Source organism: Magallana gigas, chromosome 7 (assembly GCF_963853765.1).
Source record: "Magallana gigas chromosome 7, xbMagGiga1.1, whole genome shotgun sequence".
NCBI classification, from domain to species: domain Eukaryota; kingdom Metazoa; phylum Mollusca; class Bivalvia; order Ostreida; family Ostreidae; genus Magallana; species Magallana gigas.
In genome coordinates this window covers 12,929,102-13,001,190 of record NC_088859.1, presented here as the reverse complement: position 1 = coordinate 13,001,190, position 72,089 = coordinate 12,929,102, and the positions used below count along the sequence as shown (strand labels likewise).

The 72,089-nt window shown below is 31.9% G+C and overlaps 5 protein-coding genes, 2 long non-coding RNA genes and 1 pseudogene across 7 annotated transcripts in view; 4 read left to right on the top strand and 4 right to left on the bottom strand.

Moving 5' to 3' along the window:
* Nucleotides 1-4,192, bottom strand: part of LOC105336042 (translation initiation factor eIF2B subunit beta) — a 9,322-nt gene extending 5,130 nt beyond the window's left edge. Inside the window, exons 1-5 of the mRNA XM_034457298.2 lie at nt 4,050-4,192; nt 2,414-2,500; nt 2,119-2,238; nt 1,884-1,932; nt 1,393-1,452 (exon numbers count right to left, since the gene is read on the bottom strand). Coding sequence (XP_034313189.1) covers nt 1,393-1,452; nt 1,884-1,932; nt 2,119-2,238; nt 2,414-2,500; nt 4,050-4,126 — 393 coding nt within the window. The 5' untranslated portion in view covers nt 4,127-4,192. The remainder of the gene's footprint in view (nt 1-1,392; nt 1,453-1,883; nt 1,933-2,118; nt 2,239-2,413; nt 2,501-4,049) is intronic.
* Nucleotides 4,193-10,740: 6,548 nt separating this feature from the next.
* LOC105336044 (uncharacterized) lies at nt 10,741-12,597 on the bottom strand. The gene is made up of 3 exons (XM_011440217.4): nt 12,466-12,597; nt 12,143-12,263; nt 10,741-10,977 (listed from the first exon to the last, which is right to left on the bottom strand). Exons 1-3 carry the CDS (start codon nt 12,517-12,519, stop codon nt 10,790-10,792), a joined length of 363 nt encoding a protein of 120 aa, XP_011438519.3. The 5' UTR covers nt 12,520-12,597; the 3' UTR covers nt 10,741-10,789.
* A 26,185-nt stretch (nt 12,598-38,782) lies between these two features.
* Nucleotides 38,783-39,500, top strand: LOC105336129 (uncharacterized). The gene is made up of 3 exons (XR_010707584.1): nt 38,783-38,896; nt 39,015-39,162; nt 39,261-39,500. It is a non-coding gene; the product is annotated as an uncharacterized lncRNA (long non-coding RNA).
* A 4,208-nt stretch (nt 39,501-43,708) lies between these two features.
* LOC136269678 (uncharacterized) lies at nt 43,709-45,712 on the bottom strand (annotated as a pseudogene).
* Nucleotides 45,713-46,667: 955 nt separating this feature from the next.
* Nucleotides 46,668-48,102, bottom strand: LOC136269796 (uncharacterized). The gene is made up of 3 exons (XM_066065024.1): nt 48,097-48,102; nt 47,678-47,687; nt 46,668-47,464 (listed from the first exon to the last, which is right to left on the bottom strand). The coding sequence occupies exons 1-3, from the start codon at nt 48,100-48,102 to the stop codon at nt 46,668-46,670; spliced, it is 813 nt and encodes a 270-aa protein (XP_065921096.1).
* An 8,472-nt stretch (nt 48,103-56,574) lies between these two features.
* LOC105336045 (uncharacterized) lies at nt 56,575-57,622 on the top strand. The gene is made up of 4 exons (XM_011440218.4): nt 56,575-56,730; nt 56,816-56,995; nt 57,233-57,377; nt 57,460-57,622. The coding sequence occupies exons 1-4, from the start codon at nt 56,728-56,730 to the stop codon at nt 57,519-57,521; spliced, it is 390 nt and encodes a 129-aa protein (XP_011438520.3). The 5' UTR covers nt 56,575-56,727; the 3' UTR covers nt 57,522-57,622.
* Nucleotides 57,623-61,281: 3,659 nt separating this feature from the next.
* LOC117680351 (uncharacterized) lies at nt 61,282-62,308 on the top strand. The gene is made up of 4 exons (XR_004598300.2): nt 61,282-61,382; nt 61,479-61,664; nt 61,916-62,060; nt 62,188-62,308. It is a non-coding gene; the product is annotated as an uncharacterized lncRNA (long non-coding RNA).
* A 136-nt stretch (nt 62,309-62,444) lies between these two features.
* Nucleotides 62,445-65,786, top strand: LOC117685235 (E3 SUMO-protein ligase ZBED1-like). Its single transcript, XM_034459551.2, has 4 exons — nt 62,445-63,341; nt 63,535-63,805; nt 63,911-64,176; nt 64,281-65,786. The coding sequence occupies exons 2-4, from the start codon at nt 63,729-63,731 to the stop codon at nt 65,576-65,578; spliced, it is 1,641 nt and encodes a 546-aa protein (XP_034315442.2). The 5' UTR covers nt 62,445-63,341; nt 63,535-63,728; the 3' UTR covers nt 65,579-65,786.
* The last annotated feature ends 6,303 nt before the right edge of the window (nt 65,787-72,089 follow it).

The following is a 72,089-nucleotide window of genomic DNA, read 5'->3' as shown; positions in this document are numbered from 1 at the left end:
GGTTCACCGGAAATACATTGACCACGCGACGAATCAACACTGATCAACAGGTGGCTGATAAAGAAAAGACATATGCATTGGCAAAATGTTTTTATGCAAGAGATTCAATTACAGCTGTACTTACGAATTAAATAATCAAGTTTTTTGACGGAATAAGTTAAGTTTATCATATATGTACATGTTTACACGTGATGTCCACTGTCTTTCTCCCGCGGTATTCATGCAGGAACACGTACTTGTGTAAAAAAAAAGATCGCTTGCATCTTTCCTTTCGTTTAATGCATTTCACCGTTTGACAAAAAAACCACAACTAGCTACTTATACATGCTATTGATTATTACATAAAGGTATAGGAATATATATTTACTTACGTACGTACAATGTTAACTTTGCCATAATTTAGTTTTTCCCTGTTTGTTAACAATGTTCATGTATCTCATATTCTACTGCAATTGAATAATACCGTGGTACATAGAAATAATGCTTTTTAAAAATGCAGACTTTACTGGTAAATTTTATTGGCAAAATACTGAAAGAACTCAACATTCCATGTACAGATTCAACTGACGTCGCAAACGTCAAACTATGACGTCATTGATGATGCACGATGTAAGCATGAATACACAGTATAAAATTACTAGATAAAACATGTTAAAGTTCAGTTTTTATGCATTTCTTCCTCAAATATTCAATAAAATGATGATTTTGTAAATAATCAGAAATAATTCTTTATCATCATTAATTAATTCTGCTATTTCAATAAAAAGGAAGCAAATAATTTCCCTAAAATAGAGTGGTCTGTTTTATTTTCTGATGCTAAAATTTTCAAAATTTGTAAAATACATATTGGCCACACTTGAGTACCTCTACAAAATTTTGCAGGCAGAAGCATTTATGCAATATCTCTCAGTTTTAAAAGTTTCAAAGAGGTACTCAAGTGTGGCCACATTCAAATTTGGGAAAAACTGCAGTAAAATCTACAATTTTCAGCTATTTTTAACGATCATAGTATGTTTGGTGATGCGCATGTGCTAAACGGTGGGGCCGAAGTGAAAAAATTTCATATGCATAGAAGCAGAATATTGTGCCCTACATTACAAGTAATTACAATTTGTATTGTTTCAAACTTGAGTTTTGTGAAAATTTTAAGGCACATTTTGATGCTTCGTGGCTCTAGCCACATTAAAATTCATTCAAAAATGCATAAGGGAATTGAATATATTTTTGTTTTGACCATTTTATTTGTTGTAGAGATTTGACATGTATTTCTTTTTCTCTTTTGACAACCAGTGCTCTGAGGGGGATTTATTTATGATATGATATTTATGATATTTATGATATTTGTACCATGTGTTGGTGCTCCATTGTTTAGAACAAAAGGCAAAGATTTACCTTTAGATTGGGCACAGGCTGACTGAAATCCTTAATTTGACCCTCTGCTAGTAACATTTTCTACAAAACAAAATATTATTTCAAGATAAAGATGGCTCTCATAAATTTTTTTCTTCACCATACATAAAATTACACCCAGTGTTCAGCATTTTGTTAACATAACACCAACTATTTCATGTATTTACATTTTTATAAAGTTATATTACTCCCATAAACTTTTATTCTGTCAATTACAATACAGCAAAACATTTATAATAGGTATCACAAAAATTGATGTAAATCAAATACCATGAAAATAGACATAAGATGTTTAGGTCCCATTGCATTTTATTCAAACTGTTTTATTCAAACTTGAAACTTCATTAATATCTAAAATTCTTGGAATCTCACAAAGTGCTCTTTTGGTCCCACTGAGTTTGTGATACCTCAGCTTATTACTGGATGTGTATTTAAAAAGATGTACAAAAATTAAAAAAGCAAATAAAACTTGCATGTAAAGACTCCTGTGGGTCACCTTCCTCTGACTTTCCCCTCAGAGCACTGGTTGTCAAAAGAGAAAAAGAAATACATGTCAAATCTCTACAACAAATAAAATGGTCAAAACAAAAATATATTCAATTCCCTTATGCATTTTTGAATGAATTTTAATGTGAACTTGTTTTTTCCTCATTCTAGTGAAAAAAAACCTGACTCTGTCATCATTTTTTATTCTAAAAAATAACTTACCTTGCATACTCTTCTCTAATGATCTTTAGAATTCTCCTCACCATATTTCCGACAGCTGTTTCTGACTGTTGAGCAGCGATCAACCGCTTGCCTTCCTTAACAACGCTTTCCATGACATCTCTACAATTCACCAGCATTATGCCATACAGAATCATACCTATGACTTTATGAAGTTACAATCTCATTTCTTGTATTTTTTGCATAAACTTTAAATTTTTCTCTATTCTATTTCTCTTTTCATAAAATTATAAGTTCTGTAGATCTACATCTTTATAAAAATAACATTTCTACTTACTTTGCTGTAGTACATTTTGACTGTGCAATCACTATTCGTAACAAGGACACCGTTCTAAAGGCTACATTGTATGATCCCTCAATAGACCTAGAATAACGAAATCAAATACATGTACAGTGTATATACTATATACTGAAAAAAGTTCATGTATGCTTCATACACTTGCAAAACATATGGGACTCTACAAATAATAATTTCAATCTTTTGGATAACACATTTACTGGTAATATAACTGTTACATACTTGTAAATACCAATTAAAAGAGTTTTGAGTGGATAGTCCACTTGTTGTGATATTATCATTGAGGTCATTTTGTTATAAATTAGCAAAACTAAATATTAAGGTCGGTAGCGGGTTTAAGATTTTGCGCCCTCTGCGCAGGGTATTGCGCATTACTGTTGTAAAACACAAATTTAAAGTAAAATGGTCAATGATACAGGTTATCATGTAACGTTTTTATTTCAGAAAAATTACTTATCAAAAAATTATTTTAAGTGAAATTAATCATTAGAATAATGTCAGAAGTATTTTAATATTTTCGCCGCTTCTTCAAAATCGACGTTATTGTCATTGGAGTCAACGTCTTAGGATGAAGTCAGTTGAGACTCTGACGTAACAATTCACAAAAATTAACGTCGTGCATTTTCTATTACAGCGTCAATAACTAAAATGAAAACTATAATTTGCAAAATAAAAACATATACGCGACCCTTCTACGTTCTGTGTGAGTGGAAATGTATTTTTTCTTCTTATACAAATAAAATCAAATTTGATTCGTAAACATCCTTTTGTTTTATACAATTCTATAATGTAAAATGGCTGGTACAGCACGTTTATAGGATCAAGCTATGAGGACGGATAGCCTAAAAACCATCCGCTCAATTTCGTTTTAATTTGGCAAAAAGATTAATTATACGTTAACCTTCCATCGCTGAAAATTTAAAGAAAATCATATGTTTGTAATTTTTTAAATATGAAATTGAAAATGGAAACCCTTATTTTCCTGTATAATCCTATATAAAATGTCGGTGATGAATCAGATATATGACCAAAATTTGAGCCTGACAAACAGATAAACCATCCGGTCAATTTACTTTATATTTTGCACATAGTTTACTCATAAGTTGACATTTCACTGTAAAAAATTTAAAGGAAATCGTATGTTTGAAACATTCTCCCCCCGAGACTCCTTAAAAGCAAAAACTTTTGGAAAGAATGTTTTTCTGTATACCTGAATAATCCTCACTGACTCTCATAAACAGTAAGTTTACAGAAAAAGATCACTGATGTTAACCAGAGACATACATAACAGTGTTATTTAAGTCTCTGTGTTAACTAAGAAAATGTTATTGTCTTCTGGTACTTTTAAGTGTATTTAGATGTACATTAAAATTTCAAAAAAAAAAAATTTTGAGGATTTACAACGATTTTAATGGGTTAATTTTTTTGGCACTGTATTTTTATCCAATTTGTGAAATTGTTCCCAAGCTGATGAAATGTCGATGCTCAGTGAATGTATAGGTATCATTTATGCAATTACGTTTACAAGTTAAATAAAATATAAAAAAACGAGCCAAAATCTAGCTCGAGTTTACTGTGACATCAGTCAGTGAATTAATTTTAGCTTATTTTATACCCATGTTTTAAATCCCTGGCGAATACGTCGAGCTTTTCATTTAATTCGTCCACTTTCTCAGATTCTCCACTTGGCATGTTGTTTTTCTGCTGCACCAACACCGGAAATAGAATAGGCAATAATGTTAAGTTGTTCACCAAAGTATTCCATTTGTAGAAACGATGTTGATTATTAATCCCTAATATCTGGAGAAATGAGGCTGCTATGCCATAATACTAAGATGAACTCGTTTTTTATTTCATTTATATTTTATTATTATTATTTTTTTTATAATTATTAATATTTTTTTTCATTTTTCCTTATTTTCTTTTATTATTTGTTCTTCTTCCATATCAAGCTACAATCATTTTTTGTTATCAATATTTTCGGTGTTTTTCTACTCAACAGTTAATTCTTTTCTCCAGTAATTAATCTATACGTTTCATTACTATTATTTGATTATTACATGTATTATTATCATTATTATCTTTTTTATTTTTATTGTTTCCCCCATTTTCCTTCTGGTTTTTAAGGTCTTCCGTTTCCAACGGAAGACCTTATAGTGATTGTAATGTTTCTTTTTATTATTATTATTCTTATTTTTTTCCCCGATTTTCTCAGAGATGACTGGATATATTTCCTTGAAATTTTCAGGAATAATAGGAAATGATAAACGCTAGGGACGTTTTTTTCATTTTTTCAAAAATCGTTTCCGGTCGTCCGTTTCCTGTCCCATAACAAAATAGCTTGTCACCTTGAGATCTCAACAATGGTAAAGACTTGAACAACGAAACTTTGTACTATAATAGACCTGTGTATGTAGATGTGTTTAAACTATTTTGTTTTGTTCGTCGTTACTTCCGGTCGTCACCGGAAGCAATTCAAAAATAGTCATTTCACGTAATAAATTCATTTTCCACAAATTAAATATATAAGTATAAATCTACACATAAGTTACCTATGCAATTTTAAATCAACAAAAAAATTCTACTTCCGGTGAGATATCTCAATCATCTCAGGTAGCTGTTTTAAAACACATTTTGTACCCGCGAGATCTCGGAAACTATAAGTGTTCAAGGCCCGAAACTTTCATGGATGATAGACATTTGATTGAGGATGTGTTTAACCGGTTTCATTTTGTCTTCCGTCACTTCCGGTCCACACAGGAAGAGTTCAAACAAATCGAGCTGTTTATCAGTTAAACTTTTTGTCTTTGATATCTGTAGTGTGCTCGATGAACAATAAAATGCAAAGGGCAAGTTTACAAAAAATAACTAATAAAATTTACATTAAGCACTTCCGTTTGTCCGTTTCCTGTCCCGAGACAAAAAACCTTATTTTGATGAGATCTCAAAAACGGTGACAACTTATACAATAACACTTTGTGGGATGATAGACCTATGTATGTACATGTGTTTATACTATTCTGTTTTGTTCTGCGTAACTTCCGGTCGTCACCGGAAGCTCTTCAAAAATAACTATTTTTACGCATTAAATTCTTTTGCCATAGAATAGATATATAAGTATAAATCTATACATACGTTATCAATGCAATGTTATATCAACAAAAAAATTCTACTTCCGGTGAGATATCTCAAATATCTCAGGTAGTTTTTTTGAAACTCATTTTGTACAAACAAGTTCTCAGAATCTATAAGTGATCAAAGCGCAAAACGTTCATGAATGATAGACATTATATTGAAGATATGTTTTACCGGTTTCATTTTGTCTTCCGTCACTTCCGGTCCACACAAGAGGAGTTCAAACAAATCAAACTTTTTATCAGTTTAACTGTTTTTCATTGATATTTGTAGTGACTTCGATGAACAATAATGTACAAAATACAAGTATACAAGAAATATTTAATGCAATTTACATTGAACGCTTCCGTTTGTCCGTTTCCTGTCCCGAGACAAAAAACCTTATTTCGACGAGATCTCATAAATGATGTCGACCTGAACAATCAAACTTTGTGGGATGATAGACCTATATATGTACATTTTTTTAAACTATTTTATTTTGTTCGGCGTAACTTCCGCTTGTCACCGGAAGCACTACAAATAATATGTTTTTTCTTTATTTATTTCTTTTACATGGAATGAATATATCAGTATACAATCTTAGATGTGTCATCTTTATAATGTTAAATTTTCAAATAACTGTTCCTTCCGGTGAGATATCTCAAATATCTCTGTGTAGCTTTCCCTTTTACAAATTTGATGCGCGCAAGATTTTTGTCACTGTAAGTGAATGAAACACAAAGCTTTCATGAATGATAGACTTTTGATTGATGATATGTTTAGCGGGTTTTATTTTGTCAACTGCCACTTCCGGTTTTCACTGGAAGGATTCAAATAAATCATATTTTTAACAACCAAACTTTATAACCTGTTTTGTTTAGTTCGGCATTACTTCCGGTCGTCACAGAGAGTACTTCAAAAATTGATTTCTTTTTTAATCTCATTGTTTTACATGGAAGTAACGTCTGGATATATCATTCACAATAATTATCATATCAACTATTTTCTCTATGTAAGAGAAGCAATGTCTACGGTTAAATTGATTCGTGTGTATCAAAACGGAAGACCTTTTTGTTGCTTTTGCAACAAGAGTCTAGTTAAGGTCTTCCGTTTCCAACGGAAGACCTTATAGTGATTGTAATGTTTCTTATTATTATTATTCTTATTTTTTTCCACGTTTTTCTCAGAGATGACTGGATAGATTTTCTTGAAATTTTCAGGAATAATAGGAAATGATAAAGTCTAGGAAGGATTTTTTTATTTTTTCAAAATTTATTTCTGGTCGTCCGTTTCCTGTCCCGCGACGAAAAAGCTTGTCACCTCGAGATCTCAAAAACGGTAAAGACTTGAACAACCAAACTTTGTGGGATGATAGACCTGTGTATGTAAATGTGTTTAAACTATTTTGTTTTGTTCGTCGTAACATCCGGTCGTCACCGGAAGCACTTCAAAAATAGTAATTTTACGCATTTAATTCATTTTTCATAAATTAGATATATAAGTATAAATCTATACATAGGTTATCTATGCGATGTTAAATCAACAAAAAAATTCTACTTCCGGTGAGATATCTCAATCATCTCAGGTAGCTCTTTTAATACAGATTTTGTACCCGCGAGATCTCAGAAACTATAAGTGATCAAGACACCAAACTTTAACAGATGATAGACATTTGATTGAAGATGTGTTTATTTGGTTTTATTTTGCCTTCCGTCACTTCCGGTCCACACCGGAAGAGTTCAAACAAATCGAGCCGTTTATTAGTTTTACTGTTTCCCTTTGGCATTTTTAGTTTGATAAATGAAAAATAATGTACAAAAGGCAAGTATACAAGAAATATTTCATACAATTTACATTGAGCACTTCCGCATGTCCGTTTCCTGTCCCGAGACCAAAAACCTTATTTCGACGAGATCTAAAAAATGGTGACGACTTGAACAACCAAACGTTGTGGGATATTAGACCTCTGTATGAACATGTGTTAACACTATTTTGTTTTGTTCGGCGTAACTTCCGGTCGTCACCGGAAGTACTTCAAATTTTTTTATTTTTTTCCATATATTATTCATTTTACATAAAATGAAAATATCAGTATACAATCTTACATATGTCATCTATATAATGTTAAATTAGCAAATAAATTCTACTTCCGGTGAGATATCTCAAATATCTCTATGTAGCTTTCTTTTTTTACAAATTTGATGTCCGCGAGATTTTTGTCATTGTAAGTGATTGAGACACGAATCTTTCATGATTGATCGAAATTTGATTGGGGATGTGTTTAACGGATTAAATTTTGTCAACTGTCACTTCCGGTTCTTACTGGAAGGGTTCAGACAAATCCTGTTTTTAACAAGTTTAACTGAGATTCTTGGGTGTTTCATCTAGCCTGATAAACAGTGATGTTCGTTAAGCAAATGTACGAGAAAAACCATCTTTTGTTTTCATTTATCACTTCCGTTCGTCCGTTTCCGGTCCCGAGACAAAAAATATTGTTTCAAAGAGATCAGGGATAAGAACAACCAAACTTTAAGTAAGATTGACTTATGATTGTACAAATGGTTAACATTTTTGTTTAGCTCGGCGTTACTTCCGGTCGTCACAAAAATTACTTCAAAAATTGATTTTCTTTTTCATTCCGTTGTTTTTATTAGAAGTAACGTCTGGATATATCATTCACAATAATTATCATATCCACTTTTTTTCTATGTGAGAGAAGCAATGTCTTACAGTTAAATTGATACATGTATATTAAAACGGAAGACCTTTTTGTTGCTTTTGCAACAAGTGTCTAGTTATTATTATTTTTTTCCCAGTTTTTGTCCACAAGATATCTCAGAGATGGCTGGATAGATTTACTTGAAATTTTCAGGATTGATAGAAAATGATCATATCTCTAGGCGATTTTTTCATTTTTTGAAAATTCATTTCCTGTCGTCCGTTTCCTGTCCCGCAACAAAAAGCTTGTCACATCGAGATCTCAGAAACGATAAAGATTTGAACACCCAAACTTTGAGGGATGATAGACCTATAGTTGTAGATGTGTTTAAACATTTTTGTTTTGTTCGGCGTAACTTCCGGTCGTCACCGGAAACTCATCAATTTTTTTTGTTTTTACGTATTTAATTTATTTTCCATAGAATAAAGATATTAGTATAGATCCTTACATATGCCATCTATACAATGTTGAATAAACAAAAAAATTCTACTTCCGGTGAGATATCTCGATTATCTCAGGAAGCTTTTTTAAAACATATTTTGTACCCGCAAGTTCTCAGGTACTGTACGTGATCAAGACACGAAACTTTCACTAAACATAGACATTTGATTGAAGATGTGTTTAAACAGTTTCATTTTGTCTTCCGTCACTTCCGGTCCACAGCGGAAGAGTTCAAACAAATCAAACTGTTTATCCGTTAAACTGTTTTAATTTGATAGTTTTAGCTACTTCGATGAATAATAATGTAAAAGAGGAAAGTAACAAGATATAAAAAATTTAAATTTCATTAAGCACTTCCGTTTGTCCGTTTCCTGTCCCGAGACAAAAAACCTTATATCGACGAGATCTCAAAAACGGTAACGACTTCAACAACCAAACTTTGTAGGATTATAGACCTGTGTATGGACACGTGTTTACACTATTTTATTTCATCCGGCGTAACTTCCGGTCTTCACAGGAAGTACACCCAATTTTGATATTTTTAAAAATATTTTGGTTATTTAGCGTATAAGTAACATTTTATCTATAGAAATACAAAAAGTCATCTACACATGGTAAAAAAAATGTTCTACTTCCGGTGAGACATCTCATATATCTCAGATAGCCTTCTTTTTTAAAAACAAAGAATAAATAAGATCTCAGAAACTATGATAGATCAAGACACAAAACTTATATATATTATATTCATTTTCTGTTTACAAGATAACTGGATTTCTTGTGCAGATTAATACATGGGGAACGGAAGACCTTTTTGTTGCTATAGCAACAAGAGTCTAGTTTTCTTCTTCTTTCTTGTGTTGTCCCCTCCTTCCAATGCTATTTATAGTATAAACCTATTATATACAAAATGTACATGACAATAATAATACATTCTGTGTAAAACTATATATTAAGAGAAACATATGTAGGCATTTTACCTGCTGTTCAATCCGATGCATTCTTATAAACTTGAATGAAATACTTATTAAATTAAATTAATAAAATTATTGAATGCACATTGAATGCACATACTATCTAAAATTTTCAAATGTTTTTAGCATTGTGTAGATGATGACTTGTGAATTTAATTAGAGGCCAAGCTGATGGGTGAAATTGTAACAGTGTAAAGGTCTTGGTATTTAGTAGGCACTCTCTATACATGTATAAACATGCATTTGTTTTCACTAAAAGACAAGCGTAGTATAGACACATTGTCTATAGTGTCTATTGAACAATAAAATGCTTTTTTTTGGTGTTTCATGCGGATATGAAGGTAACAAAATTGCAGAAAAAAAAATCAGCGTTAGCGAGTTATGTTAATTTTTTTCTGCAATGATCGCCACGCCTTAGCTAGCTGCAATAATGTAGCCCTCTCCGATTTTTTATATCTGATGTTTACTGGAGAGGGCCCTCTCCCAAAAAAAAAAAAATCGGGAGAGGGCTACATTATTGCAGCTACGCCTTAGCCTGCATGAATCATCAAAGAAAGCATTTTGGGGTTTATAATTTACATCTTTCTTTAACAAATTATTGAATTAATCGTAAGAAGTGTACACATATTAAGTAAAAGTAACTAAATTATCGTTAGCAAGGTACATCAGTATATAGTTAAGACAAAAGAAATAGTTAATTATTTTTATACTGAGATTTTGAAACATTTCGTGCGGCCCCTGCATGTCTTTTTTTAGGTTGCTGAAGGTTTGGCCGATCGAAAAACTGATTAGAACTGGATCGTGCATATTGAAGTCCAGCTAGATAACGATTACAATCGTAAGAAATATAGGGGGAAATATACTTGTTGGAGGTAAATATTTTTATAAAAGTTACTTTTTGAAAAGCTGTCCGGCTTTAAATATAGCTAGAAACATGAATGTTTAATTTTATTCACTTTGATCATCCTCAAAAACACACGGCTAGCTATAAATGGTGCGCAAGGGTGAAATGAACTGATGAAGGCATCTGACTGACAAAGAAAACCCCTTTTTAAAAGATATTAGAAATATGCATGAGTTTTATTAATTGTCGATACATGTATGCATCTCTCAAACGCTAGGGGTACATCTATAGGAGCCGGGGACAGAGGGGTAGACCATGGACCGTTTCCCAGTCGTTGGTGTGGTAGAGTCGGGTACAAATGCACACTTCAGGCCTGCGCCACAGCTGCAATGCCCATTGATTTTGTCAAATACACTGCAGTGGTCTCCTTCCAGCTGGAACTTCTCACAGACTCCTTCACAGGTATGTACAAGATATGAATACGCAGTACAGTTAAGGCGGTCAATAAAAATATGGGCAAATTTTTGTGATGAAAATACATATACTTTAGTTAAACTGGCATGTCCTTTTTTAAATCAATAACAGTCACTCAAATGCAATATATTTCTAAAATATATATATAACAGTACAATATTTTATGTTCATAGTGGTCACGTGATATGGCAGTCGCATGGTACAAGCAGATGTATTTGTGGTTTTGAGGTCATTTAAAAAATTCAATATTGCAAGGGCATAATCATGTCAAAATTCACAACTGAATTATGAAATAACTTGATGTTATATCGTAGATTTTGAAAAACGGAGCGAACTTTTTAAGATAAGAATATTTGTTAGTAGAAACCGTAATAAATAATGCATATGTTGAATAATTTTGAAGGTCACAGGGTTAATTTCATTAAAAAATAATTAATTTGTAAGATTTTACAAGGATCGTAGAAGTTTTTAAGTTACATAGCATATTTCAAATTCACATGTAAAAGTTTGTCGGGATCAGGTAAGTGTATGCCCTTGCAATTAAGTGATTTATTTAGGTACTCAGATTTTAGATATACGATATTTTATACAAAACCGAGGTGGCTTCTTTATACGATGCTATAAAACTGCACGATAGCCTTCAATGATTTAACTTAATGCGTCATTTTGAAGCATATGACGTCATATTTTGTAGTACAGCGAGAACGACATCTCGCTTATTTTTCAGTGTGTACGATATAACGGACATCAAAATTGTAAGTAATAGCATTTGTTGTTTTTAATTAAAAGATTAGTATAAGTTAATTTTACTAATAAATAGATTAATAAGTACTTTCGAGGTTTGTAATATACTGTGATGTCATAATGCACATTTCCCGTACTTTTTGTCTGAACGGAGTTTATTGACAGCCTTAACTGTGCTGCGTATTTAACATTTTCAGTGTAGAGTACGTAAACTGTTACTGTATTTACACAGGCACCTGACGTTATACATTTTTTTTCATAATAAAAATAAATACCTTACATTATACCCTTATTATTAGGTATAGGGTATTTATTTTTATTATGAGAATAACGTCAGGTGCCTGTGTGTATTTATTGCAACGGTAAAAACGGCGTTGTACATTTTGTATTTCAGACGTTACCATTGTTTGACGTAAAAAGGCTGGCGATCAACTGTCGTCTGCTCACTATCAATGGCCCCTCATGGCGGAAGCAGCACTCCCCAGAACCACATTCAGCGTCTGTCATGCAGGTGGTCGCAATCTACAGGATCAGACAAAACTCAAAAAAACTGTAATGATATCCAAAATATTTATTTCATTCACAGCGAGTTTGTGGTTTTGGTACTTCAATTCAAATTTACACAAATTGAACATTGTACATGTATAGCTGTACAGCTTACGCTTATCGAGTATGTAAATGATCATTTGAAAAGAAAGACAAGAAATAATATACAAATGATTACCGCGGTTCCCACGATTATACCCAGAAAAGACAGCACAGCAATCAGAACTTTCATTGTATATCCAAGTACTTTGTCAAGTATAAGAAGAAATGCGATTACTTATCTGTGAAAAGTTAGCCTCGTTTCTGGAATTGGTCATTGTCAATGCGATAAGAAGATTCCAAAAACGAGTTGTGTAAAATTTCTATGCAAAATTTAACTAATGTGTGATTTATATTATAACATACGTATAACTATTTTTCTTCACAAAATTTCACGAACAGATATATACTTCTTTAAAAATACCTTGCACTAATCCAGTAAGCTCAAGCAGTAAGTAACTGGGTTTTTAAAATTATTTTTTTTTTTTAAATTAAAGTTTGTGTAGTTTGGTTGGTTCGAACCGAGCTCCCTTGGATTTGCGGACTGTCACCTAGCTGTTCCACTGGACCGAGTCGCTTAATGTAATGTGTATTTAAGTTGTTTCGTTATGTTCTTGAGATTAAGGGCCCTAGCTATTTAGTTTATCGCAGTAATATGCAGGTATTTGGTTTACCACTCAACAGAAGTTAGCCAACGACTTACAAGTTTAACCTATTTTTTTGCTTTAATTTGAGTTTTATTTTCAGAGATTTTATATTAATTTTGTTCAAAATTTCCAATGCTTTGGAGCTGTTTTTAGAGATATTTTCCCATCAGGAATTTGTCCGCCGGTAAGTACCAGTTCATTTCGACTTCAACTATATGGACACCGATTGACCCTCCTATGGATTCGTTGTTCAGTCTTGGTATTAATAAATGGCTAACTATGTCTTATCCTATTTTCGGTGTTTGTGGGGGATTTTTTTTTTGTATCAAGGGATTCAAAGTTGTAACAAGGAATTTGATGATGTGTGAAAGAATTAGAAGGTGTATCAAAGAGAGGAGTAAGTTTTCGGAGTGTAACGGAATGATGGAACAATTTGACACTTCATCGGGATATGTTCCTGTTCTCTGTTCTAAATCCCACTTTCTTTCACTGTCATTTATATAATGCAACCTACTAAGAGGTTTGAATATCGTCTCTCATTGTCTGGCTTAAAGCACAGTAATCAATGAAATTTTAAGGTACAGTGCAAGGTACAGTGCAATTGAAGAAATACCTCTTAAATGAACCAGCTCTCTCTCTTTTTTGCCAATAATGAAATGTCTACAAAATTACGTAATTTAAGAACCATAAAACCTAAACGAGATAGTGGAAGGATCTAGATTAGATCTAGATCTAACTACCATTACCATAAGGGGTCCAACAATTTAAAAAAAAAATACATGTATACGTATTTTTCAGTGAAAATATAATTTAAATATAACTTTATTGACACATAAATCTAGTGAAAACTGTTCGTTTCTCAGACTCATTTTTAGAATAGGGTACACCACTTTGAAACAAAACTACAGCTTCAATGAGCAAGCTTCAGCCTTTTTCTCAACAAATGGTTGTAGAGTTGACACTAAAATGATTACATTGATATACATTAATCTATTTAGTAAATGATTACATAAGGCATTGTTCTGATCTTGTATGCGTAATTTGCATACCAAACAACATATAAACTTCATATAAATTTATTGCTTAGCAGAAACAAATCAGTTCAAGAAAAGTTTATATTTTTGTCCTTTAATGTTATAACAAAAAAACAACGATGAATCAACCAAAAATAAATTGTATGAAGGGGTTTATATTTTTGAAATGATAAATCGCCCAATAAATGATACTCTGTTATTCGATACATATTTTCTTCCCACTAAGCGGACATTAAGAACAGATTGGTATTGTTTATGTATCTGCCCTAAGGATAGTTTTTCCACGCTGAGTTCAAATAACTTTAAGTTAATGTTAATGTTTTGCCACGATATTTTGGATGACAGCTTTTCAGTGAGACTTAGTCGCCGGATATTTAAGAGTAATATTCGGAAGGTATTTTTCGTCCATTTAGCGGACACAGAGAACAAATTGGTACATGCATTGTTTATATACCGACCCCAAGCCCAAGGTACAATTTTACCATGCACGTTGCGTTCAAAAACTTCATCTTCAGCCATGATAACTTGATTCTAAGCTGTTGATGATGACGTCAAACAGACCGTCCATTCGCCGTTTGAAGAGAGTTTGTAAGTGTATGGTTTTCAGATTTCAACATACATGTACATGTACATTTTCTTAGATATAGTTTTATTGAATTCAGAGGAGTTTGATCTATTTCGAACAAAATGAACCTTAACACACAAATTCATTCACATTACTGTGCCGTATCGCTTTATGTTCAATTTTTTGCATTCAAACTGGAAAAAAAAAATTTATTTCTTGTCAAAAATAGTTAATTTATACATTCTACCCTTTGACAAGCGTGCGATGTCAAGTCACTCGTATACAAATGAACCCTTCTTTTATTTTTTGTTTCTTTATTTTCCTTTCTAATTTTATAAGTAACTTACCCGAGCTGAAAGCTCAAGTGAGATTTTCTGTTAACAATTTGTTCTGTCGTCCACCTGTTTGTAAATTTTATTATTTTCAACTTCTTTCTAGAACCATTCATCAATTTCGACCAATTTTAACTCAAAACATCCAAGTTTGTTAGATTAAAGGGCCACGCCTCTTTCAGGGGGAGTTAGTTTAAAATTTATGCAAATTTGTAACATTTAAAAAAAAATGTTTGGCTAGAAATGTTGAAAATTGGGTATAAGCATCCTCCGGTAATGTAGATTCAAGTTTGTTCAATTTACGATCTCCAGGGGTAGAGCGGGGCCATGTAGATAGGACAGGGCCGCAATGGGGGATCGAACATCTTTTGTTTGAGATACAACAGATGTGTTTTTATTATTTTTATGTTTTTAATGTGTCTGTTTGAATTATATTTCTCTAAAATCACCAAAATAATTCTCTTTTGCCATATTTTGGGCTAGTTTTTTTTAAAATAGCAAATACTATCGTTAAAAACACAGACACCAGACGTTATATGTTTTTCTCATAATGAAAAATATACCCCTTACTTAATAAGGTACGGGGTATAATTTTTTTTTTATGAGAAATATGTACGTATATAACGTCAGGTGCATATTAAGTAAGGCGGTTAATATATTTTTATTATGAGAAAAAAATTAACGACTGGTGCCTGTGTTACAACCTCGGTATTCTTTTGCTATTTCGATACAAAAAGTTTTCAGACTTCATTAGAATAGCCTAGCTTGAGATAAACTTGTAAAAAAAAATGTTATGGTATTTATTATTTTAAGTGTAAACTAAAAAAATATGAAGTCAATTCTCAAGTAAAAAGTTAAGATGTCGATATGGCAAAAAACATTACAAACATGAAAAGGTTTCTGTGTAAATATTGATTTGATATGACTTGCTAGGAAAAAGATGCTGACAGTTTCTTTATTTCCGCGGCAGTATATGATACCGGTAATTATCCGGATCTCAGCCAGATAAAATTCGGATAATTATATTTCATCAGTCACGACTGACTGAGACTGAGTCAACTGAAATACAAAGTCATAAAAATCATCCGAAAACAGAAACACGTTCACCTCTAATAAGGTTCGCTTATATTAATTCTGTGAAATGTCGTAAATTTATATTATATGTACACTGATTCTAAATCATTGATAGGTCATTAAACCACAAAATCTAGAACGATAAATGGGTAACAAAATTTACAAAATATAGGGCAGCAGGGGTGTTCTATTACGGAGAATGTTTCCAAAAAAGAGAGAAAAAGAGATGTACATCTTAATGCTAACTACATTAACTTGATTTTTGGGACTATCTTACAAGGTATTTAAGATACACGTAGAAATAAATAAATAGGATTCTCGGCAAAGCCTCGTTCTAGACCATGAATCCTGTCCTTTTGGTGGAATTTGACCATACCACACTCGTAATAATGATGATTCTTTATAGTCTTCATCACCGCTTTCACATTATTATAGGCACACATTTTGATTTATTTCTCTACGTAAGACTAAGAATGAAGCAAAGCAGCATCCTAAATATGTTGTGCAATGAGATTATTTCCTTTTAGAATCATCCTCTAGATATTTTACTACCTAATTATTCTTTAAATGTTACCTTTGTTATTCCAAATTATATTGCTATTTTAAATTTTTTGGTTAAATGAAAACGATAAGCTGCTACATTAGTTTTGTGTGTGTGTGTGTGTGTGTGTGTGTGTGTGTGTGTGTGTGTGTGTGGAATCGTACTGTCAATAATATGACATTTAAGAATTAGTTAATTCGTAATATAAGTCATTAATCAATACGATTGAGTGACCGCTGTGTTGAATGACTGACTTCAGCGGATCATTTGTATATTAACATTCAATTTAACGGTTATTAATCATGGAATATGAAAATTTGTAATCTAACATTTATTCTCTTCCTTAATTCAAGGAGGAAGACAGATCTGTAGATTTTGGGAATTCGGGAATTGCTTTATAAATATTGGCCAAACATATATGTATATCTTTCATAATAGAATCAGCCTTGGCTTATTACAATACTTCAGAAAGGCATTTCAAATAGGTAACCCATATCTGAGTGTCATGCGTTGAATTATAAGTGAATTACAGAGCTTATAATTCTTTGTTATATAAACAAAGCTTTTGTATGCATTTTAATGTTAAAATGAAAGTTCCATTTTTAGACCTAAAATGAATGCGTTAAGGGGAATGTGCGGCCATCTTGTACATTTGAGGATAAGAATGTAAACATTTCTTGAACTGGCTCGTTTCTGCCCGAAACTGGCCAAAATGTTGCCAAAAGATATAAAAGCAATAAATATGAAGTCCTTCATGTACATGTCATTTTGTTTGAAAAGTATGCATACAAGAACAGAACAATGCCTTTTTTAATCACCCAGAACAGCTGTCGAACTGCGCAGCTACAGACTTATTTTCAAGATTTAAAAATCTGAAAAAAATAGGAACGGAGTTCATTAGTGTCCTCTTTACAACAATATGTTGAGAAAATTGTCTAAGCTTGCTTTGTCTCAAATTAAGGTACCCTATTCTTGAAATGGGCCTCAAAAACCACAAGATATATTTGTCTGTGTCTATGGAGATACATTGCATATATATTTTCATTGAAATATGATGTATACTTTTTCAATTTAGGACAATCACTTTTTTGGACCCCTATCTCACTTCTTAAAAGAATATTCTTATTTTATACTCATAGAACTAAAATATCCCCATAAAACAAACATCAGGGACAGGTATAGAGATGTATATCAAATTCAAAATGGATTTTTTTTTAAATTCACATTTATTTGTTTTCAGAAAATATAACGTCATTGTCTTTTCCTAGACACAGAAGTTGTAAGTATAGACTGGATTTTTCTTGTTCTAAAAAAAGATCCCATGCCGACTGATAAAAGTAGGAAACCCTATTTTGAGGCAAAGTTACAACTTAAATGAGCAATATTCAAACTTTTTCTCAACAAATGGCTGTAGAGAGGACACCCCCTTCCTAATTTTTCAGATTTTTTAATCTTCAAAATAAGTCTGTAGCTGCGCAGTTCGACAGCTGTTCTGAGTGATTAAAAAAGGCATTGTCCTGTTCTTTAATTGTATGCATACTTTTCAAACAAAATGATATGTATAGGACTTCGTATTTATTGCTTTTATATCTTTTGGCAACATTTTTGCCAGTTTCGGGCAGATACAAGCCAGTTCAAGAAATGTTTACATTCTTATCTTCAAATGTACAAGATGACCGCACAAACCCTCTTAAAAGTTAGAACCTGTATTTTATGCTTAAAATGAAAAAGAAGATAGTCAAATCAGCTTCAAAAAGATTTTTTACACGCATGTAGAACCTATGTCAACAAAAACAGGACACGGGCATTGTTTACATGACAATTAATGACTTGTGAGTCGTGTATATTGCTTATAACTCTTCAACTGACTCTCTTTCATTTGATCATTAGAAATGCATTCTTATTAAAGCATTGTAAATAATAAAAACAGAAAAATAGAATTTGACCAAAATCGTGACCATGCCACTTTTTAGCTGACATGAATTCATTAATACGTATTATTTCCCTTTCTTTACAGATTTCCGCCATATCAGTGTTACATTCCCCACTACACGTCCCCTATATAAGGACTTAAACACTATTTATGCTTCACCTCATTCAGGTATTTCATTCACCGAACAAGTAACATTTGACGGAAAGATTTGTAGAATTTCGTTTTGAAAAAAAAAGTATGACAACCTCTGCACTGGTAAAGAATATCAAACTAAAAAACGATACATAACAAACTAAAATCCAGGCAAACATATTTCAAAAGTCCTCGATCATTCTAGAATTTCTTTCTGTGCTGTACTGTTATACCATTGCACATGTTAAAACTATACACTGTAATAAATCATGCAGTGACAGCCTGTACTTCAGAAAACACAGTGTTTTTGGTAAAAACTGATATAGACAATAACACCGTGTTTCTCTCATGGATTTACTATTGCTTATATACTATAATGCGGCCGGGGTTTACAATATGACGCAGACGGTATGCATTTTGTATGAACGACATACGTGTTCGATGTGCATGCGAAGTAAGGCAGCACTATCTGTGCATGATAATGCAGATACCTTGGCAATCCTTTCAAAGAAATACCCTGTTTTATTTTGTATTGATTGTAGTTTCTTTTATTTCCATTTTTATCACACATTACTACAAACTGTCTTTCATGCATTTAGAAGTCCGTGCGATCTGAGTGCCTCGATACCAAAGCAAGGCAACCGACCGTAACTTTCCTGACGGGTAGATATACCCCAGTAGCAGTTGAGGAGCGATCAAAAATAAAATGGCGACCAAATGCTTTTATGAATTCATGTCATCTTTAAGCTATCTTTTGGTTTATATAAAGCCTGTCCCCTTAGAGAGATTTCCTTCTGGTTAAAATCATGTAAGTGCATGAAGTGGTCGTTTGATATGTTGGCTTGATTCGTTTGCTCTTGGTTAAACAATTGGATTGTTCCTTTTAAAAATCTGACAATATAGTTTGATTCTTCCTTTCTTTACGAATAGAAGACTACTTTCACGCCACACCTACCCCAAAATATTGAAACGTACAAAGTATTATTAACCAGATAAATCAATATTCTGTTTAAAGCTATGTTTGAAAATGCATATGGAATCTAAATCTGAAATATGAATAAATATGACGACTTTGTACAATATCTATTTCTCATAGGTATCATATGCTATGGTGCTTTTACCAGAGACAAAATCTATTTAATTTACTTTATTTTATTTAAAATCATTTTTTTAGAAATACTATATGCCGGATGAAGCATCTATCTATTTATCTGTCTAACTATATTTATATCTTGTGGATAGGTAAAATCGCCAACGATTTTGTTTGTTCTTTTTCAGCTAATTGCTTTTTATTTTATTGGGGGTATGGTCACGATTTTTATCAAAATATGATTTTTCGTTTTTAATGTTTACAATTCTATAGTCAGGCATTTCTAATGGTCATCTAAAATTTATGCTACGGTCGTCGAGTTATAATATAAGAGAGTTACAGAGCTCACAATTCTTAGTTATGCTTATAAGTGCTTTTATAACGAAGAATTGTGAGAGCTCACAATTCTTAGTTATGCTTATAAGTGCTTATATAACAAAGAATTGTGGGCTCTATATCTTGCTAATAACTACGACTGACACTTAAATTTTAGTCGATAATTAGAAATGCATTACTAAAACATTGTAAACGATAAAAATAGAAAATAGATTCGACCAAAATCGTGGCCATGCCCCTTCAAACATTTTGTTTGCATAGTAAAGTATATTGTCAAAAATTTAAACGTTAACGTTGTTTACTTACTCGTAAATTGAAATTTATTCATTTTGCTTTCTTTTATTCATAAGAAAACATTTTTTTTTTTTTACATATAATAGTACTGTTCTTTTACCAAAACGATATATTTAGAATTTCACAACCAGAAATGGACTTTCGCTGAGAAAGATTTGATACACTCCCTATCCAAGCATCACAGTTAAGCGGGCTGGATGGTCATGGCTTTTTTTTTTTTTTAAGACTTTATTAATTTCCTTTATAAGAAAAGCACTGTATAAATATAGAGGAAAAAAAATTAAAGGTAAAACTTATGAAATATTCTTTTAACTATACTGTAGTCATAGTTTTTAGCTTAGCAAATCATATCTAAAAAGTTAAACTAAATCTGATGATTAATTTGTTGACCACCCACCCTCTTTGATTGACTTTGCAAGTATTAAGATATAATACCAATTTAGTTATAATTGGCAATGATTGTTAATTGGCAAATGATTGCTTAACGGATGTAAAAGAAAATAAATAACAAATAAACCGTCCCCGAAAAAGAATGCAATTAAATTATCGCCTAGGAATGATGCTAGCTTCAATTACATATAAACAATTCATAACTTTAACGCTGAAGTGATGATATCATTTCTAGTTTTCTATCTCTGGGAACATCTGTTAATACAATTTTTATATATCAGATTTATCATGATTTGTGAAGATATATCATTTTGATCTAACCAATATTTTTTGTTTTCTTTACTCTGACTTTGGCAAGGGGGTAAAAAAAACCCTGAACAAACTGGATATAAGTCAGTACACCAAATCATAAGAGATTCTTAATATCACAGGTTTTAGTTCAGTTTTGATATGTGAATTCCTATTTAATAGGATTATCAATGCAAAACCTCTAGCACTACGACGACATCGAAGTGTGTAATATCAAATTATTAAATAGATTGTCTTCAATTGAGGTGTTTGAAGGTATTAGTGGTTAACCATTGGTAGGTGACCATACTAAGATCATTAGCTTTCAATTTCAGATAGGGATCCGAAACTTTCGTGTTTTTGATTACGATGTTTACATCCTTTATATCAAATGATGTATTTTCTGAAGGTATCGGATTTTTTAAACTAGAGATGGTACCATCGACATATTTTAGGTGGGAATGGTTGACAACTACTGCGTGAACCTGAAAATTTCAGCCGCAGATATGAATGATGTTCCATTCCATAAACCGATGACCATTTTAGACAAGCAAAAATAAGAAAATATCATAAGGCTACACATATACAAATATCAATTATTAAGGTCTTCCGTTTCCAACGGAAGACCTTATAGTGATTGTAGTGTTTCTTATTATTTTTTTTTTCATTTTTTTTGTCCACAAGATTTCTCAGAGATGGCTGGATAGATTTTCTTGAAATTTTCAGGACTAATAGAGAGTGATAATATCTCGAGGCGGTTTTTTTTCTCATATTTTCAAAATTCACTTCCTGTCGTCCGTTTCCTGTCCCGCATCAAATAACCTTGTTCCCTCGAGATCTCAGAATCGGCAAATACTTGAACATCTTAACTTTGTGGGATGATAGAACTATATCTGTAGATGTGTTTAAACTATTTTGTTTTGTTCGTCGTAACTTCCGGTCGTCACCGGAAGCACTTCAAAAATAATAAGTTTTACGCATTAAATTCTTTTTCCATAGAATAAATAAGTATAAATCTATACATAGGTTATGTATGCGATATTATATCAACAAAAAAATTCTACTTCCGGTGAGATATCCCAAGTATCTCAGGTATCTTTTTTGAAACACATTTTGTACCCACAAGATCTCAGAAACTATTAATGATCAAGCCCAAAAACTTTCATGGATGGTAGACATTTGATTGAAGATGTGTTTAACCGGTTTCATTTTTGATATTTGATATTTGTTGTTAGCTCAATGAACAATAATGTACAAAGGGCAAGTATACAAGAAATATTTAATACAATTTACATTGAGCACTTCCGTTTGTCCGTTTCCTGTACCGCAACAAAAAACCTTGTCACCTGTAGATAAAGACTTGAACATCCAGACTTTGAGGGATGATAGACCTTTAGTTGTAGATGTGTTTAAACATTTTTGTTTTGTTCGGCGTAACTTCCGGTCGTCACCGGAAGCACTTCAATTTTTTTTATTTTTACCTATTTAATTAATTTTCCGTAGAATAAAGATATTAGTATAATTCCTTACATATGTCATCTATGCAATGTTGAATAAACAAAAAAAAAATCTACTTCCGGTGAAATATCTTGATTATCTCAGTAAGCTTTTTTAAAACATATTTTGTACCCGCAAGATCTCAAAAACTATGAGTGATCAAGACACGAAACTTTCATGGATGATAAACATTTGATTGAAGATATGTTTTAACACTTTCATTTTGTCGTCCGTCACTTCCGGTTTACACCGAAAGAATTCAATCAATTCAAGCTGTTTATCTGTAAATAATAATGTAAAATAGTAAACAAGTAAATAACAAAATTTCATTTAGCACTTCCGTTTGCCCGTTTCCTGTCCCGAGACAAAAATCCTTATTTCGACGAGATCTCAAAAATGGTGAGGACTTGAACATCCAAACTTTGTGGGATTATAGACCTATGTATGTACATGTGTTCACATTATTTCGTTTTATCCGGCGTAACTTCCGGACGTCACAGGAAGTACACCAAATTTTGATTTTTTAAAAATATGTTGGTTATTTAGCAAGGAAGTAACATTTTAGCTATAAAAACACAAAAGGTCATCTACACATGATAAAAATGTACAAAAAAGATCTACTTCCGGTTAGACATCTCAAATATCTCAGGTAGCCTTTTTTTTTAAAACAAACTACCCACAAGATCTGAGAAACTGTGAGAGATCAAGAAACAAAACTTTTATGGATAATGGACATTTGATTGAACATGTGTTTAACGGGTTTCATTTGGCCGTACGTCACTTCCGGTACTCACTCGAAGCGTTTTAGCAATAGAGGTTTATTTTTTAACTTTAGATTTTTTTTTAACATTTCACTCAGAGTGATGAACAGTAACGTACCGTAGGTAAATGTACTAAAAATATCTATTTTTAATTTCTTTAATCACTTCCGTTTGTCTGTTTCCGGTCCCGAGACAAAAACCTTTTCTCAACGAGATATTATAACTGAAAAAAACTTGAACATCTAAACTTTGAGGAAAGACAAAACAACGTATGAAGATATGGTTTGCTATGTTTTAATTGATCCGTCGTAACTTCAGGTCGTCAGAGAAAGTACTCAAAAATTGACATTTAATCTTTTTGTTTTGTTTAACTTAGAAATAATTTATTCCGTATTCTTTTACATTATATATTGTATCCATTTTCTTTTAAAAGAGAAATGGATTTTTTTTTATACCGATAAAGATATGAGGAACGGAAGACCTTTTTGTTGCAATAGCAACAAGAGTCTAGTTATTATTATTATTATTATCATTATTATATGTTAAGGTTCATACACTAATTTTGCTTTATTATATTGTTTGCACGATCGACAGTAATCTGAAAGGAAAAAATAAAAGTATCGTTTTTCAAGAATTTCGAGATAGATGTCATTTCTATCAAGGAAAGTCCATGATAAGTTGAAACGTATGTACATGTATAAGAATTTGTCAAAAGGTGTACTTGTTTTTCTGCCCTTTACTACCTACATCATACTACCTTGTGTGTTTGCTGCAAAGGCTATCTACAATCTATCATTGAATCTCACGCATATTAATTACTTTAGTTGTTTCTGAACTAAAGAAAAAAAATATCCTATATCGAATTAAAGAAAAGATCAATAAGCAGTAGTCCATCACTCATTAATTATTTTTAAGCCATCAAGTAAAAGTCTGCACTGACTATAATGGTTTGTAATTTTACTTTTAATTGGCAGTTGGAATAAGACAGGTTGTTATCTGTCTTAGACAAGCAAAACTACATCCATCCGATGGAACAAAAGAAAATATCATAAGACTACACTTATACAAACATCAATTATTATCATTATTATTATTATTATTATTATTATTATTATTATTATTATTATTATATGTTAAGGTTCACACACTAATTTTGCTTTAATATATTGTTTGCACGATCGACAGTAATCTGAAAGGAAATAATAAAAGTATCGTTTTTCAAGAATTTCGAGATAGGTTTCATTTCTATCTATCTGTCATCTGGCAGGAAATAATATTAGGATGTTAAATTTCATATAGTCATGTATCAAAGCCTCTTGTCTTTTATAAAAGACAACAGCAGAACACAAACTGGCGTTTTTTGTCAGTTGGTTTTTTTTTTAAAGAATTGAGCATGTAATTTAATAACAAACCCGCCACCCACTTGGTGAGCATGTATTTGGCAGCACATTTCATTCTTTTGTACGTTAATTACTTCAGTTGTCTCGAACTAAAGAACAAATCAAAAAATCTAAATCAAATCTCAAAAATAATAATGGTAGTGCCTCACTTATCGATCATTGATAAGTCATCGAGTGAAAGTTTACCTAATGACTGTAGTGGGTTGTAGTTTTACTTTTTATTGACACTTAGAATAGGACACGTTGTTATCCAATGTACAATCTTGGCAGGAAAGAAAAAAACTAATCTTTGAAATTAGGGAATTAGGGTTCATACACTCATGTAGCAAAGCCTTATGTCTTTTTTCTGTTATAGAAGGTAGATAATCTTATAAACACAGTACATGTATACAAAAAATGTATCCCAGTCATACGACATGCGCATGTTATATGACATCTTATCAACAACAAAAAAGCAATAACTGATTTTCAAAACTGAAAAAATGTAATTCTTTTTTGTTTTCAGATATAATAATCTTCCTACATCACGTGCGGAGAAGTGACAAGAAATCAGAGTCATTTTTTGTCAAACAAAAGAATACATATGATATTTAGTTTTCGTATTCTCTAAAATCATGAAAAAACAACAAAAGAGTTTTTTTTATACAATACAATTAATCTGGAGTTAAGAAACAGAAAAAAATTAAACCCTACATGTAAATTTATGCATAATACAAGTGTCTGTGTTTATTGTAAAGCAAACTATAATATGAAAAACCCCAAAACTCTTTTAATGATAAGAATTATTCTAAAAATAAATCAATTTCACTCATAACACAACACAGTCCTTATTGACCCTCCAAAAACGTTCGTATTAATTTGTGAATTACTTAATGACTCGTTTAGCACAACTTTGTGAAAATTATTGTGGTAAGCGATAACACTTGTAACACCTAAAATATTTTTAATGAAAAAATCATGCACATACCGATGCCAATGTAAACAAGGATTAATATTTAATATATATTATTAAACAATACTAACTAATGTTTGGCCCCTTTTGGCCCCTTTTTCCAGAACGTCAAGTTTCCAGAAGAAGAAAGACGCATGTATCTTACGCATATATCTTTTCATATATAAAAAGGGTGAGCTTTGTGGAAACCTGTAAACCATATTAAATATTTTCCAGAAATTTACACTGTACACATATCTATGAGTTTTCATATTTCTCGAGAGATTTTATGATATTCTCTATACATTCAGATATCAACAGTTATATTTTTTCTTACGAATAAGATTATGGAAAAATTAACTAATTAAATATTTTGTTTGCAAAATTGTACGCAAGAACTATAGATAAAAGGATAGTACCTGTATTTATCATACTCCTTTGTACAATTTGTTTCAGACATGAGAAAAAATTTTAAATTAAGATATTGTATGATGTTAAGCTTACATTTTTTAAATTATATTTTCTTAACAGTGACTATATTAATTTTTTGCAACTGTATAAAAAAGCACAATGGATAATGTTTAAGAGTTAAATTCAATAGATTTTGATATGCTTTGAATAAAATACGTGCACATACGTTCTTTTGATTTTCTTTTGTATACGTTCAGTAATTTCTTATTCCAAAAGCAAAGAAGAATGACCAACTGTAAGCGGCATTCCGTAAATAAAATTGTGTACATTATCGGATTAGAAATGGATGTCAAAAAAGTTAGTCTTCCAAAAAGCTTTTTTAAATCTAGAACTAATGGTGGGGGGTTTGCTGTGACAGTGTGGATGAGCTGTGTAATCATATATGGGATGGTGCTTAAAATGAAAAAGCCTGTATACATGGACACTTTTCTAATACATTTTGAGTTAATTTTGCCGACAGTGGTGTTGATAGCAAAATGAACAACATAGCAATATTCTAAGATATTGATCATAATAATCATAAGAAACAATACAGAGGTCCACTGGAAAGATTTTCGGTCATTCAGATCTTTCCATTGGCAATCGTATTCGTCGACGGAGGATAAAAATCCAAAGAGCCAGCAAAATACACAAGCGGTAAGGATGTTTCTTCGACTTGCCACTTTAGAGTAACTGAAAGGGAATCTGAGTGACAGAAAACGATCCGTGTTCATCAGTGTGATCAGTAATGTTGTTACCAGGTAAAGCGATTTCAACGAAAATCGTTTTATTAGGCAAAGTGGTCCATATATCCTTACTATGTCTGGGACACACAGGTTAATTCCTATCAAGGTGTCTGAAATGGCCATGTTGATTGCAGGCAATCGCACACTGAACATCATATTGGAACTCCGAACAAGCACCAATGTCGAGGTAATATTCAGCAGAATAATTGAGTATCCTAAAACTAGTTGCAGCACAGTCGCGAAATTGTTGGCCTGCTGTTGATGAAATGCTCCATAGTCCGTTGTGAAATTTTCTAAACTTGGATAATTTGACGTCTTATTGTTTGCCATTGTTATTCAAAATTAAATTAAGAAAAATAGATAGATACACATCTAACGAAAAAGAAACTATTTTCCTTTCATGAGTTTTACATAAAACTTGACTCAAACAAAACACTTCTTAGTCAAGGTATTCCAACGTCTTTTGTTCATTGAATAATAACTAGTTGATGAATAAAATTAGTTTTTAACAAAGTTCAATTTCAATCAACTTCTGGTTCTGAAGCGTTTCCTCTTGTGGAAAAACAGTTTACCTGTATGGATGGTCATGAGAAGTGTGATGGGAGAGTAAAGTCAATTGGGTTTTATACCTGGTTTTATAATACTATCGATTGAAATGCACCTACATATTTGCCATGGGACTATAAACTCCACCTTGAAAATTAAATTGCTTAATGTTGAAATAATGAACTAGACATTTTCTGATAGATGGTTTGCTATAACGTTGCAAACGTTTAATTTATTAACTATTTGCCCATTTCTTTTTTGTTTAATAAAACAAGAGGCCCATGGGCCACATCGCTCACCTGAGGAACAATAGGTATGATAAAATCAGCTTAATGGAGTCATAATACAAACTATCTGGACAATGTACAATAATACATGTAGATCCTGTATAAATAAAATCCATTTTCCCCTGGATATTCTTATGTTTATAATCATTAGTCCCTTTTCTAACAAGATGATTTTATAGTCTTATCATATGTTGAGTATTGCAGTTCTCAAAATGATCCTTAACAATAGTTTATATATTAGATATAAACGTACATCAAACTATGAACCTTCTCGGGAGGCCAAAGAATTGTCCTGGGGCCAAAGTCTTAACAATTATAAAGAAACATCTGGCTGATTAGTTTCTGAGAAGATTTTTAAAGATTTACCCTATATATTCCTTTGTTAAATTTTGACCCCCCCCCCATTGTGGCCCCACCCTACCCCTGGGGATCATGATTTTCACAACCATGAATCTACACTACCTGAGGATGCTTTCACACACGTTTCAGCTTTCCTGGCTGATTAGTTTCTGAGAAGAAGATTTTTAAAGATTTACTCTGTTTATTCCTATCAAAAACATCGACCTCCCATTGTGGCCCAAACCTACCCCCAGGGTTATGATTTTCACAAATTTGAATCTACACTACCTGAGGATGCTTCCACACAAGTTTCAGCTTTCCTGGCTAATTAGTTTCTGAGAAGAAGATTTTTAAAGATTTACTCTATTTAATCATATGTTAAACTTCGACCCCCCATTGTGGCCCCATTCTACCCCCAGGGGTTATTATTTTCACAACTTTGAATCAACACTACCTGAGGATGCTTCCAAAGAAGTTTCAGCATTGCCGGCTGATTAGTTTCTGAGAAGAAGATTTTTAAAGATTTACTCTATATATTCCTATGTTTAACTTCGATCCCCCATTGTGGCCCCACCCTTCCCCCGGGGGTCATGATTTTCACAAATATGAATTTACACTACCTGAGGATGCATCCACAAAAGTGTCAGCTTTCCTGGCTGATTAGTTTCTAAGAAGAAGATTTTTAAAGATTTACTCTATATATTCCTATTTTAAACTTCGATCCCCCATTGTGGCCCCACCCTACCCCCGGGGGCCATGATTTTCACAACTATGAATCTACACTACCTGAGGATGCTTTCACACAAGTTTCAGCTTTCCTGGCTGATTAGTTTCTGAGAAGAAGATTTTTAAAGATTTACTCTATATATTCCTATGTTAAACTTCGATCCCCCATTGTGGCCTCACCGTACCCCGGGGGTCATGATTTTCACAACTTTGAATCTACACTACCTGAGGATCCTTCCACACAAGTGTCAGCTTTCCTGGCCGATTAGTTTCTGAGAAGAAGATTTTTAAAGATTTATTCTATATATTCCTATGTAAAACTTCGATCCTTCATTGTGGCCCAACCCTACCTCCGGGGATCATGATTTTCACAAATTTGTATCTACATTACCTGATGATGCTTTCACACAAGTTTCAGCTTTCCTGGCTGATTAGTTTCTGAGGAGAAGATTTTTAAAGATTTACTCTATATATTCATTTGTTAAACTTCGACCCCCCATTGTGGCCCCACCCTCAGGTGAGCTAAAAAGGTTAAGTTTACAATACAATAAGTTGTTAAAGTTGGTTTCTGGAAGAACAGACTTTGAAAATTTTCTTAATAAATATTGACAAATATTTTACTTTTTTAAGCTTTAGTTTTTAAGATCTGTGTACAAACATAGAATTGTGAGCAAATCGCTGTATCTTGCTTATAATTCGAAGCTTAACACTCAAATATGGTTAGTAAATAGAAATTGTAAACAATTAAACACAAGAAACATGCACTACATGTATAACAAATAAAGAACACAATTTATTTTTTCGAAATGAATCATATATATATACATGTATATACCTACATATTTCCGTCACGATATCAAACTCTATTTAAACTGAATAAACTCGAAAAAATGCCGAGCATCTCAACAAAACCTATTGCATTAATCTACATGTACCATTACGCAAAAGATAATGCCGAATTACCGATAGAATGAATTGTATTTCAGTACCCGTCCCCTACATCCGATTTTGCTTAATTTGCGCAGGTAAACAGTTAACTGTTTGATTTACCGAAGTCTCTGTTTGATTTGATACGTAAAAATCACGAAATACAGACGATAGTTTCCAGGTTACAAAGCATAATGAGAACGAAACGAAAATCAGAACAAGCTAACACCAACGTCATGTGTGAAAACTGTCAACGCATTGAAATATTTAGCCTCAATTTACTTCACAAAATCGGCACCAATATATTTTGTATGTTTCAAAACTTCCCTTCATACGCGAACTGTTGCACAACAAGCAAATTCATCATAGTCAGATCGACCCTTTTTCGTATAATGTCATGGCTGCTTTAAACAAAGAACCTCGTTTTAGAAGTATGGAATCATTTTACCGGATGCCGAACCCGAAGCTATTAAACTGATTGAAACACGCATTTCCTTTATTATTATTTTCGTAATAACTCAGATTTGAAACAAAATTTCCACTTAATTTTTGCAATTTATATTTTCCTTCCCATAAGGATAATTTATGCTAAACTATGTTGAATTTGCCTCGGTAGTTCTTGAGAAGAAGATTTTTAAAAATGCACCCCCCTTTTTCTACAGTTTCAAGGTTTTCTCCGCTTTGAATACAGATCAAACTTTTATTTCTGCAATTTATATTCGCCCTCCCATAAGGATGATTTGTGCCAAATTTGGTTGAAATTGGATAAGCGGTTTTAGAGAAGAAGTTCAAAATGTAAAAAGTTTACAGACGGACAGACGGACAGACGGACAGACGGACGGACAGACGGACGACGGACAAAATGTGATCAGAATAGCTCACTTGAGCTTTCAGCTCAGGTGAGCTAAAAAACCTTTATCATCCTTGGTTTAAAACAGAGTTCCTAAGAAACAATATTTTAAAAATACTGTCTTTTAGTTTCATGGATTAAAAACTTTGAAAACAAGTAAAATAAAAAAACAATGCTTTTTGTTTAAAAAAATCAGTACTAGAACACATTAACACAGAACACACACATACTAAACCACACACACACTAAACCACACACACACAACACACACTCTCTCTCTCTCTCTCTCTCTCTCTCTCTCTCTAATAACTAATTAAAACACAAGTATTGTTGTTATTTTTACTTCTACATGCTCTTGAATTCTTAACAATATTCAAATCAGTTCAATAACATTGTACTTTTATTGTCTTATTCTGGAAGTGTGAAGTGCAACTAACGAACTTTATCAATTACAGAATGTTAACATAATTAGTTTGTAGATTTGGTGTGGTATTCAAAGTAACATCCAAAGGAATATGCCCTTTTCAAACTTATTTTACTTATTTTCGAGGAACCTTGTGTATATTCTAACCACAAATAATCTGCTCTCAGTCAAATTAATCAAATGCCCTGCGAGTCACAAGACGTGACAAACAAGCAAAGGTTAATTGAAATTTTAAAAAAAATGTTAATTAATAAATTAATTCGGCCAAATGAAAAAAAACATACTAATTTCTCAGATTCAGACAACTACCGAACCTATAAAGTCCGGCTATAAATTGAATTCTTAACATATTTTATAGTGCACAATAAGACTCATCCCAGGAGCGGAGCTAGAGGAGGAGGAGGATCACAAACTGAAGCTACCGAGAAAGGCCTCGGAATCTCCCGGCAAACAAAAGTTTCCATTGGACCTCCTGGGAAATCTTTCTGCAATCTACATGTACCTCATTTACAATTGATAGAAACGATGAAACTGTTCTCAATTTTTCCTCACTCTTGATCTACATTCTCCCTTCAAAAAATCATTTTTATATACACACAATTTACTATTTGATATACAATCGTATTCGTATAGTTCTATTTTATCTGCTTCAAAATAATTTTTGAAATCCTAAATTGCCTGTAATGAAACAGTTTCTTCTTAATAGATTGTCCATATATGAATAGTTGTTTAGGGCAAAAGTACTACCACAGTACGGGTTTTTTTTCAGTATTACTGTATTCCGCTATTTGATTTGAAATAAAATTAAATTCAGTCAACAGTATTCGATATACTTTGTATTCAAATATAAATTCTATAGACCCCTTAATGATAGCTGCGGTATTGTCTTTTGCAGGGCAAATTGACATAGTATTTTGAATATTACGTAAAGTCAAATTTATTTATGTCATACTGATTAAAAGTGACTAAAGTTTATCAATTTGCCCTGCATAAGAGCAGTACCGCAGCTACTGTGAAAGGCTCTATACTCCCCTTCATGATAATTGCGAATTCTCGTAATGCAGTCAATAGAATTTATATTTGATTACAAATTATATCAAATACTGCATCCTTTTTTTTAAATTGAACTTTATTTGCTTCAATGTATTCCACTTTAGGTAGCAAATGAAAGTTTGGCGCTTCTCTAAACTTCAAATCAACTAGATAGACATATACGAATATTTAATTAAATGGGCCTGTTTCTCAGAGGTCAAATAATTTTTTCCTATGTTGTTAAGAGGGTCTGAAAACTTTTCTAAATAAAAAAAGATCAGAAACGTCTATAGGATATGTTCTTGCCTAACTTTTTTGATATATAACTTCATTAACTTTTCAAGCTTCAACGATACCATAAAAGAGTATCATCGACTTCCATAATAGTAAGAATTATATGATATCCAAAGCAATGCTCATCTATTCGTCCTAACTTACAGATAATGATTCAAACTTCATATTATTTTCAGCTTATTTGCCAAAAATGCTTGAGGGAATGTAAGGACTTTAAGTATGCTCTTACTGATTAGAAACTATTCAGACAACACAAATACCAAAACAAAAAAAAACCCAAAAATGTTTTCATTTCTCATTGGTTTTTCCTTAAAAACCCAATATCATAATTTAAAAAATTACTTAGGGTTAAAAAATGAATATATTTGCTACTTTATGGAATTTCGATTTTTCCGAAATGAAAAAGATAAATCGCAATTATTTTGTTTGACAGAAATCACTGAACCATGTCATTCTAAAGCATGCTACTGCCCTTTAGATACTGTATAATGCGGAACATAATTATTTTTTACTAATTAATTATAAAACTGGAAAGGAATATGGTTTTAAAAACTTGTTGTGAAATATGAATTTGAATATCATGATTAAAGGAATCATTGACCGTAATTATACAAATTTGAAATAGAGCTTGACTTGGCCAACATGCACTTTGGGACTTTTTGATATTTATTGTTTTTGTCAGTCAAACACTAAAGGTTTCACTCTTCACGTGATATAAATCTTCCTTATGTTTTTTAATATTCAACGTTTAATTACTTTGTCAAAGACTTAATAAACTCGTTCTATATTATGAACTTCGTCGTTTTCCGTACCTACAACTATATTTGATGATATGGTCATCGCTCATTAATACATAAAATAAATGTAACAGTTCATATTAATCGTTTTTGTATTTTTACTATTTATATGATTATATTTTCATTCATATTTGTATTATTATCTTAATGATAATAAGTAAATGATATATTATATCCACATTAATCAGATCTGATACATTGAAAATTAAAACAAATTCAACGATTATGACGACGTCTGCTTTACATGTATGTTTCTTAAAGGTAGAATTGAAATACTATCAACATTGTTTTTTGTTTTATATCTTTTATAACAAGATAAAAGTTGTATTTTAACGATATTTAGAATTTTAAAATTAATACGTTTTTATTTCTGTATTTATCTTATCAATAACTTTGAAAGATAAAATGAGAGCACCATTACCATTCTCATTCGGCGACGCAATTTGTCTCGACCATTTTTCTCAAATAGATCTTGTAATAAAGAATTGATCATTTTCTTTAGAAACATCTCATGTGTTTTTGGTATTGACATTCAAAGAAAAACTACACAATAAGTATATTAGATATAACTTGACATTGATTATGTGTACATAAATAGAATTTTCTTTTATGAATTGATGTGATAGTTTATATAATTCAACGGAATCACATAAGGCCGCATGTTCTTGTTGATACTTAACAGACGAATGAAAAAGTCAGGTGTAAATGACTCTCATTATATACATAAAACAGGAGGGTTTTTTTGGTTTTAAAGAGAATACTCTAAGAATACGGTATTGTTATTGAACCAGGTGGTTTATATCAAAGCAAATCTGAGCAAATAAGAAAGCCCAGTCTAACTTTTTTATCACAACCAATCCTTAAAATAAAAAAGAAATATTATTTCCATTTGTTCACGTAATGGAAAACGGAGTTTTACACTAATATTTTAGTAACATAATGTACGTTCAATAACGTTAACATATCAATATTAAGGTACATAGTTCTAACATCAGAATGATTTATCATTACCGTTATATTTTGCTTCATCATTTGATATTAATAAATATTTAGGGGTTACAGCAATACAACCACTTGTATTAAAAAAACTCCCAAGAGTTCTTTGAAACGCCTACTCTCTTTCTCTCTTTTTGTCAGTTGAAGAACAAGTATGAGGTTAATTTGCATTGCAAATGACATGAAGGTAATTTAATAACAATCATTGAAAATGGAATATAGATGTCAGATTTTCCTTATGATTCGCAATCTTCACCGGGTATGAAGAGGGACAAAATATAATTCTTTTCTATTTACTAATTTTATTGTACTCCAGTGATAATTATTTGCAAATTTGTCAAAACAGTGACGACAAAGAGTAGTTGCTACAGTTGCTTCTACAAATCTTTTTATTTTGTTCGAAGTAGGAATGAGAATTACAAATCGGTTCATCGGTAACTCGGGGGAAACGATGGTAACTGGTTTCAAATTAGCGATCGGTTAGTTTTATAGAATACAAAGAAGAAGTATACCATATCGCAATTTTATTGCAAACAAGATTTTATAACGTTAAAGAGTTAATACCTTTAAGACATCAAGTTTAATAAGAAACTATAAAGAGCCCCGGCGCTAGATAATCACTGATTATTTCTTTAACAATTCTTATTAGCTAACCGGTGTTTACTTTGCTAATTTCTAAATTTGATTTTCAACTAGCATGACACTAATGTCTTCACACTTATGTTTTATAAGGCAATGCATTTGTCTATATTGGGTACATACAAGTAACAGCAACCCTAAAAGATAAACAAAAGAGCTCCTCCTTACTATGGCAAACTTTTATCACCTATATCCGAAGATTTAAACTATGAAATTGCGACATGTCGCCAAAGAAATAATTGAGAATTGTTTGCATGCGTTTAAATTTTTCTTATAGATAGTTACGATTATATTCTGAATTACACATCAAAAAGTATAATCGTATCGGATGGTTTTTGTCAGTTGATTAAAAATAATATTTTGTCACAAGTTGATACAAGGTATTCGGTCGAAACAAATTGCGATAAATCAATTGGCAATTCTGATATAGATTGCGATCCGTAGTTTCAAACGTTTCCTTTAAAAACCATCCGCATTATCATTTAAAATAAGCGATACATGGTCACTTGAGTTTATCATGATTGTTTTTAATGATAGTCACTTCACCAGTTTTGATATAGGCAAAATGATGATGAATTCAACCTTTTTGATCATAATCATGTGTTTCTTTATTTACATATTGTTTAGCAATGCTAATAAATGGTGTCAACATTACATATTATCGCCACATTATACATGAATAGATAAAAATATAAGATCCAATTAACAAATGCAATATAAATGAATGTCAAATATATATATTAAGCCGGAAAATCAACAATGTGTCCTATTACTCTAATAAGACAAGAAACGTGTCGCCCTGCTAATATGGTGGGTTCTTTTTTTTGGGGGGGGGGGGCATGGAGCACTGAAGTAATTGCTCAGAACAGTTTGCTTTCTCTTCTATTTTCCCGATTCTTTCCAGCAGACTTTACAATTAAGAGAAGTCTTTAATAGATTGTAATTTTTTTTAAAAACCTTGCAATTTTTAAACTTGAATAGCTTCTATTTATACTAATATTCAATACAGATTCAATATAGATGTTATACACTGTGGGTTTTAGATTCAGAGTTTATTCAAGTAAAAACAACATTTCTCTTTTTCTCTTTTAAGTTTAGAGATTGATGTTCTTGTAAAATATTTGACAGTCCTTTTTAACGAATGAAATAAATTCTTTGCATTACAAGAATCCGTAGAATGTTCTTTGTAACGTTTTTCTTAAGTGACCTTTTACATTCCTTTTTTTAAATCATAACAATATTACATTGAAACGTTCGGAAAATTCGTATTATACAGAAGATAAGAAATATGTATGTTTTGGCAGCAAGGCGGCAATATAGATAATTAGCTTAAAAGAATAGAATTGCAAGAAAAACATTAAGATTTTTTAAAGTAAATTTATCATAGTATATCACAAAATTCTGTTTAAATATCAAGCGAGTTTTAGCATAATTGAAATTTTAGTAAAATCATTAATAATTAACCTCACTTTACAAAGTTTTTTTGCCAAGAATAATCAAAACATAATATTTAAACTTAGAGTGATTAAAATGCAAATAAAATTCTTATCAGAAATTGTTTTATTGGACATTTGGATTTTTAATCATATATTGTTATCATTTTTTAATAATAATTTTTTTTATTTCACGTTTTAAATATTTTACATAAATGAAAAAAGTAAATTACAAAAAATGAGTCAAAGTTTAAACGTCAGTTTAATTCTTTAATGTTTAGTTAGCATGTTATTAAGAGAAATACTTTAATTATATTTTTTAAAAAACAGATTAAAAGGTAAAAAGTCTTATATGATTTTCTGACATCAACACTCACGTTTTCTATGTATTCTATCAGTTTTAAGCACACAATAATTAGATTTAAACATTTATATCCCAAAATCCAAAAATCATAAGGTTTTTATAGTTTTATAAATACGACCGAATAGACGAGAGAAAATTTAGATTTTTTCTTCAACTCAATTTTTTCGCTTTAAAATTCCTCACCAATTAGGAAATATACAGATCACTATCTTCTTTTGATATTATCTTGTCTTTATAATGTAAAGTCCGGTTTTTAAACCGTATACAATATTAAAAATAAAAGTATTATTATCGTTATTTATTTAAATATACTTCTGTTACCTCATTTAAAACGCTTTCTATTCCAATTTCTCTCTTCTTTTCTGAAACAAAATTGGGGAAAAGTCGTAAAAGTTTATTGGATGACGGCTTTGTATTAAAATCATCTACTACTAATTAGATTGCATTTATCTGCAAATGGTAAACTGAAGGCAAAATCATTAAGTAAATGTAAGTGACATTGAACTTTATAGTGATGAAGAGAGGGTTTCTTTGAATGTTTTATTTCAAAAGGATAATGAATTCGTGGGGCTGCTGAATAATACAATTCAAATGTCACTGCACTTTGCACGTGAATGTTAAGCATATACCATATCTTGTAAGGAAACAACTAAACTGTGGTCAAATGTTACGCCTTTTATAAATCGGAATTATACATTTGCAATGGCATTAATTGGATTCAATATTGAAATCATTTTCGATCTCATGCAATTTCTTTCATAAATACTATTAGATACAAATTTGATGAGGTAGCGGATAGTTGTCACATTCTAAGTATACTCTCATAAATTTTATTGTCTTTAAATTTTAATGTTGTCCGTGAAATCTCTTCTTTGAAGACATCCAAAGTTCGAGAAGGTTCATTAGTAAGATTCAAATTCGTGTTCATTCCAAAGACTCTAAATGTCAATAGTTTAAAAGCTTTAATAGTAAATTATGTAAATTATTTAACATTGCCACTCGAATTTTAACTTCATTTATGCAGATTAATCTGTCCCAGTTTACATATTGTTTTACCATGCTAAATGTTAACAAGATCTTAAACCAAGACAATCCTCTTGCAGAAATGGTAAAGGTACAAAATCTATAATGTTGTAAAGATATTCAAAACCTTTAGTAACAATAAAAAAGGAGGGGACATAAATTACTCTTTCTTATCCAAGGTCATGTTAGGCTATCTGATTAACATTTTAGATGTATTTAAATGTGGTATTTAATTTTTTTGTGATAGACAACAAATTGTGTATATAAAGCTGATATACAAAAGAAAACTTTATCTTAACAAGAACCATGAAACTGGTAAGACGCCCTAACTTTCATTGGATTGGGTTTTCTTGTTATGTATTAGATAACTTTCATTGGGTTGGGGATTTTAATGTTTTGTAAAAGATAATTTTCTTACATCTGTAGAACTACAGTACAAATACATGTAGAAGGATTAAAAGAGTTGTTAATTTTGTTTAGTTTAGGTTTCTACTCTCTAAAATCATAACTGGACTTTTTCATGAGTGTTGGAAAGTTGATAAGTCATCAGGTTTTTTTGTGTAATAACTTTTTTTTTCATGATCTGTTTAAAACTATGTTGTACATCAATACAGTTTGTATTTCCAGAAACCTCATAAGAAATAATAGGGATCTTATGTTAACAAAAATATCCGTAGCATTGAAGACTAAATGCAGATAAGATTTGAAAAAAAAAAGTAGAAGAAAGTTCTGTAATTCTTTCATTTACTTCTGATAGTCATGTTTCCGCCGTACTTTATACTCAACTAATGACTCAAGTGACTTTTGTATCTTTTTTGCAGTGTGGTAGTTTCCTAGTTATTCTCGTAGCCGTGTGCTTATTATCCCAGGAAGTAGAAGGATGGCGACGAGCACGGAAGTTCTTTAGGAATGTTGGCACATTTTTCAGACGCGGATTTGGAAATATAAACAGATTTGTATCCAGATTTAAATCAACACTGAATTCTTCGAGAGGACCGTCTTCGAAGGGATCGTCAAATGGGGATACAAATTCCAGAGATGGGGACAGCGCTAGCTCTGAAAACGTATGTAACATTTTGAAATTTATTCATAAATATACTAAGAACAAACCTTGATTTCTTTGATAAATGCCTTATCTTAATTGCTTGAATGTAACTTTGTGAATATACATGCGGACATTGATAACATTCAGAATTCACACATTTGTTAATGGAAAACACGAATGAAAATCACGATAGAAGAAATTGGATATAGTCAGAATAATACATGTACCTCTAAATTAGAAAAGGTTATATTACAGAGAAATATGATTTAACCTTTTTTTGACTTTTTACACAGAAAAAACAAAAGTTGGACCCTCAGAAAACACTTGAAACTGTTGGAGAAGTCGTCAAAGGAGTAACAAATCTCATCGGTGTGTTCCAGCTGCTTGGAAAACGATCGACACTAAAGGTAATATTTTGTGTTTTACAACTTAAAGTTCAAGTGAGGCTTTTTACCCGAGAGTACAAAAATTAACATTTAAAAAGTCTTATAGTTTTGTACTTAAATCATACATATTATTCAACAGGAGATGTCACAAATGAATTTCTGCGAGTTCACCGCTTTTGACCTTGATAAAAATATGCAAGTCACCGAGACAGAAATTGATAGACTAATACAAGTCACTGGCCTGATGGAACTAGATGGCATATTCGAGAATCTGGATATAAACAAAGGTATTTAAAGTTTTAATGCATTGTGCAAGGAACAACAACCTTTTATGGTTGTAACCGTTGTATATCAATTATTTGATTTATTTGTATTTCTATTTTAGATAATACAGTCACCATTGAAGAGTTCTACAACTCCCCAGTCATAATGAAAATTTGTAATTAGCTCTAGAGACAATAATTACTTGCTGTTTGTTTAATTTGTTAAAAGTTACAAATCCATGATTGCGAGAGAGTATTTACTTACTGGTAACTCAGATGAAATAAGAGATTGAGTATGACATTTTGTTATATATTGATATTCTGTTATTGTTATATACATATCTATATACGTTTTTTTTCGATGGGCTTTTATCAAATATGATACCAGGTTCATCAGTTGTTAAATATTGATTAAATGGAAAATAAAGGATTATAGTTTATTCGTTGTTGGTAAACTTATTATTTGCTTTATAGTTATAATGTACATAGTCCATAGGTAAATATGAAATTACCGCTTGTACTATTTAAAATTGACGACAGCATCTGGATAAAAAAAAAAACAAATCAAAGGTATATTTAAAAATTAAGATATCAACAATACCCATTTTAAAAATAACTGAAGAACAAAATCGAGATTAAATGATTTCAGTAGAAACTACAATAAACCATATAATGGAAAAATCATTTGGAAAGTATGTTTTAAAAGAAATACTATGTAAGTCACCTTCCATTAAAAATATGCTAAATAAATTCAGTCAATATGTTTCATTTATGTTTACCATACCATATATGGCATGCATATCCACTTTGACAACATGTAAAACGTGTATCAATTTCCACAAAAACAAGTTTATGTTTATAAGGCCTTTCACATTTACGCTGCGTGTCAATCAAATCAGGTTGACAGTTTTGACTAGACGTGTTAATTAACTGGGCACTAATGAGAGGATGTGTGATGATTCTTATCACATGCACTTCTAATTGTGTATAAATGCAAGAGCATGCTCTACATACGAACAATTTATTAAATGAAGTATAAGCATACTTACAAACAAGTTATTGGAACAAGAATATCAAGAACCTCGATTAAAATAATCTTTACGTAAGTTCTATGGTCAATACAATGACCTTGTCTGCAAGTAAAATGTTTCATTAGGACTCATGCTGACTCACGTTTTTCATACTTGTTAGACCATTATTTATACATCGGACTGACTACGGTTTCTTTCGTATTTCATGATCTTGACAATGCGCATCGGTGGGTGTGACCGGCCGGCAGGGGACGATAACTCCTCTTAGGCACCTGATCCCACCTCTCTTGTAATGGAGGTCCGTATTTCCTCAGCGTTTGTATTTTGCTAATCACAAACAACCCAAATCATCAACGTTTAAGAATATTAGAAAATTCTCAATACCAATTGTGGTAATAAACCAACATGTAATGCTGACTTGAAGGATCTTTTTGATTTTTATAACAAATGCTGTAATACTGAAAATGATGTACCATGTGAACATGTATTATCTGAAGATGAACTGAAATTGTTATCCGATGGGGAATTTAATAATTTTATCAATCAGTAAGTATGAGCATACTTACAAACAAGTTATTGGAACAAGAATATCAAGAACCTCGATTAAAATAATCTTTACGTAAGTTCTATGGTCAATACAATGACCTTGTCTGCAAGTAAAATGTTTCATTAGGGCTCATGCTGACTCACGTTTTTTACGGGCCGCCGGAAGGCGGTCCGTTATTTGATACACATTTAAATATTGTTACTGCGTTTCTGCGGGATAGTTTTTTTTTAATAGAATTAATATTATGGATATTTTTATGAATTAAAAGTAAATTTGCATGTTGAAATATGTTTTATGCCTTTTAAAAAATATCACATATTTTTTGTTTTACTCGTAAATGAAAAATAGGTCATACTTAGTAGATTGTCGTGTTTGGCGCGTTTTTATCGAGACTATAATCTATTCGGAAAATTACGGTATGCGGGACATACTAAAGACCTGAAATACTGAAGACCTGAATGTCATTAAATTTTATATAAATGATATATTTGAATTTCTATGTTCCGTGTCAAATAAAATGACTTTGTGTGTGTATTTTTTATATTTCCATGTAAACTGTGGTAGAAAATATCATGAAATGACATCCATATCAATTATTTATGCAAAAATATGACAGAAATGAAAATTTGAATTGAGTGGAAAATTTGAACTAATTAATTTCTATTTTATCATGTGGTTCCTTGAAATCATACAAACTAATGCATTAAGTTTTCATTCAATACAATGCAACAAAAAAAATGGTTTGAAATACATAATCTCCTAGAGAAAAATGATGAGTTGAACTTTGTATTATACAAATCAATGTGTTTTCCATTACTTCATACTATGACAATGATAAAAAAATTACCGTTAGAAATGCTTACAATAACGAACTCGATTCTTTATGATAATAGTTAAATGTTAAACTTCAAAACAAGTTGCTGAAATTAATATTTAAATTTACCATAAAAATTAGTACAACCAACTTTTATTTTCTTCTTTGTGGTGTGTTTTTATGTAAACAACCAATGATTCATACAACAATTATATTTTTGCGGCCCATTTGACGCTTGCGTCAAGCTGATTTCTTGTCATACTTGTTAGACCATTATTTATACATCGGACTGACTACGGTTTCTTTCGTATTTCATGATCTTGACAATGCGCACCGGTGGGTGCGACCGGTCGGCAGGGGACGATAACTCCTCTTAGGCACCTGATCCCACCTCTCTTGTAATGGAGGTCCGTATTTCCTCAGCGTTTGTATTTTGCTAATCACAAACAACCCAAATCATCAACGTTTAAGAATATTAGAAAATTCTAAATATCAATTGTGGTAATAAACCAACATGTAATGCTGACTTGAAGGATCTTTTTGATTTTTATAACAAATGCTGTAATACTGAAAATGATGTACCATGTGAACATGTATTATCTGAAGATGAACTGAAATTGTTATCCGATGGGGAATTCAATAATTTTATCAATCAGCTAATTACAAGTAATGCAATTAGTCGATGTATTAAAGCATTGAAAAATGATAAGTCATGTGGAATTGACAGGATTTTTAATGAATATATTACAAATAAATGTGACATTATGCTAAATCTTTATGTGAAGTTTTTTAACAAGATTTTTGAAACTGGAATTAAATCTTCACAGTGGATACATGGAAACATTATCCCAATTTATAAAAATAAAGGTAACAATACTGATCCATCAAACTACAGACCAATCACACTTATAAGCTGTCTTGGGAAATTATTTACTTCTATCCTTAATGAAAGATTGACTGAGTATGCAAATAGAGTAGAACTTAATTTTAGAAATTCAAGCTGGGTTTCGTAAAGATTATTCGACTATTGATCTCATTTTTTCGTTATATTCTTTGATAGAATTATCCAAAACATTTAAAATAAAATTATTTTGTGCTTTTATAAATTTTGAAAAGGATTTTGAATTAGTTTGGCGTGTTGGTCTATGGAACAAAATTTTGTTGAACAATATTGATGACAAGTATTTTAACGTTATTACAAATATGTGTAAGGGAATTAAATCTTGTGTAACTGCCAAGGGTTTAACCTCTGATATGTTTTCATGTACAGTGGGTGTTAGACAAGGTGAAAATTTGTCACCTTTTTTATTTGCACTCTATCTTAACGATTTAGAAGAGTTTTTTTTATCAACAAATGATGAGGAGGGTTTGACATCACTATCGTATCAATTAGAAAACAAATGTAATTTATATCTAAGACTTTTTGTATTATTATATGCAGATGATACAATATTATTATCAGAATCTCCTGATGGTCTTCAACATCAACTTGATGTTTTTCAAAGATATTGTAAAAGCTGGCATCTCAAAGTTAATAGTGATAAAACAAAAATTGTCATTTTTAACAAAGGTAGATCACGTGTAGATTATTCATTTAAGTATGGAGACATTAGTTTAGAAATTGTAGATAATTTTAAATACCTTGGAGTACATTTTCGTAAAAATGGATCATTCAATTTCAATGTGAAAGAACTTTGTGAAAAAGCTACTAGAGCTATGTTTAGTGTAATAGCCAAATGTAGAAAACAGAATATGTCAATTTATTGTAAATTAGATATGTTTGACAAAATTGTGAAACCTATTTTACTATATGGATGTGAAGTTTTGGGATTTGGTAATAAAGCACTGGTTGAAAAGTACATCTGAAATTTTGTAAACATATCTTAAACCTAAAGTCTTCAACACCAAATTATATGGTTTATGGGGAACTGGGACGATACCCACTTATAATTATAAAGTTAAACGAGACTTACCTGAAAAATTACAGTCAAACTTCACCTTCCAGGTAAGTCTCGTTTAACTTTATAATTTTTCCCCATTGAGAGCCTCAGTCTCAAATGAGACTTCAGAGTTGATGACCCAATAAACATAATTTCACCAATAAATAAATGAGATTTAAAATTCTCACCACATATTTGAGTTGAACATTTTTTATTTTTACAATAAAAGAAAAACCTGTTCACTTAAGTACATAACATGCAGCATTATGCTATGCTTTATGAAAACTGTCCAGTAAAGCATTACTGAAATCACTGCAAAGTTTCACTGGTTTGTTGTAAAATTTTCTGAAAGTATTATCACTTGTCCATCCTGCGGTTTAAAGAATTGTATCCACAGACAGCTTAGCATTCGCTGCAGCACTAGTTGCTGCTGATCTTGTACTATGTGGTGCAAAGCACTTAATGTCTATCCCTGCACTCTTCATAATCCCTTTGATCCAACGACCAATAGTGTCTACAGAAACTGAATTGTGAGGCTTTTGAGTACTTATAAACAGTCTAGATCCTGAGCCTCTCAATTTCATAGTTCTTTGAACATATTCCATGTACACATTAACTATACATAAATCTACATTATTTGGATAAGCAGCAATACAAATTTCATCTAAGTGATGTCCTGGCTTTGATTGTTTTAACAAATCACCGTATCTAATGATCAACATATCATCTCTAACCGAGACATTTCTAACATCTAACAAATGTAAACCTTGTTTTCTTTGTCCTAACAAAAGAGCAAATAACATTGCCAAATTCTTTGACAAATCTAACAAAGACAAATCTTGTACAGGTGACAAAGTTTTCAGAAACCCTAGAACCTTATTTACATCCCATGTAAATTGATACTTGGGTAAAGTTGGTCTTGACAAAAAAACACCTTTCATAAACCGTTTAACTAAAAATGATCACCTAATTTCGTATTAGACTGACTTGACAAAGACAAAAATAAACCCAATGAGCTTCTTGCTGTGTTTAAAGCACTATAACCAAGGTTTTTCTTATACAGTTCAGTAAGAAAATCTAAAACTAAATTTATAGCTGCATTAAATGGATCACTCTGTTTTTCACAACAAAATTGCAACTATTTCTGTTGATAACCCCTATACTGTCTTTTTGTGGATTCCCGCCATGATCCGCAGATAATGTTGATAGTGTCTGCTGATAACTCTCTACCATGTAAGCATTGCCGGACAAACTGAACGCACCCATCTTCATCTTATTCAAGGGATGTTGCCGCTTCGTATCTTTCGGCAGCTTCAACAGGTGTTCTGTTTTTGGTAGAAGATAGCAAGGACCTGCGACTTGGTGCAGCAGCTGCGGGAACCATGCCTGGGTCTTCGACACTGGAGCTATCAACAATGCAAACTGTACTTCCTCCTCCTCGATTTTCTTCAAGACACTGCTTATGAAACTAAAAGGAGGAAATAAATAACAGTCAATATTTTTCCACGATTGTGCAAATGCATCAACTCCTATTGCATTTGAATCTTGAGTATAAGAGAAATATTTCGCTAATTGATGATTGTCTTTTGATGCAAACAAATCTACATCACACTTTCCACACACATTAATCAATTTTTTGAAAAACCACTTCATCTTGTTTCCACTCCATATCAACATTTTTTTGTGGATAATGAATCCGCTATAATGTTTGTTGCACCCTGAACATGTTCTGCACTAAGCCAGATGTCTCTATCTATACACCAAAGCCACAACTCACGAGCTAGATCATTCAATGTTGAGATCTTGCCTCCTTGCCTATTCACATAAGACACAGCTACTGAATTATCCATACACAGTCGAACATGCGAGTCTCTTAAATTATCTCCTAGTCCTTTTATGGTATTAAACCCAGCTTAAAGTTCTAAATAGTTTATATGTGAATCACAAGTGTTTTCATCCCAAAAACCACTAATAGCTTCACCTGAATCTTCATTTACTCCACCCCAACCAAACTTTGAACTATCACTTTTAAAAACAAAATTTGGTGGGTTTCTAACTAGTGATTTGAAAGATTTACACACATTAGGGGACCACCAGTTGATCAATATCCTACTTTGATTTGAAATTGTCATGTGTGATCAAAATTCCCTGTATTGAGTTTAAGAGCTACATCTTATTCAATTTCTAAATTCTTATAATACAATCTGGCAAATTCCACCTCTGGTTCAGAGGCTACAAACATGCCCACAAGTTGTGCTACCTGTTTTATTGTTACTTCATTCTTATTCAAAATCACTTCACAAAATTTTTTGACAGATTGAGCTTTATCTGCTGTCAATCTAACAGTCATTGAAGAAGAGTCCAAAATAAACCATAAAAATACAATTCTTTGACTTGCGTGAATCTGAGATTTGTCTGGGTGAATGGTAAAACCAAGACTATCTAGTGATTTTATAGTGGCTTTTAAATTATCTTCACACTCATTTTTTGTATTGCCCAGTAACAAAACATCATCTATGTAGATAACATTTAAATGACCAAATTTTCTGAGTTCAGAAAAAACAGGTTTCATGATTTTAGTAAAAACACGAGGAGCACTTGCTAGTCCCATAGGCAAACAAGTAAACTGATATGTTCTGTTTTCCCATCTAAACCTAAGAAATTTTCTACTATCTGGATGAATTTTCACCGAGTAGTAGGCATCTTTAATATCTAGTGCACTAAACCAACAATTCGATTTGACCAGTGACAATGCAGACTTTGAAGTCTCCAATTTAAAATGACAATTGTCAACATATTGGTTTAAATTTTTTAAATTCAAAATTATTCGAAAAGATCAGTCTTTTTTGGGACGAAGAAAAATGTTGGAATAAAAAGAATTTTTACGCTCACATTCATCCATATTGTAGACTCTTTCTACAATTTGTTTACACAAGAACTTCTCTAATTCTATCTGAGATGCTTTGTATTCAGATTCCGAAAATTTTAATGGTTTTGGTGAACACACTTGATAAGGTTCTCTAATAAAGCCAATTTTGTAGCCTTTAACAACATCAAGAATCCAACTATCATGAGTTAATTTTCACCAATTATCAAAATAATTTTTGATTTTGCCAGCCATAAATTTTTTAGGTGTGTTCACGACAGCCATATGATCTACAGTTGTGTACATATGATCAGACATGCAAGTACTAACATCATCTGTTTCTATTGATTTGTTTCCCCCTTCTTCTTTTTCTTGTTGAAGCTGAACTGCTTGGACAAAAAAGAATTATTCTTTCCAGCTCTATGCCTTGGCTTTTCCCATAATTATTTGAGAATTTGGGAATTCTGTATTTTCCACTGTAATTTTTGTTTGATATCTTTTGTGCAAGCTTCTTTGCTTCTAGCACGTTCTTGACTTGGCTCCCTAAATCATCTCCGAAAAGGTTTTCGGATGAGCTTTCAGCGGAGCATAAGCTACCGAATTGCTTGTTTTTCTCTGGTTGAATAATTTGTTCCCTCCGTTTGAAGGACAAATTGTAAAACACACATTTTTGAAACTTCAAAATGTCGCCGCACAATTGTTTTGCTTTCTTCACATCAATCGCTTTCTTAGTATTGGTGTTAATGAGAATATCAAACAGTCTCAAAGTGGGGATCATAGCTTTACCCAGCAGGTTTTGAGTGGTTTGAAGTTTAATGTCGCTTGCCCTGTTTTTTGCAGACATATTTTCCCATATTACTTTGTTTACTTTTGGTGCAAAGACATTGTTGATGTTTTTTGGCCTGTCATATTTGTTGGAGATTTCTTTTATTTTCCCCGAATTCGTTTTTGATGTGAACATTTTTTCCATAATTTTAGCCAACTCAGGGCTTAATGGCTCGCTAGTTTTGTCTTCATCGCCAAAGAATTCTGATAATTCGTGCAAGGCGGATGCTTCATCGTCGTCCGACGAGCTAAAATTTTCACCCTCAATAAGGGAATTCAGTGCGTCCTCAGCGTCCGATTTATCTGAAACTCTTCGTCAGAGTCATCATCACTTAGTTCGTGAAACGATCGATTACAGCTTTTGCTCTGTTTCACTTTTGTTTTCTGGACAGGGGGAGGCGAACTACAAGTACACATACTCCTCCCGCGTTTTCTCGATGTGTCACCTTTACTTTGCGATCTCAAGTCCTGAAGTCCTGAAGTATACAATTAAGGATAAGAGAGTTTTATACATACATTCATACTCCTACACACAACCAAATGTTTACAAATTTCAACAATTCTTTAATACTAATAATAAAAAAAATTGTTGATTAATCTGTGTAAATTCATTAAAGTTTTAAGTGAGAGAGTTAGCTCTCTAGGTTAATTGCTAATCATACTTTTTTCCTTTTTCCTTTTTTCACTTTTGTATTGTTACTCTCCAATGAATGCAATGTATGTATTATATATATTATTGTTCAATTGATTTTTCTCAACACTGTTATTTATGCAGTTCAGAGAAAAAAGAAATTGTCATTGTCATTGTTATTTTCCCTATTATGACATTTTCCCAATTATTACAATTATCTCGATTATGACATGCCCAATTGGGACAAGGAGCACTCGGCGGGGTCAACAGGGGATGCTTACTTCTCCTATCCACCTGATCCCACCTCCATCTTTTGAGAGGTCCGTGTTGCTCTATTGCGCTTTCTGGATTTTTGAGATGGTTGACAGTTTGTTAATGTAATTTTTCATTAATGTCTAAGACAAACCATGATATCAAAATCAACATTAAAGGACGTACTATCATCATGATGTCAGTATAGATTATATAATGTATATTTGATGATGATGATGATGATGATGATGATGATGATGATGATGATGATGATGATGATATCGATGATGATGATGATATTGATGATGATGATGATGGTGATGATGATGGTGATGATGATGATGATGATGATGATATCAAAATCGACATCGATAGTTATTGTTTTTTAAAGTACATGTAGTTGCTAGATTTGAAATTATCAAACAAGTATGACTGATACTTAATCAAACGTCAATATCGACTTTTTTGTAAGTTTTACTCGCATTAATAAATGTAGTGACATTAAAACATAATTGCTGACTATGCCAACAAAGATAAATTTGATAAAAGCGACATCTTAAAGAGAATTATAGATAAAAGAACACTCTTATTTGTTTCTTATTTTTTTGCAGTCATCGCACATTTTAAAGCGAATTTTACCGAGTTAAATTAGTCAATGTCGTATATTTTGCTATCGCTATGATAGTTGGCCACCTGCCAGTTGTGACGTAATTTTGATAACAATGTGTCGTATGTTTTTCATCTGATACACCCAAAACAAGCGATGGGGAAGAGTAGTAATAAATTATTTTGAGAGCGGAAATTTAATAACTGAAATCAGTCGATTAATAAAGAGATCCCACATCTATTAGACGTTATTTATTGCGTGGTAAAATAGAAAATCGTCGTAGAAGTGGCAGATCTAAAAAAAAAAAAATAAGCACCGCGAATACAGAAAAGTAGAGAGGTTAGTGAAAGTCAATAGAAGAGACACTTTGATTTGATTTGAACATATTTTTATTGTACAAAAATACAATTGGGATTGGGCACAAGTTCCATAACTTAGACCGCCCTCTCCCAATACAAAGATATAATACAATATTTGTGTACACAACATAAATAAAGGTCAGTGGATAGAATGGACGTATACATATATGCAATTGACATGTATATAATTAACAACGGTGTACTAGTAGTTATAAGATCAGTTAAATCTTTGAGTATTTATCATAAAATTGTAAACTAATGTAAATTAATGCTTGTTTTCATTGTCACTTTGGTCGATATTACTGTGAAAAACCAAAACAATACAAATCCAGTTGCCAAAAGAATTTTACAGTTTCATTTACACGGAAATGGTTTTAAACGAAGAGTTACTAGAAAAAAGTTGGTGATAAAAAAAAGTGAGTAGAAAAAAAGCGGCTATCATGGTGTCAGGAAAAGCGGAGTTGGTCTGTTGAAAATAATTGGAGAAAAATCATTTTTTTTCTGATGAAAGTAAGATAATGATTGGCCACGATGAAAGAGTGTACGAATGGAGAAAAGTGGGGGAAGGTTGGTGGCTAGGTCTTGTGTCACAAAAACCGCGCCAAAGTTCCAAGTCGTGATATGGGGAGTATGTCTTGGTTCGGACTTGGCACAGTTGCATTCGTAGACAAAAACATTAATGCAAATAAATACACGGATATTTTAAAAGATAATCTTTGGCCTGTTGTCGCATAGCATTTTCCCGGAGGATGGTATATTTTCCAGAATGATAATGCCCCTGTCCATCGCGCTAGATCGACGGTCTAATACAAAACTCGAAACTATATTCCGTCACTTTCCTGGCCTGCCCAGTCGCCTGATCTCAACATGATAACAAATTTATGGCTTTTAAGTAAAAGAAAACTCCAATCAAGAAAACAGAACATAAAGTCATCGGCAAACTTATTCCAGGAAATTCAGAACAGTTGGTTGTATATAACCCCGCAATATGTTCAAAGTTTAGACAACTCGATTCCCAGACGAATTATGCAGGTCATCCGGTTAAAAGGTCACCTCTCAAAGTATTAAGTGAGTTTGCTTAGGTTTCCTATGTGTTTGTGTTACATATGTACTTTTAATTACATGGTTTGTCAGAGCTTGCACGGAGTGATAATTTTTGCGACTTGTTTTTATTGTATTCGTCGAAACATGACGCCATTTTAACGAATATTTTTTGCTTGATTCTGTATGCTCATCAATTTTCCCTTCTTAGTACTGTCAATTTTACAGGGTGTAAAATCCGATTTTCCGGATCAGCACACTGTGGTCTTCCGATTCCGTATCACCTCTCTCTGAAACTGACGTAGTGTGCATTAAATAACATCTGTATTTTAACGCGTTTTATTAGAGTTCGTTTCAAAATAGCATTGTTATATAAGTAAACGTCATACAGTTGATTTAAAAAAGATAGTTTTGTAATTAAAACTTAAATGGACAAGGACATAATAAATTAATCATTAAAACAGTAACTCTTATATATTTTTTTTTATATATGTTTTTTATATATATATATATATATATATATATATAAAACGGTATGCTTCTGACATTCTGTTTCTTTAAATTTGATAATAAAAACAAGAAAATTAATATTGGAGAGAATCCTAGCTGCAGATCTTTTTTGCTAAAAAATAAACAGTGGACCAAAACATACAATATGTTATGCCGTAGACTGGAATGTCAACTCAAATTAGAAGTCAAAGAAACCAAACTGCAAATTATGGCGGATCATGATAAACACTATTACGTATATATTTTCCGATAGAACAAGAAATGAAATAAAAATGATAAGGAAAATGAGAGATAACTCTTTGGTCCCTAACATCTGAGTTGCTGGTTATCTTGCTATATAATTGATAACAAAACATTACACTATCTGAAAGCACGACACATTTAAGGTCAGATGCGACCTATTTTCCGATTATTTCTATTTTTCCTATCTCCACAATGTTAAGATTTCCACTAAGTAATTTCATAATTATATTTTCATGTTATATGATACCTTTTTTTTTTTAGATATAAAGTGTTTAATTGAAAATAATTTAATTCTGGTTGTAACGCTGCATTTGATTGGATAGAAAAATTTAGTTAAATTTGTATAACCTGGTTTGCACGTCACAAGACACGTCACAATGCACCAACGTACTAATTCACTTGACGTTACGTTTGAATTTTGAACAGATTTATATCATTTTTAAAAGTAAAACGGACTCAATTTGTACAGCAAATTCCAGAAAATTAAATTATAAGGAATGAACTCAATATCTACCCAAGTTATACTCGTATAACCTGGGTTGGAGCAATTTACGCTTTTTTATAATCCGCTTCGCGGATTATAAAGCGTAAATTGCCCCAACCCAGGTTATACGAGTATAACTTGGGTAGACATTGAGTTCATTTCTTAAATATAAATTTGTTTTGTATGATATTCTAAGGAGAATTCTAAATATTCTAGCTCCAAAAATAGCCTGGTAATGTACCCTGGATTTTTTAGGAATTACATATAACAGGTTTAAATGTAAATAAATAAGGAATGATATATTTAGGAAAATTATTTAAAATGAAGACTATCTCATGTGTCCTTAAGGACGTTGGATCCTGTGATCAAAAGTCTTAAACTTTTTTTCTAAAGTATTTTTTAAACATCTAAACACATAGCTTAACCAAATTTCAAAACAAAATTTTGGGGTCTATATGCTTCATTTGGCGCTACGGTGTTTTTAATATGACCTTACTGCACCGAAAGTGCAGATTGCAAATAAATTGCTTGTCCCTTTATTTTTTATTATCGGAATGAACCATTGCATCAAATACAGATTTATACTATTTAAACTAAATAAAATTAAAATTATCATAAAGAAAAATGTTATAATTTCTTAACCTAATTGATATTTTCACCTTTTTGCACTGATAAAACGCTATTTTTATCCATTACTATTTCAACATGTAATGAAATTATTTTAAAGTCTCAAACTTTTTCTCAAATTATGATAAAGTTGTTAGAAAAATCTTAAAATTTCAGAAAATAAAACAAAAAGTATGGGTCTATTATGTAAAATTTGCGATATTGCATGAACTAAGCTGATTTTAGGCAAAAGTTGGTAATCATTTCTCCTTGACTTTTATGAAATACAAGTTAAATTTGCCAATATGTGTCGATAGAAATATTGTAAATTGTAAAATTGTGTTTTTCGTAACAAAATGAAGATATCCTAATGCACAAAGTATCTGGAAATTTTGTTTGCACAGAAAAAAGGTAGCGAAAGTGACGGTACTCTAAAACAAATGAGTTATAAAAAATGTTTATTTTCTTCTTAAAAACCGTCCGCCACAAAATATAGCTCCTTACTAAACTCTGTAAATATGTAATTTTTCCTTTACTATTCTATTTAAGATAGTTTAATTGGCATTATAAAATTTGAATTAATTAGTAGAATCAATATATGATGCATGATTTTTAGAATAGAGGTTAACCAAAATGGCTACCTAAAAACAGAGGAATGAACCTCTTTAAGTGAAAACAGTAACGGTAAAAAATATCAACCATAACTTGATAACCTGCCACATATCTCGGTTTGCATTTTGTTGATTAAGTAAATCAGACACAATTAAACAGATTTTTGTTCAGCTAGAATCATTTATGGCGAAAATTATCATTTTATAAAGTCAGATTGAAATGTTTTATTCGTTATAAATGTAGGTCAAGAATTGAAACTCATTGTCTATAAATCGTGATTTTGCAGTTATTTTTATATGCTAAACAAAAAAAAAGACCAAAAACTTGGCATTGCATTAGTTTTTGGCATGAATGTTAGAGTATTGATTTAGTATTCATATGCTCTGCAATTCTGACGACTTCTAAAAAAACGATTACTCGTTGACAACAAATTTTTTAATGCAGTTCAGATAAGAATTAAATTATTCACATTTACGATATACCTAAGAATTACCAAGGTGCTGATGGCGGCCTAAAAATGTCGGGGAGTTATTGTGGCCTATTTTTGAGTATGTTATTGATATAATTTTAATGTGACAATTTTTGTACAGTCATGAAGCTTATACTTTGCTCTTAAATTGGAGTGCACGTTAAATTAAAAAGTGCATGAGTGATGTAATAATTTAGATTTGTGAAATTAATTTCGTCTTAGCTACATTAATAGGCGAATTATGAACAATTGAAAAAATGTATGGAGAAGGCTTACATAGGCATTGCCTGCTGCCTAATCCATTTATGTAAATGTATATTTGCATGATAAAATATGTTCAAATCAAATTAGAAAAAAATAAATATTAATATTAAAAAAGTATATTACAATTTAAAAAGGCCATTCAACTGTAAAAATACAAGTTTTAAAAATGTTGTACCATCACATATTTGTATTGATTTGTACTGATATTTGCATGATTATTGACTTCCATATGGACACATAGCACTGGTATTGTCTGTGATAATTGACACTGAATTCAAAGTAATCTGTTTATATATTTATATAACTGTTCATTCAAAAAACATTTTAAATTGTAAAATTATGTTTAAATTATACATTAATATAGAATGCTAAAATGCATTTCGGGGTCCTAAATCGATAAATAAACTACACACGTATCTGGAATCTTGTAACATGTAAAAATGCAACACTGCTGATTTTAACCACATATCTTTCATTTCGGGATTGGACAGACAGGCGCGTAGTTATGGTGTTGGGGCGATCTTTATGTACACATGGTGCGAATGAAAAAAGCATGATAGGTTATTTTCTGGATGTCTTAATATATATTTTATCGACGCAAAAGCAAAGTGAAAAACGTTGTTGTGACGCAACTTCATAATTAAAACCCTCGTTAACTTGAAGGATGCACTTCACTTTTTAAACAATATAATCTAGTGTTGAGAACTGAAATTGCGCAATTTTCTGCAAGCATGAAAAGTATTTCATTGTAAATATTAACAAATTAAAATATTGAAACAAACATAACAAACTTTTATAAAAAATACAATTTAAAAAATGCATTTTTATCATCACTTGCGTCGTTACATTCTATTGTAAATTTAATAGGCGCAATAGCAAAATGTCAAAAAAAATGATGTGTGCAATATTCAAAACGAGTTATTAATCATTATGTAACTTGAAGAAAATTGAAATTTTGTGAGTTAATCAGCAATTATGAATTAACAGCAATTATGAAGTGTGTTTCATTGTGAAAATTGGGGGGATAATGCATTTAACAACAAGAGGCCCATGGGCCACATCGCTCACCTGAGGAACATAGGTATGATACAGTCAGCTTAATGGAGTCATAAAACAAACTATCTGGGCAATGTACAATGATACATGTAGATCCTGTATAAATAAATGCATCTACACAAGTTTCAGCTTTCCTGGCTGATTAGTTTTTGAGAAGAAGATTTTTAAAGATTAACCCTAAATATTCCTTTGTAAAACTTAACCCCCCCCCCCCCATTGTGGCTTACCCTACCCCCGGGGGTAATGATTTTCACAATTTTGAATCTACACTACCTGAGGAGGCTTCAACACAAGTTTCAGCTTTCCTGGCTCATGAGGTTATGAGAAGAAGATTTTAAAAGATTTACTATATATATTCTTATATAAAACATCGACCCCCAATTGTGGCCCCACCCTACCCTTGGGGGTCATGATTTTCACAACTTTGAATTTACAATACCTGAGGATTCTTCCACACAAATTTTAGCTTTTCTGGCTGTTTAGTTTCAAAAAAATGATTTTTAAATATATACTCTATATATTCCAATGTAAAACTTCAATCCTCCCCCAATGTGGCCAATCCTACCCCCGGGGTCATGATTTTCACAACATTGCATCTACACTACCTGAGGATGCTTACACAAGTTTCAGCTTTCCTTGCTGATTAGTTTCTGAGAAGAAGAGTTTTAAAGATTTACTCTACATATACCTATGTAAAACTTTAACACCCCCGCCCCCATTGTTGCCAACCCTACCCCTGGGGGTCATGATTTTCACAACTTTGAATCTACACCACCTGAGGATGCTTCAACACAAGTTTCAGCTTTCCTGGCTCATGAGGTTATGAGAAGAAGGTTTACTCTTCATATTCCTATATAAAACGTCGATTCCCCCCCCCCCCCCATTGTAGCCCCACCCTACCCTTGGGGTTCATGATTTTGAATCTACACTACCTGAGGATGCTTCCACACAAGGTTCAGCTTTCCTGGCCTAATGGTTCTTGAGAAGAAGATTTTTTAAAATTTCTCAAAATTTTTCATTAATTTCTAATTATCTCCTCTTGAAAAAGTGCATGGCCTTAATTTTCACAACTTTAATTCCCCCTTACCTAAGGATGATTTGTGCCAAGTTTGGTTGAAATTGGCCCAGTAGTTCTTAAGAAGATGTTGAAAATATAAAAAGTTTACAGACAGACAGACAGTCGGACAGACAGACGACATACAAAATGTGATCAGAAAAGCTCACTATATATACACAAACAAAAATTAAGATTGTATTGCACAAAGATCATTACGCATTTACAACATACTTTTTTTGTTTTAGGAAGATATAATATTCAAGGGTGTAAGCGTCATTTTTTAAGTTATAAAATACAAAACTTTTTTTAAACAGGTAATTAAACTTTTATTTTGATTTATAGTTTATTCATCAGGCCTGTAAAAACCTTGAATTTCTTTATCAAAACAAAATAGAGGTAACAGAACAGTTCGCCTGCACTGCAATTTGTGAACTGCAAAATGTAAATTAGTGGAGTTATTTTTCAAGCAGACATATAATTAAAAGCAAAATTCATCCTCTGTTTATTTATTATATTTGATCCTAGATTTATACTTGGTCTGATATTTATCTGATACTCTCTTAATCTTTACTATATATTTTGTTAGAAAAAAACACACACACACATATATATATATATATATATATATATATATATATATATATATATATATATATATATATATATATATATATATATATATATATATATATATATATATACTATGGATTTACTACTCTAACCGACTGGTTTTCATTGATGATAAAACAATCGTACTGAAGGGGCATCTTTAAGATATGTTTAAACAAGATGAAATCAAAGTATCCAATTCACACATCTCAATAATTGCTGCATATAATATCGATGTGTAAGAAAATTGTTTTTATAATAAAAATCTACCAGGAGATTTCACACATGCATAATAACTGTAACCTGATCGCCTATACATGTTAACAGCTGGAGGCTTTATGCAGTCTCTCTATTTCTATCAAATTTGATATATTCCCGACAAAGTATGCAGAATACTAATAAGATTATGGAATGTTTTGTAACATTATTACCTTACATATATGGTTGGTGTCTCTTATTTGATTGATGGTAATTTTTAAAACAATGTCAAAAAAATTACGGCGAATTTCATTGGCCTAGTCAGTGTAACTGAAAGCCCCCGCGACACCTTTATCATCCATTTAGCATACAACGTAATGCGTTCTTTTTAATTAAAATGAAACTGAAACTGGGCGGTGCTCCACTTTAGCATAAACATACCAACATTATAGACATACTGTTTTTCGAAAATGAATAAAAAACCTGAAACTCTATTGGTGGTGATATAAGAGCAGATCAACATGTGTTGGACTTACTTCTTGTGAAGAATCATCAAGAGTGTAACACTATGGTAATATGTTGTAGTATTTATAAAAAAAATGTATGTCCATTTTTTAAGCTAAAATTCATAATAAATTTTTTTTTTGAATGTGCAGTTTCGGTACTTCTTGGTTTTTTCATTGGCCATTTTACTGCTAACGGAAGATGTTCACGCCTGGAGAAGAATCAAAAAGTTTTTAAGAAAAGCTGCAAAGGTTATTAAAACTGCCCATACTATTCATACTGTAGTGAAAGTCGCAGCAACGGTGTTAGGAAAAAGATCAACGAATGACCAGGTAATGATTTTTTTCGTGATTTTATTGTATAAGATATCTGATATATAAAATAAATTACCAAAACGTTTGTCTCAGGAACGATAACTAAAATCAGTCATATTGATCATCAATGCATTAATCACATTGTGCATCATATTGATAATAAATTATAGATAAAAAAAAAATCGTAATTCAAGTTTACACCAATATAAAATCAAAAATAATAACATTTTGTTGTTATTACTTTTTTATCAACAGGTATTAAGTTTGAATGTTTGTGATTTCCGCTCATTCGATCTGGACGATGATCAGCGCATCAGTGAAACAGAATTGTCAACACTGATTGATATTACTGGATTTGTAGATTTGGATGAGTTCTTTGAAAAACTGGATGTCAACAAAGGTAAAGCGGACACTTCACTTACAAATAAAGATGAATGAAAAAAGAATTATATCGATACATTTGTCTCTAATTTTTTATGCAGATGATGTCGTCACTATAGAAGAATACAACAGTTCCCAGATTATTAAGGAAGCGTGCAGCTGATTATTTGACACGGTTTTTCACTCTGTAGTAATTTTTTTTATTTTTACTATTTTTCTAACTGTAATTTGTTTCTTATGATTAAACTTCTGTATATAACTGCATTTTAATTTTTTTGGACAAGATTCCTACCGAAATAAAACCTCTCGTTGGTTTTTTTCAAATCATATTTTATTTAAACATGTCAACTCTTTTCATCCGTCAGTCAACTGTGGATTTTCCCTGATGCCATGTGTTTACGGTATACGACAATTGTTAAAATATTCACTCTACATGCTTTCATAATAAATCTAAAAAAATATAGACTCTTATTCCTATTGAATTATGGTTTTGTGTAATTTTTTTAGCCCTAGAAATCACGATATAACCTGATAAAAAAACTGCTTTAAAAATGTAACGAATTTTTGAAGAACGTTGAAGGGAATATACTTTTATTTTTATCATGTGTAACAGAGCAAAATGATGTCACTGTTCCTGTTCATAATGTTTTCTTCCTGATTACATGTTCAACTGTCAATGAGAATTGGGGTCTAAGATTCTCATTGTAGAGACATCCCGACCTCGTTTCTGTGATATATGTGAAGAGGGTGATTAAAAATTTCTCCACTTTGTAGAAACATAAGAGCTAAATTCTTTTTTTTAAAACACACACACCTTTCAAAACACAAGCTTGAGTACAAGATGAGATCATGCATATCATAATAACAGCAAAATCGTCGGTGTCCGTGAATGAAATCGAAAAAATATTTTAGTTGCAATAAAAGAAAATGGAAGCAATTTTATTCTTCACAACTTTTTTCTGAATACCTCTGAACTATCATGCATAGCACCTTTGAAAAAATAGCGGAGATACATAGGCCGAATGTTAAAAAAAACTAAGGGTCATTGTATATAACCATGCATGGTGAATGACAATCTGCCTTTTCTCTTTATAGGAACCTTAAAAACTTTATAAAAAATACTTAAAGATAAAATAAATAGACTAATCTTGACATAGTTTGATATGAAGAAAAAGAAATAAACATTAAAATTAAGCGCATTCTTACATTTTATTAAAACATTTTAAAATAAAATGATTTTAAAACAAGATCCATTTAGATTTAGAAATGTTCAAGCTAGACACCATTTTTAATAGGCACCGTCACACAGATACATAAATCCTTCAGTTTCGTTACACCCGTTTGCATACCTGTAACTCGTGGCCGACGCGAAGTATTCCTCTCGTGGTCATAATGTTAGTGATTAATTCTTGTTTTATGTGCATTTTCTGTTTGTAAATAATGTGTTAACCTATATTGCTGATGTTAGTATTTTCCTGGCTTAGAAAAAGTTTGTAGTTTGTAAAAATGGAAAAATTTTATCGCGACCGAGTGGCCTACATTGAGACATGTAAGTCCACATTGGCGAGACATCTTTAGCAAAATACTTTCAGCTATCAAGGGATCTGCAGCTTATTCAGTTTGTATTATAAATGATTTACTAAAGTGTACCTTGTACAATATTTTGCTCTACATATTATATGTTGCAGTTTGTTACTTCATTTGCTTTTTTACAGTATTTTGACTGTTTTACTTGAATTTCTGGTATGTATTATATGAATGAATGAAAACTGACAGTAACAAACTGTCAACCATCTCAGAAATCTGTAAAGCGAAATACGAATTAAAGCAGAGCAACACGGATCTCTAAAATGATAGAAGTGGGATTAGGTGTCTAGGAAGAGTGACCATCCCCTGCCGACCGGTCGCACCCGCCGTGTGCTCATTGTCAAGATCATGAAAAATGGAAGAAACCATAGTCAGTCCGGTGTATAAATAATGGTATAACAAGTATGAAAAACGTCATTCAACATTTGTCCTAATGAAACATTGTACTTGTCGATAAGGTCATTGTATCGACCATAAAACTCGCGTAAAGATGATTTTAATCGAGTAGCATGCCTCGTTTAATAAATTGTTCGCATATAGAGCTTGCTCTTGCATTACGAATAAGCTGAGAGACATAAACCCCAGAACCAGGTGATGTTGGTGTATTGCTACATAGGAAAGGGAAGTTGACGATGGAAAAAATTAAATCACCACGTTTATCATATAGTTTTTAATTGTTGTTATGTTGCCATTAATGTCTTTTTCTAGTAAAATATCCAAATATGAAATCAGATGTTTCGGAATTTGTTGAATGTTTTATTTCAAACTCACTTGGATATGTTGAGTTAACATAAGAGTGAAAGTAACAATTGTTAATGGAAAACACATCATCAATATATCTAAATGTGGAGTTGAAGCCACAGCAAGAGCTCTATTTTTTTCTTGAACAAGCTTTTGAATGAATTCTGCTTCAAAAGAATATAGAAATAAGTCAGCCAATAGAGGAGCACAATTTGTACCCATGAGAATTCCGTCTGATTGTTGGAAGACCTGGTCTCCAAAAACTGTTTTAAAAACATTTAAGCATGTTTTTAATGCCAACTTCAGAGTACTTGTGTGCAATGTGTGCAATGATATGCATCCAAGTGGGAAAATGAGGAAGCTTTCAAATGAGTTGTAGAGATAGCGGCGATAAAAGAGAAATATGGCGGACAATGCCTTTTACAAGTAGTATTCAGCTTTAAGGAGGCTAAACGGTCTATAAAGCTACCATCAGCTTTCCCTTAATTTTTTTTTAATGATTGTTAATCTATAATCTATTTAGCTAATAAGATTTCCTATCTTTATGCTCTGTTGGAATGTTTGTGTACGTTCTCTTGTTAGGGAGATTTTCATTGTAAAGTCTAACATATGGACGGAGAAAACAGGACTGTTGTAGGTGCGACTAGACATAAGAGGGAAATGGAAACTATTTTTGAATAATGAAGTTGTGTAATCTGATTTATTCTTCGACTGTCATCGGCCATTTTTACTCTTAAATATGCCAACTGAGATTTGAATGAAGTGCAGTGTCTAATACGTTTAAAGATGTATACATGTGTGAGGAGTTCTTTCGCAACTAAAATACTTGTATACTGCTGAAACGAGAACTGATTTACGTAAATGAATTGTGGTTATATAATTAACGAAAATAATTCGTATCTAAAATGCACGCCAAATGAAATCGAAAAAGTTTATATTATGTAGACTTTAAATTTTTTCACTTTATTGCTGAACACATCATATCCTATAGATAATTTATGAATCCTGAGTAATATTCTGTTCACGCTTTTTTATATTGATTTTTACTCTCGATTTCTTTTTTTATTAAACACAATAATTGGTAAAAAAAAAAAAAAAAAAAAAAAAAAAAAAAAAAGAAAAAGAAAAGAAAGTAAATGATTCGTTTTTCAAAATAAGTGGATTCCATGGGTAAAACAGAAGAAATATATAAATAGTGACATTGTTACGTTAAAAATCGTTATAGAAAGTTTAATCTCCCAGAAGTGGAAAAATAGAGATTCACCTTTTTAGAATTCAAATTCATTTGTTTTATTTTCTTTTTTGCTGGTTTAGTTTGCTTTTATTTTATGCATTTATAAAAAAGGTTTGGAAAACCATATATAGATCCTGGCGAAATTTAATTAACCATTACCTACCATACCTTCTTAATGTTTACGTGACAGATATTAATTTTTAAAATGGTGTTTAAAAAAAGTTTGTCAAATTTAACAAACCAGTCACTACAATTCAAAGCAACTTTCACGCCTTAATATATCAAAATGCGTGTGATGTAAATAAAAATTAACAGGAGGGCGGTGCTTCCTACTTCAGCAAGAAATTTCAAACATCATAATGTTTTCAGAAAATGAAATGAAAAGCCCGTAAACTCTCATGGGGTGTCGATATAAAAGTAGATTAATTCTGTTCTGCATAAAATCAACAACAGTACACAATGGTAAATTTGTTCATAGTGGAAGTATATTTTGTTTTCCTTTATTATATCTTCCGTGTCTTTTAAATTGATTATTTTTATTTTTTGTTCATTTTGCAGTTTCGGTACTTCTTGCTTTTTTCATTGACCTTTTTACTGCTAACGGAAGATGTTAACGGCGGCTGGAGAAGAAGATTTAGAAAGTTCGTTAGAAAAGCTGCAAAAGTTGCCAAAACTGTGGCCACCGCACACACAGTTGCAAAGGTCGCAGCAGGAGTGGTTGGAAAAAGATCTACAGACGACGAGGTAAGAAATACTTTGCTGTTTAATTCTATGTATATACTACATGATTTGTAGAATGGCATAAAATAACAATTCTGAAAGAGTAAAGAGTAAACACTTATAAAATAAAACCTATGATAAACAATATAATAATTACTTTATGGAATTGTATTAGATTTTAATAAAAACTACGAGAACACGTGTATGATTCTTATTAATACGACTTCAAACATGGTCAGGTCATAATGACATTATCATTCTTTTAATTGACACAGATTATTAGAGTGAATGTTTGTGATTTCTATTCATTCGATCTGGATGGTGATCAGCAAATCAGTGAAACAGAGTTGTCGACATTTATTGAAATGACTGGATTTCAAGATTTAGATGAATTCTTTGAGAAATTGGATGTCAACCAAGGTAACATAGAATATATCAATTAGAATACACAAATAAAACGTTTATTGATCGTAAAACAAAGTGGGGATTTAAAAATGAATAAACTACAGAATTGCTTTTCATGGTTTTTTTTAAATTTAATTTGCAGATGATGTCGTCACTATTGAAGAATACATCAACTCACCGTTGATAAAGGCAAACTGCAATTGATTGTTAGACTCGATCTTTCTTTCGTAGTTTTTCTGATATGAAAAAGTTTCTGTATATAATCTTGTTTTTGTTTAATTTTTGTCATCCGTTTTGGGGGTTTTTTTTTTTGGTGAGAGGATTGAACTTCATCCCTGTCCATTTAAAACCTTTTACAAACTCAGATGTGTATGGTTAAAAAAAATCTAGTTAATAAAATAAAAGTTTCTTTAGGGTCTTGGTGATGTATATGGGTAAAAAAAAAACCGGAACGTATTCATAACATAAATGTTTCATGGTGGTTTTGGTAGTAAGATTGAGATAGCATCTCATCACTGCCATTTAAAACCTCTCTTGGATTCGGATGTGTATGGTTCAAATAACGGTATTGATACATAAATAGATGTTTACAAAATAATTTGATTAAAAAAATCGTTGATACAGGTAGCCATTTTACCGATTTTTTAAGGAACATTTATGTTTTATTTACTTTGTTCGGTACACAGCAAAATGTGGCTAGCATTGGTCAGTGATCCTGTGTTTGATTTATGCTCCATGTTCCCTGTTTTATCCTTATAGGAACAGCATTTCAAGATTTCTAAAATAGAATCAATCCCGACTATTCATATCAAAGTTTATCCGACTTCGTTATTGTGCTCATTCGTAAAACGTGTTCAAGCTTTGGAAAAAACGTGTTAAAAATATTCTCCAGTTTGAAGAAACATACATTATATATAGGAAAATCTTATTAACTAGTGATTCAGCGATAGTCGCCGACGATCGAAAAATCGTCGTTAGACTACTGCCGATGCCGACAATCGATAGCTGAAAGCTAAAATCGATAGTCGGTGAATGGTTGACAAAAATTTAACTCGCACTAAACTAATCCGTTTTGAGCCGGTTTTAAACGTTTTTTTATTTCCGAAAAGAACGATAACTCTTAATAGTAAAAATGGCTGAACGCGTTGAGGAAGGCACAGTGACAGAATCTCAGATTTACCCGTATCCCGGGGCAACCCGCTCGGTTGTATGGAAGTATTTTGGCTTTACGAAGAAAAAGGAAGGCCCGCCAAGTAAACAAAATTTGGATATGGCTGTCGTCGTATGCCAATAAAGGTAAACAGAAAAATGACAGTTTCGCGCCACGACTCGCACGTGGGCATTTTATACATATTTTGTTGTTTTGCGCGGTCAGTACAGCTTTGCAGTTCTATCTTTAAATTAAGACCCTTGTTTATCAGCTTTTACGACCATTAAAAAAAATACCAATAAGATGATTATTTATAATATGATGTCTACCTTTGCACAGGAAATACGACCAACCTTCAGTTTCATCTTGACAAGCACCATGGTCACGAATTAAATTCAGCAGACAAAAATAAAAGTCAAACAGCTGAGAAAAAATTAATTCAGCCCCAGATTACTGGAGTTCAGAGTGCTGTCCCTAAAATTGGTTTAAGTGCTGATAGAAAAAAGAAGTTGGACGATTTGACACTGAAACTGATGATAGGAAAAGTGCTTCCTACAAGCACAGTTTACAGTACGCATTTCATCACATTGGCAAAAGAATTGGACCCCAGGTAAAGTATTTTTTTTCATTTCAAAATAAATGATAAAACAGTAAAATTATGGAATGTTGTTGCTGTTTTAAAAGGAGAAATAAAATATTGTCAATTTTCTTCTAGATATACACCCCCAACTAAACATGGAATTTTAAAGTTAATGAATGAAAAGAAAATCAAAATGACAGAAAAAGTTGCTAGGGATCTTCCACCAAAAAGTGGATCTATTGCAATAACGCACGATGACTGGAGTAGTTGTGCAACAGAAAGTTATAGCACAGTGACTGCACATTTCATTACAAGTGCCTGGGAGCTGCGATCAGTTGTCCTGCATACACATCAAGTTCAGGGATCCCATACCAGTGAAAAGATTGCGGATGGACTTAAAGGTATTTTTTTAAATCTAAAAATGTTAATTGTTTAAGATTAAAAAATGTGGGGAGGGAAAATGAATTTAGATTTAACGCATGATTAAAATTTCTTTCTTTTTCAGAAACCGTTGCAACATGGAACCTACCAGACCCAACATGTGTCACAGATAATGCAGCGAATGAAAAAAAAACTGTCGAAATTCTTGGATGGGAACGCTCAGGCTGTTATGGACATCGCATTAATTTGATTGTAAAGCATGCCCTTGAAGTTCCTGAAGTACACAAAATATTATCTAAATGTAGAAAATTAGTTGGACATTTTCACAAATCAACTAGTTTGAATGATTGTTTGATTGAGAAACAGGCAAGCGTTTTTTCAGACAATGAGAAACTGATTAGGCACAAACTGATTGTTGACTGTCCCACTCGGTGGAACAGTTCTTTGGACATGTTGAAGCGTGTATTAGAACAAACCCCTGCCATCATGGCTGTAGCTAATGATAAAAAGATTAACAAAAACATGTTAGACAATGTAAAAGCTTGTTGTTTGAGTTTTGAAGAATTGACAGTTGTTGAAGATTTAGTTCAGATACTTGAACCATTTCAAAAAGCCACATGTATTTTATGTGCTGAACTTAACCCAACAATGTGCAAGGTTCTAGTGACCTTTGAGAAAATCAAGAAAATTCTTGATAATCCAAATTTTAGTAGCGTTATTCAGAAGGTTGTTTCTAAAATGAAGGTGGAGATATGTAAAAGAATAACGGATGAGGAAATCCCACTTATGGCTGCCATGCTCAGTCCTGATACTAAGAACCTCAGTTTTTTGTCAGAGGCAGAAAGAATTTCTGCACATCAACTTCTTCTTCAAAAAGCTTTGGCTGTTTCAAATGTAAATCTTAATATCAAAAAAGAAAATATAGAAACAGTTGCAGATGGCCATAGAGGGACTTCATCTGATGTTCTTCCCAAGCTTCCTAGTTTGGATAGTGAATGTGTAGTTCAGCAAGGTAATGTTGCCTGTGCAGATGATGAAATGTTAGATGATGGGGTGTCTTCAGCTAAAAAAATGAAATGTTCAGACTTGGAAGATTGGTTCGATGATGTTTTTATTGTTCATGAAGATAGAGTTTCATTGTCAGTGGCTGTGGAGAAAGAGGTTACTTCATTTTTGGGAAGTACTAAATGTGTTGAAGATCGGGACACCACATTATTACAGTGGTGGCAGAAAAATGAATTTATTTTTCCTAGATTAGCTACTCTTGCAAGAAAATACTTGGCTATTCCTGCCTCCTCTGTGCCCAGTGAAAGGGTATTTAGCCTGTGCGGAAATCTAATTACAAAAAAGAGGTCTAGAATGAGACCATCACAAGTGAACACAATAGTGTTTTTAAAAATGAACATGGATTTATACTGGTGATTGGTGAAAAAAGGAAAACTGAAAAGTGGTGTTAAATATCTGGTACATGTTCTGTATATTTTATTCAATACATATTTGATAAATAATTGAACATAATGTTCATAACTTACTAGTTATTACATGTACTGAATAGTAATAACACTGTTAGGTAACAGTTATGGTGTAAAAGCTGAATGTCTATATTAAATTACATACTTGTATTGACTAATTGTGTTATTTATCTAGAAAAAAAATCTATCAAGCTGAAGGATAACTTCTTTGTTTTTGAATTGATATAAATAATAATAGAAGTTTAAAACACAAGTACATTTGTGGTAAGAATTTATTAAAGTTTATTTTGCAAATGCCTATGTTAGTTTTATTAGCTTGAATATAATAAGTACATACGATAACTAAATTCAGGAACATGAACATCTCCGATTAATTTCGATTATGAATCTAAATGGTGTTTCCGATTCAATTCGATAATCGATAGTATTTTCTGTCCGATTCTGAAACACTATTATTAACTTTAAAAAAAATCACGTCGTTCAAAAACGAAAATTAAGAGAAATCAGATATATAAAATTACTAAATAAGTTCGTTTTTAATTTGAACTTTAAACGAAAAGGTTGTCCAAAAAATATGTATCATAAAATGCATTTGATACATACTTCTTAAATTGACATGACAAAATTACCGAAAGTCTCTTTTCGTTTATATGTAAAATTAGATCTGAATACAATGGAGGGTTCAATCAATGAGAAAAGATTTAAAAAGCATGTGGATATTTCTTTTGCTTACAAAAATAACCTGGACAAAGATTTGCGTAAACGGCTACGGCTAATTATGTAAGCGCGGAAAACATTTATTAACTGACTTTAATAATGAGTGACTGTTATTCTTAATATGTTTTTCTTCCATGTCTGGCTTTTATATAAACAGTACTCCTTAAAAAATATTAAGATTATTCTTTTAAAAAGTCATGACTTATTTAAGCCTGCTTGTTTTATTTTTTGTGCTAAAATAACTCGGATCAAAATCACAAAAAAAATCGACAAAGAAAACCTAAATGTCTGTGTGGTTTATTACCGTGAATGTAATTTGATGAAGACAATTATGCTACTTTGTGAACAATGTAATTTCAGTAAAAGTTAGTGTTCCTTTGTTTTAAAAGAAGTTACTCGCATAAGCATTTCGATTTATTACCAGTTCTTTTGGCTATCTAAATCTTCTATAAAGCTATTGGGCAAAAAAATAGTGTTTACAAAAGATTTACCATCACATGTCTATCCATAAAAACATACATTCACCGATTTTCGTCTCCATAAATATTTTTTCATATATTATAAGTTGACCTATAAAAAGAAGCTTTGACTGTATTCATCATTCTTTCGACACAAACCACATACGTTTCCATTTGTATAAGTTTTTACTCCAAATAGATTGTACATCCAACAGCATGAACAACAATAATCATTTTTTTTCACCGACCAGTAAGACAATTTCTTTATATATATATATATATATATATATATATATATATATATATATATATATATATATATATATATATATATTTAAATAAATAAAACAGAATGCGACAGTCCAAATTAAATAAATTGTTTACTGTTAGCGCTTTCAGCCATGTCGGCTCTTCAGACAGTTATACAAAATTAAAAACGTTGTTTGTAACGTTGTCAATGACGTCGTGTTTTTAAAGTTCATTATGACGTCACAATGTACATCAAGGTAGCGATGGCGTGAACTTTATCAACGCCGTTTAGCAATGCATAGACATATAATACAATACATATAAAAATTATATATATGATAAATCTATTTTCGATTAAGTTTCGGGTTAAATATTTTAATAAAATAGTCCTCTTTTGTGGTTCGGGCGATTTCATTTGAATTCCACATTTTGTAAAACGGAAATATTTTAAATGTTCCCTTTCCGCACTTCGCAAAATGTTCCGAACATGGAGTGTTTCTCACTGTTTCGTCCTTTATTTGTTGTTTGTGGACTCTCACTCGGGCGTTGAGCTGGTTAGTCTGGCCAATATAATTTTCTCCACGTGTTGGACAAGTCGCACAATATATCAAATTAGACGATTTGCAGTTCATTGGGGCATTAGGTTTTAAAGTTTGGCCGCTTTTTAATATTATTCCTTCTCCCTCCTGTATAAGGTCACATGTTCCACATCGGGGATCGCCGCACTTTTTGATGGAAATAGTATTGCTGGACGAGAACTTTGCTTTGGAGAGAATTTTCCTCAGATTCGGCGCTTGTCGTCTGCTGTTTATGAAAGATGATTGGTTTAACAGTTTTTTCATATTTTCTGATTGTTCTAATATTGGAAAAAAACGTTTTGCTGATTTAAAAATATTATGGTTACACGGATTATGTGTAGTTACAAACGGAATTTTCTCATCTTGTTTCTCCTCCTTAAGGCGGGTCCTTCTAAGTTGTGCTAAAGGAATATCCATAGCCCGGTTAATTCCGTCATTAATAAGTTCCACGGGCTAATTCTGTCGTCTAAGGTGTTGTTTTAACTCTTGAAGCCTTTGTAGGCAAAGAGAAGGGTGAGTCACAATAGTACATACACGCCGTGCCATGTTGTATGGAATATTCCTTTTTGTGTGAGACGGATGACATGAATGAAAATCCAAGTATTGATGGGAATCTGTTTCTTTGCTAAATAAATCGGTAATGATATTCTCGCCGTCTTTGATAATAAGATCCTATATTTATCACATGTTTATCCCAATATACGGTGGATATCACTCATGGGATAAATTTTTGATATTCCACTGTGTGTTCTTACGCCACGTGACGTCATAGTTAATCATTACGTAGGTTTAGACGGTTGATTGACGTAGAATGAAAAAGTAAATAATTAATTCAGTTGAGGGGTGTTGAGATATAAATTTGAAACATTTAATGTTCTTTCAGTTATTTGTCATGAATTCATAAAAAAATGCTCGAAAATGAATGTCTGTTTGTTAAACTTCAAGGAACTTTTTTTCCATGCGTAACATTGTTGACGTGTTGTAAATAATGTGTTGTGCGGCTCACAATCACAATTTTTACAGAAAAAGTTGGGATAAACAAAATACTGTGATAAAAAGAATCTCTCATGATTTGCGATGGTATATGATTTTTATCCAACTCGTTGTGTGTTTTAACAATGACATATCTCTTGTTAAAAACAATAAGGGGTTCAAACCACCGTTAAATAGAGATAAACATCTGGAGGATTATATTTCATGTCTTCGCAACACTGCGAACTCCAACGTGACAGATAAAACTGTTAAGTCTAATATTTCCCACAAACAATATCAAGCAATGCAAACCTTGAAAAATGACCCATCAATTATAATTAAAAACGCCGATAAAGGAGGGGCTATAGTCATAATGGATAGAGACCATTACAAAGAAATGTCACTTTCTCAACTTCAAGATCATCAGTTTTACACAAAACTGGAACAGAATGAAGATCGGCGAACCATGCTCAAAATAGAAAAACTTACCAGAAAGTACCAAGACAATCTAACGGATAATGAAATTGAATATCTGACTAAATATGAGGTTAAATCTAGTAATTTTTATGGTTTGCCTAAAATCCACAAATGTAAAAATATCCAAGAAAACGTCAAAAAATGTAACTCTACTTATATCAAACTTCCTAGACCAAATGATCTAAAACTGAGGCCTATCATAGCAGGACCCGCATCTAGCACACAACGGTTAAGCAATATGCTGGATATCATTTTGAAACCGCTATGCACCAAAGTGACAAGTTACGTTCGTGATGATATGGATTTTCTGAACTACATCCCACAAACAGTACCAGGAGACACGATCCTTGTTACATTTGATGTAAGCAGCCTATATACTAATATTCCTCATAATTTAGGATTAGAGGCAATTCAATATTGGTTGGACAAGCATCCAGATCAAATAGATAGTAGATTTTCAAAAGAGTTCATCTTAGCCGGACTAAAACTTGTACTAGAAAATAACACTTTCCTCTTTGATGATGAAAATTACCTACAGATAAAAGGTACTGCCATGGGCACAAAAGTTGCCCCTACGTATGCCTCACTTGTAATGGGGTACCTTGAAGAAAAACTTTATAGTATATTGCCGGATATCTTTGATGCCGATTTTACGCTATACATTAAAGAGAACTGGAAAAGATACCTTGATGACTGTTTCATCTTTTGGACCAAAACGGAAGAGGATCTTATAAAATTTCATTCTATCTTAAATGAACTGCAGGCCTCGATAAAATTCACTATAGACGTCCATCGTGAGAAACTCCCATTCTTAGATATTCTTATTATCAAAGACGGCGAGAATATCATTACCGATTTATTTAGCAAAGAAACAGATTCCCATCAATACTTGGATTTTCATTCATGTCATCCGTCTCACACAAAAAGGAATATTCCATACAACATGGCACGGCGTGTATGTACTATTGTGACTCACCCTTCTCTTCGCCTACAAAGGCTTCAAGAGTTAAAACAACACCTTAGACGACAGAATTACCCCGTGGAACTTATTAATGACGGAATTAACCGGGCTATGGATATTCCTTTAGCACAACTTAGAAGGACCCGCCTTAAGGAGGAGAAACAAGATGAGAAAATTCCGTTTGTAACTACACATAATCCGTGTAACCATAATATTTTTAAATCAGCAAAACGTTTTTTTCCAATATTAGAACAATCAGAAAATATGAAAAAACTGTTAAACCAATCATCTTTCATAAACAGCAGACGACAAGCGCCGAATCTGAGGAAAATTCTCTCCAAAGCAAAGTTCTCGTCCAGCAATACTATTTCCATCAAAAAGTGCGGCGATCCCCGATGTGGAACATGTGACCTTATACAGGAGGGAGAAGGAATAATATTAAAAAGCGGCCAAACTTTAAAACCTAATGCCCCAATGAACTGCAAATCGTCTAATTTGATATATTGTGCGACTTGTCCAACATGTGGAGAAAATTATATTGGCCAGACTAACCAGCTCAACGCCCGAGTGAGAGTCCACAAACAACAAATAAAGGACGAAACAGTGAGAAACACTCCATGTTCGGAACATTTTGCGAAGTGCGGAAAGGGAACATTTAAAATATTTCCGTTTTACAAAATGTGGAATTCAAATGAAATCGCCCGAACCACAAAAGAGGACTATTTTATTAAAATATTTAACCCGAAACTTAATCGAAAATAGATTTATCATATATATAATTTTTATATGTATTGTATTATATGTCTATGCATTGCTTAACGGCGTTGATAAAGTTCACGCCATCGCTACCTTGATGTACATTGTGACGTCATAATGAACTTTAAAAACACGACGTCATTGACAACGTTACAAACAACGTTTTTAATTTTGTATAACTGTCTGAAGAGCCGACATGGCTGAAAGCGCTAACAGTAAACAATTTATTTAATTTGGACTGTCGCATTCTGTTTTATTTATTTAAGTATTTTTGCTGTACCAAGGCTTTATTTATCTATATATATATATATATATATATATATATATATATATATATATATATACTCATATACAATACCGCGTGTAAAATTATGGTTAAATATTTACATCCACTGAGTATGGTTCCCTCTATTTCTTACGGAAATTAATTGTAATTCATAGCACTATAGAATCTGACAGGGCCGAAATATACATGTCCCGTTTATTGATTGGTCGAAAACTTCAGATACTTAAGAAAACTCACGCACTGCACGAAATAGTTATGATGAAGTCAGACTCAAATTACCATAGGAAACGATTTGGCTGTTTCATTTAGCAAACATACTGATGTATATTAACTGTTATTTTGTTAATTTTACTTACTTTTTCAATCAATTTATTAATTTGTTGAAAGAAAGATGCAAATTTAAACTATATTTGATGATTCATTCGAATTATGAAGGTAGCGATCATTGCAGAAATTTTTTTATATAATCCGTTTATGCGGGTTATGTATTGTTTCTGCAATGTCGTCACCTTCATATCCCGCATGATTCACCAAAGAAAACATTTTATTGTTTAAATAAAGTTAGTGAACAAATATTAGATACACATTATAATATTATCTTTAACTCTAATTTATGTTTTTGATATTTCTTTTTATTATCATCTCTATATGGTTCTTGTGAACTGCTGTCGTACAATAATTCATATATGTCCTTTTTATATTAAAAGAAAAATAAGCGTTGCGTACAAATGTGCGCACTTTTACTAACTAATACTAACACTATTACTAACTAATACTAATGACAACAATAATGATAAAATAACGTTGTGAAATTGAATTATACCCTTATCATTAACAATATCCAAGTCAATCACTGACAGTTTCACGAATAGCTCTTGTTGCAAATATATGTATCTATTCAATCTTGACCTGTATATATATTCCATTTGGAAATATGTTATATAAATTTATTATTAATTGTTGTAGGATGATATTGTATATGTTTCTTTTTAGGTCACCTGAGTAAA

What these genes read in the sequence shown, in the direction of transcription:
- LOC105336044 (XM_011440217.4), bottom strand. Translation starts at nt 12,519, where the DNA reads ATGAAAGTTCTGATTGCTGTGCTGTCTTTTCTGGGTATAATCGTGGGA. An exon ending in GTATAATCGTGGGAACCGCG is followed by an intron (nt 12,264 to 12,465) that starts GTAATCATTTGT and finishes CTGATCCTGTAG; the next exon opens with ATTGCGACCACCTGCATGAC. An exon ending in CCTTTTTACGTCAAACAATG is followed by an intron (nt 10,978 to 12,142) that starts GTAACGTCTGAA and finishes ATACCTGTGAAG; the next exon opens with GAGTCTGTGAGAAGTTCCAG.
- LOC117685235 (XM_034459551.2), top strand. Translation starts at nt 63,729, where the DNA reads ATGATAGGAAAAGTGCTTCCTACAAGCACAGTTTACAGTACGCATTTC. An exon ending in GCAAAAGAATTGGACCCCAG is followed by an intron (nt 63,806 to 63,910) that starts GTAAAGTATTTT and finishes ATTTTCTTCTAG; the next exon opens with ATATACACCCCCAACTAAAC. An exon ending in GATTGCGGATGGACTTAAAG is followed by an intron (nt 64,177 to 64,280) that starts GTATTTTTTTAA and finishes TTTCTTTTTCAG; the next exon opens with AAACCGTTGCAACATGGAAC.
- LOC105336045 (XM_011440218.4), top strand. An exon ending in AAAGATCAACGAATGACCAG is followed by an intron (nt 56,996 to 57,232) that starts GTAATGATTTTT and finishes TTTTATCAACAG; the next exon opens with GTATTAAGTTTGAATGTTTG. An exon ending in AAAACTGGATGTCAACAAAG is followed by an intron (nt 57,378 to 57,459) that starts GTAAAGCGGACA and finishes TTTTTTATGCAG; the next exon opens with ATGATGTCGTCACTATAGAA.